The sequence below is a fragment of the Apaloderma vittatum genome, unplaced genomic scaffold, assembly GCF_000703405.1.
Source record: "Apaloderma vittatum isolate BGI_N311 unplaced genomic scaffold, ASM70340v1 scaffold8628, whole genome shotgun sequence".
Taxonomy (NCBI): Eukaryota; Metazoa; Chordata; class Aves; order Trogoniformes; family Trogonidae; genus Apaloderma; species Apaloderma vittatum.
Genome location: NW_009729062.1, coordinates 70,814 through 140,285, shown reverse-complemented (window position 1 = coordinate 140,285; position 69,472 = coordinate 70,814). Strand labels below are relative to the sequence as shown.

Below are 69,472 nucleotides of genomic sequence, written 5' to 3'. Positions count from 1 at the left end.
GGCCGGCCCAGCCCTAACCCACGACACATTGAAAGTAGAAAGTAACAAGTTACAGTCTTTTTTTCTGCTAATTTTTAAATATTAAGCTTGTTCTTCTCTGGTCACCTCGATTTCCTTTATAATATATGGAACATCTTATGAACTTGTTTTTGTGCTAGATAACAAGTTGAGTATTTGGAGTACTAAATATTTCTGTAGCTCATTCAAATCGTGCTGTTTTCCTGGCTGTGAGTTGAGCATGCAAAACCACAGGCTCGTGGTTCTAGCCGTAGACTGCTCAGTGATGCGCTAAAAGTGATTATGTTCAGTTTGCAGGTCCTGCCCGAGGCGGGTGCGAGCCGAGTTAAATATTTGCACCCATACAGAAAATCTCAAGACTGCCTTATGAAATCAGCTTTCTATTGTCTTCCTGATAAGTTAATGACACACCACAGAGGCCGCAGCTTCAGCTTTCGCTGGGCTTGTGCTGCAGCTTGTTCTTCGGTGTCATGCTCATGCAGGGGACCTTGGGGTGCCCGAGCAGTGGAGCTTTCATCAGAGATGTGGAGATGCTGATGAGAAGAGAGAGGTTTTCGAGGCAGTTTGCAATCTCAGAGGTGACAGCAAAACATGATTCAACAGGCATGGCTGAATCTTTGGCCTGATTCCTTGTTTCTGTTTGAAACCTCTTGGAGGTGTGGCTTCTGTCAGCCCCATCTTCATGTAGGTGGACAATTCTGTAGACTACAGAAACAGATTAATCAAACTGGTGTACAGCGTGCAGGCAGAGCTGGGGTGGCACTGTAAGGTTTGGATTGAGATGCTAGGGGTGGCTGAACAAATTTTTGACTCTGGCATTATTTTGAAGAAAAATGTAATGTGAAACTTAGCCAGGTTTTTTGTTTTTAAATTGCATCAGGCTTTGTTTAAATGAGCTTGAAAACCATTCCCAGGTTCTTCGCTCCTCATGGGTTTGATTGGGCTACTGCAGGTGTTTTTCTTAAGTAGGTCAATGGGCTTTTGCTCCATTATTGCTTTATGAACTTGGCTTATTAATATAGTTTATTATGTGGCAATACCTATAGTATTAATATAAAAGCATTGTGTGAAAAGGTAAGTCTTCAGAGGTCATCTGAGTCAGGATGTCCCTGTGAAAAACTGCTACTTGTTTTCATTATAATTTTATCTAGTTGTGTGCTTCTTGGTGATTCAGAAATCTTTTATTTAGCAGCTATATGCACACTTATTTGCCCTCATGAGTGTGCTGGGATTTGTGCATACATGGAAGTATATAATTCTGACAAAGCTGATCTAATCTCAAAGTGCAAGTTGGTGTTTGAACATATTATCTCCTTTTATGACAGCCCTCGCTCTTTGCCTGTCTCTTTTTTTTTTGCAGTAATTTCAAATGGGCCTGCAGGTAGAAAGCCCTTTCAGTTAAGACAAGAGTGTGCTTGTGTTAAGGAGTTTAGAAGAAAAAAAAAAAGGTACATATGACATTACATAATAGAGAGAGTGGGTAGGAGTTACTTGTTACTTGGTTTTAGAATAAATTGAATACTTGCTTTTAGAGCAAAATTATGTAAAATGCATATTCTGGAGCTGGGTATTTCCTTTGATCTCACTGGTCTGCATTTGAGGAATTTCTTCTGTTTGTTTAACGTCTCGTTCAAAGGAACGCTTAAATGATGGGGAAAGGAATTATTCTTTTCAAGGCACTGCTTTGCTAGCAACATGTGTTTGCATCTTTAGTAATGTAGTTTATTTTTTATTGTATTTGCAGAATTCAGTAATGATTTGAAAGATTGCACTTGGCTTTCAACTGCCCTGTTATCAAAATCGGGGTCTTCTGGGTGGTGGTGTGGTGTTGTTTTTTTTTTTGAGTTTGGTGGGTTTTGCTTGTTTCTTTCCTAAGTTTTTAGCATTCTCTACTTGGAATAGTAGATACTTAATTTTTGTCTTAGTCTAAGTAGTCTTGCAATCTTGTCTATGCCTTTAACATAGTGATGTAATATTTAATTGCCAAGCTAAAAGAATTCTATTATTAATCAGGTTTTACTACAACAGATAATCCTTTGTAAAGGATCAGTAAATCAATAGCCCATGTGATCTTGTATGAAACAAGGGATTTTAAAGACTCCAGTCTTTTAAGTCTGTTTATTAAAACTTGGGTTGAAATAATTACCTTTAAAAAAAAACCACACACACAAAGAACAAAGAATCTTTTATACAGAGCAAAGATTAAATTTTGCTGCCAGTAACTTACACTGCCTACTGACTTCTATATTCTCAAAACTTGTTGATTTTGGGGGAAAAAAAATGCCAATGGAACTTCCATTTGTTTACATCAGTAAATTTAATAAACTTAGTGTTTGATACATTGTTTTTTACATGTCAGTTTGCTGCATGAGTCTGATTAAGTGCTGTTACTTAAAAAATGTTAATAGCTTTACTCTGCTTACTAGGTAAGCTGTTTCTGGCAAGTGTAAGAGAAATGGTTGTAGTTAATTGCATTAAAGCCCACCTTTCAATAAATAATGCTCAGATTCAATGTGCAGTTCCATGGAACAGCTGATGTTGTTCAGTAGAGGTTGGAATGAATTCCGTTCTGTTTAAACCCTGAATTTGCTCCAGGGTTTGCACCTTCTGTAAAGGTACTGCCATGAGTAGTTACACACAAAAGAACTCTGAGCTCAGTTTTTTTCCTGTTGAGGTTGGACTTCTTTCAGTTTATGAACTGAACTCTGTTGGAATAGATTTGGGTACTTTTTCAGGGTGTAGGCTGCATCAGTTCTGCAGATCTTAATTTTAAATCAGTTTGTCTGATTTTGCTTGCTACTTTTAATCTATTTCATACACACAATAATTTCTACAGTTTTCCAGTCAAAATGTGGTTAAAGTCTCAGGTTACGCATTATTATTATTTTTAGTGAATATATGGGATTTTTTTTTAAGGTCCTTTTGTTGCACTGCTCTAAATAAATAAAACTGATAGTTTACCATCTTATCTCCTTTTCTACCATTTCCACATCTCCCTTCCCCCTGCTGTTGACTGCAACGTAGCTAACAGCATCTTGAATCTTATTTTTGATCAAGATTGCAGTTATAGTGCAGTAACTTATGTAACACTTTCATAAATTACTTTTTCTGCTGATAAAAACAGGGAAAGGGTTTGGAAACAACTATGTATTGTCTTTTCTTCCCTTCTCCTTCTCATATGAAAATTGTTAGCTCTTCTCAAAATCTTTAGCTTTCAACTTGTGTAAATGTTAATAAAGCCATTACACCTTTTTAAGGTATTTGTCCCTAGGGAGTGTTAAATGTCTCATTATTTATATTGCTGAAAGGAAAAAGGTAAAACTTCTTGCCAAAACAACACTGAATCTTACTGGAACTTTAGAAGACTAACAGAGTCATAAAGTTTCTTTACTTTAGCCATGGCACAAGGGTGTAGACTTTTGCAATAGATACCTCACTTAAGAGTAAAAGTTGCCATTTATTTGGGGCTAGGCATGGCCACATATAGTAGATTTTTAGCTTATTTGCCTTCATAAGCTTGTGCATACAAAATGTCTACTCGTATAAAAAGTATATCTAGTGGAACTACAACATGCAATGTTATACGACATGTAGTGTAGCTTTAAAAAAACCCCAACTCAATCTTGAGTGAACATGCCTGTTCTAGTTGTGATTAATTCTTTTTTCTGAGTGGTTATCGCCCTGTTTTTGAGTTCTGGGCTTCTACAAGTACAGCAATTCTCACACCCTGTTCTCTTTATTGTCTTTCAGAGTGCTTAAGTTCTGCTGAAACTCCTATCTTTTCATTATACACAATGTATTGCTTTGAACTGATAGTATGCTAAAAACATACAGATTTTGCACAGGCATTCCTAAGCAGTTCATTTGTATTCATGAATTCAAACATTGTTTACTATGGACATGAGGAATACATATGCACATCGAAAGGCAGGAAAACCTGTGTCAATGCTGGAATATCCCATTTGGGCTTTGATCTGGATTTTCCAAGGGTTGCTTCAGGCTTGCCTGTTGGGTTTTTTTTTGTTGTTGTTGTTATCACTAGATATTTACTTAATACTTTTGGCTCTAAATGTGATGAGTCCGCAACCTCTTCACAACGGAACATTCTAGGGACGTATGGCAAGCCTATGATTAACATTTCGTAAGTAAGGATGACTGCTGATACTAAATTTTTGTTTGTGAATTGGAGTCCTCAGTTTTGGGAACAATTGTTATTCTGGAATTTGCCTTTTGAACGACGTGGTAGAGATGATGGTTGAAAGGGACCACTGGAGGTCAAACTCTTGCTCTCAGCAAGGATGTCACCATCACAACAGGTCATCTATAGAACAGGTCATTTATACTAGTTTCTGGATAACTTCTGAAAATCCTTAAGAGCAGAGATTCTACAGGCTGGATTGAAATGATCTCTAAAGTCCCTTCCATCTTAGGCCATTCTATGATCCTCTGAGTAGCTTGCCATAGTGGTGCAGTGTCCTCCTAGCAAAAGAGTTACCTGCTGTCTTACCTGACCCTCCCAGTGCAAAATTTGACTGTTGCCGCTTGTTATATGGCCTGCCCCTACTTGGGAGGATTTGCCATCTGCCGTCAGGTAGTTGCAGGCTGCTCTTCCAAAGAGTAAACAAACCCAGCTTTCTGAAAATGAGTGATCTCCTTGAAATTACATGAGATTGAAACTTTGTTTTCTTTTAATCCTAATAAAATCGGAAGAAGTTCATTGAGCACAAGAATTGCAAGGCAAAAGTCCTAAGAACATGTAGTATCAATGAGTATCAAATGAGTATCAACATGTAGTATCAAAATGAGCCTTCAAAACAAACAAAAAATATTGCATGCAGCAAGTATATGTGTGTTCATGTGTGTAGGTATGGTCAAACAATGCAACATTTTGCTTAAAAAAATTACTTTAATATTGTAGATTGTCGGTTTGTTGCAAAATGATAAACTGTTTCTGTATAGAAGATATTTAATGTTACTCTTCATTCTAAGTACTTAAGATGTGTGGTTTTGAAAGCCTTTTTTTTTTTTCCCCCCTGCCTGGAGATTATTTGTGTGAATAATAACCAGTAGATTTTTACAAGAAGTCAGGTGAAATCATGTAGAAAGGTTCTTTCATCCAACTGAGACATTTAAGCAGAAAATAGCATTTCTTATTACCCCAGTCAGAAAAAGTTCTATATGTAACACATTTCTGTGGGAAATAGAAAGTCACGTGTGAAATTAACTTGCTGGGGTTTTTGAAAAGGATCTAACTGAATGTATCGAAGTAGAATTAATCTTTCGTGGTTCTGGTTTACTTGTGATTATGCTTAATGATGAGCAGATGGCTTTTTTAACTTTTGGAAGTTAATTTTTTATATTGAAAATGAGGGACTGCCTGTATATGTTGATATTTGATATATTAAAAAAAGGTAATGTAGAGGAAACACTTAATGCCAGTTGGAATTTGGCTCTATGCCTGTTTTCCTACTTCTGTCTGTGGCAGGGAGCAAATAGCAGTAGAAGCATTGGTAATTCTGTCTGTGAGACACCCAGTTCCGTTTGCAGTAAGTAGCCAACGGAGTTAAAAAAAAAATCTAGGTTATTTTTTGTCATGCTTTAGCCTTTTTAAATCTGATGGACACAAATCAGTATTTAGTGTTTAAAGTTTTATATGACTCTAAAATACACACTGATATTTTATGTTTAAATAAACTGTATGTATATATGTCATAAAGTACCTGTAGTGATTCTCCTAAGTAAAAGTACTCATAGTTTGGAAAAAGCTTACTGCCTTCATTTCATCTTGATTTTTCCCTGTGTATGTCAGGAACATATATTGTGAATTAGGCAAGGACTTAAGAGTAAATTATATATCTCTTAATGTCATCGGTTACCTTTAAAGATATCTTATACCAGTATTCCTTTGCAGATGGTTGCAATCTCAATTGCTACAGTGCTTCATTTAAAAAAAACTTTAGCTTTCCTTTGAGCTTTCCATAAGTATCTTCCTGGCTGTTTCTTCTCTTCAGAAAAGTGTCTTGTGCTGCCAAAAATAAAACATAGCCCCTAAACAGAGCAAAAAACTCCCCTGAAACACAAAATCACTTGGCTTTGTGTGTCCAAGTGTCGTATTTTGTCAGCTTGGAGACAGATCCTATTATGTTTTATTTATTTATTTATTTATTTATTGTCCTGTATATTGAATTCTTAATGCATGTTCTGGTTAGTAGGTTTTGAAAAACCGTCAAAAAAATGGAGCTTGAACGAAGGGACTGCATGAATGATGCCAATATTTGGGACAGATGTGCACTTAGCAGGCACCTTGAGCTTGCTGGTGTAAATCTGTGGAGATGAGGTGTCCCTGAAGACGTGACTGCAGCCACAGTGGGCTTGTCTACAGCTTGTGACTTCTCCACGCATGTGGGGAGAGCCTTGGAGAAAGGACAGATTCTAAGCTTGCTGGAAGTGGTGTTAGAAACTGTTTTGTCAAATCTTGCGGAGTGTTTTCTTTTTACATTTGGTATTACTCTTATAAAAGTCTGTTTGTAGGCCACAAAATCTACTTGAAAGAAATGCAGGTGGCCTCAGGTAGAGTTCAATGTTGTATTTAAAGTCCAGCCGTGATGTCAGCTTGTTGAAGGTAAATATGTATGTAATTTTTCCACTTGATAGGTGGTAATTGCAACAAATCATCTAGGACACGGGCTTGCCCTGTGCATCCTAGTAGAGAAGGGCAAGATCTAAAAAACGGAGCTGGAGTTTACCATGCCGGTGGCGTAGATGTTGTTCCACTGCATTAATTCCATTTTTCAGTTTATTGCTCGCCTACGGTGTTGCTGGCTAGATTCGCTTGTAACATAGGGCACGTCAGGACCAGGGTTTAGCAGCAGCACTGGCTGTGAAGTTCCTTCCTCCTTGTCGTCCTCCTCCTGCCCCTGTGGCTTTGCTGTCACAAGTGTTTCTGCAGGCACTTAGAGAACCAATTCAGGCAGAATCAGTTTCCTGATCCTTCCTGCAGCGTGACTGCGCAGATGTGCTTGTGTTGGTTCAAGGAAGGGGAGAGTACGGGACAGGAACAAATGACAGGGGCACGAACAATTAGGAATCCTTTCAGCATTAGTCTTTGGCTTATCCTGCTTTGGAGCATGTGTGAAATCATTGCCTTGGCTCTTCCTTGCATCCTGAATATGCTCGTGCTGTTGGGGAGCAACTGACGGTATTTGAAGCTGTACAAGCAGTATGAGGCAATGTTTGTTGTTCTGGCAAAGGCAGAATATTCGGGAACTGTACTGTTTTCTTTTGTATGTGACTTCTCAAGATTTGTATAGAGGTGGAGTCCTACTACTTTAAACTTGTGTGCAAACAGTATCTTAACCATTTTTGATGGGAAGCACCATGTGTTTTTAGTACGATTCAGTTAAATACAATAAAATCAGATCAGAACTAATTCTCCCTAGCATTATATAACTTAGAGTTCTTGGAGTTCTAACTGCGTTTCTTCTCTAATCTGCACGATTCCAGTGCATGACTTTATGTGCAGAGTGTGAGCGTTCAATATGTACTCATTGTGTAACAACTGACTTCTCTTTTATTGACCACTTTAACAGCTAAGGAATACATATTGGTAAAATATACCAGCTGCTACTATTTTTATAGGCCCAGAAATACGTTTATCAAAATGGCTTCAGCCAATACATATCCAAGAGATGTGAAACTATGGTTTATTTTAACTTCCTGATAATTGTAAATATCACTGTGTTAAATTTGAGGAATAGCATAATGATTATATATTATTTCCAAAGATGTATGACTGTATTTTTTTTTTTTTTTTTACATTCTGAAAACTTTTTTTTCTTTTTTGATAGGTCTCTTTAGCTCTTATTTCCATCGAATAAGCCAAGGTGAACTGAGACACTGTCAGTAGATTTGTCAGCCTGGTTTATCACTTGGTGAAACTCATCATGAGAAAAATATTTAGCAGCGTATTAGTAGGAGCGAAACTGCCACTTGTGCAATCTGGAGTTGGTTGTGAGTGAGAACTACAGGGCAGTTGATGTAAGCTTCTGGAAGTAGGATAGTCCTTAAGTAGCCAGCAGTCTGCACTACTAAGTCTTCGCATACATAAGCTAATAGGACCATCTAAAGGAACTGATATTCATACATCTTTAAAATTACTGATATGTTGTTAAGCATTTAATTATGGTGGTTTTGATTAAATAAGATGAATCTATGCACGTAGTGCCTTTATATTTCTGAAAGTAGAAACATTACATCGGCTGACAAATTTAATGCTCAAATGCCAGAATCTTAACATCGTGTATTTAAAAAAACCCCATGTCCAGATGCTAAGCTTCCTTAAGTACAATGTTACGTCGTTTTAATTGGGATTTCAGTTGTATAGTTCTGATATGCTCTCTTAAATTATAAATACACCCTGACAACATGTTGTTACAGGAACTCTTGAGAGAACTGACGATGCTACAGATGGTGCTCACAGAGGATTAAATTTGATTCCTTGGTTAGAACAGTTAATAATATACGTACTAGATCAGAAGGTGTAAAACACTGGAGTAATTCAGTAATGCCAGCAATGTCATGCTTACATGCCTGATTCATGGATATAGGATATGATTGTGAATCACATGTGAAAATAAAAATATCAGAGGAAAAACTGATGTGATTAAAAGTATAAATTTAAAGTTATGTATTTTTATATGAAAATAATTACTGTGGCCTTAATGCATTCCTCTAATTTATAATTTTAGCATACTTCACTTTTCTGAAAGTGTAAAGATTTAGGTCTTAAAAGATACTTTTTAAATCTTAAAGTCAGATCTGTAAAACTTTATGCCTTTTACTAAACTTTTAAAAAATTATGTAAGGTGCTAAAATTCTTTACAAGTGCTCCCTCCCACCTGCCCTTTTTCATGCTAAGGAGTTACAAACAACCTTTTCAGCATGAAAAAAATTTTAAACTTTACTCTGTGGTTGTATGTTGCAGGTCATTCTCTTCTAGAAAGGAATTTAGCAGCTCATGCTCTGCTTAGCCCTTGAGCTATAGCTGCATAGAAATCGGTGCCCTGAATATTGATGATACACTTCGACGACCAGAAGGCTAAAGATCCGGCTTTCAGATTAATGCACAGCAGAGGTGTCAACAAGGATGAGGTTTTATTTAGAAAACAGTTACTAGGAAGTTTGCTCCAGAAATCATGTGGACTTATTGTCAGACTTTTGAAGGTCAACTGTAAATTTCTTTTCTAATTTCCTGACCAAAATAAGAAAATGGCGTAAATGCTCTGCTGCTGTTCTTCCTTAAGAGCTGACAAATTCCTGGGCAGATTGAAGTACTTGATCAGGGATATACTGCATCTTTTCTAGCTTCCCGCAGTTAGAACATGGAGAAAGTTGTTAGAACAGCAGTAAAGAACCTCAGACCTAAAGTATATAAAAAGCTTAGATGTGTGTTATATGTGCTTAGGTGTGTGTCATGCATTGATAGTCACTGAATATATACATATATACATGTGTGTAGAGTGCTTCATCTGCTTAATGTTCTGCTGACAAAGACCTAAAATAGTAAATTCACAGTCCTGTTTCTTAAATAGGTGTAACTTCTAAACACATATGGGATATAACGCAAAATACCAACTCTTGTCTTAGTTTTGCCTGAGTTAACGGTGTGTTTTTATTCCAGGTGAAGTTATACGTTTAGGTTATCTATGAATCTATGTAAATTTGTTTTTTTCTTGGAGCTATTCTAATTTTAGATGTTAATAATTACTATAATGTGCAAAGAGTATATAATAAATTTTTAAAGGCACATTAGGTACTCTTTACTACCAAATCAAGATATGTGGGTGAAAACTTGGATTTAAACTACATAATATATTTTCCTTCGGTCTTTTGGGAATAAACTTAAATAAAGTGAGATTGACTTTTCTGTTGCTGAGAGTAGATATCAGAAATCCAGCATTTTTTTTTTAACTGAACATTCCTACGTGTTGGTATAGTAAGTATTGTTAAAGTACAAAAAAAGATTGGAATGAGGAAAAAAATCAGAGAATTTTGATGGCATCTTCCAGTTTCCTCTCATCCTGCTTTGTTTTTGTTAGGGTTAGCAGGAGTTCCTCTTCTAAATTAGTCCACTTTGACCATTGTATACAATAATTGGCCAACTTCCTCTTCGCTTCAAACTGTGTCATTGCTCAGGGAGGGTGTGGGAAGGAGATGGAAAAGCCATGAATCCATCTTGTTGATTTTTTTTAAGTCAGACAGAGCAGTGTTGTAATTTAATTAATTTGCTATCAGTCTAAATGAAGTGTTTATACTGATATTTTGTCTTGTCAGAATAATCCTTGACATGATTAATCTATTCAGGCCCCATTTTCCAACTTCCTTCTTAAACAAGCATTGCTGATTTGGGATAGTTGCCTTTAATGTCATTAAATTAAGCAAAATTAGATTTGACATCAGACCTAATTCTCCAGAGAATTCCTTTCATATGGTTTCCCTTGAGTAAACATTTTTTTATTGCTACAAAGTTCTTAAATAGTTTTCTGAGACAGTGTGTGATGTTTTGAATGCCTTAACAGGTGATCAGGAAGTTAAGTGTCTGCTGTTCTGCAGTTTGTTTTGAAGATTTTTATCTGGGAAGGATTAGGAGAACTTTAATTGAAACCTGTAAGACTTGATCTTGTTAATGGCATTGTTTGACTGAATTTCTTCTTTAAATAATGAACTGTTATTTCACTGTGGTTTTTTTTTTCTCGTTTGTTTTTTTTCCTCTGTGTGTAAAAAATGAAATTTAAGTTCAGAATTAGACAGCTTTTTTGTGGGTGTGGAGAAAGCAGAGATGAGCTAATGGTAATTTAAAGAAAAATCAAGCCTTGCTTGCCTCATCAAGTTTCAAGTTGCTGTGCAGGAGATAAAAAATACGATTGATTTGCGTATATTAAAAGATACTGAAACAGCAGAATAAATGGATACTTCTCAGTAGTGACAAAAACCAGATTCGCCTCTCTCCTGCAAAGATCACTTGTATGCGTAGTGAAGTGGTAATGAGTTATTTTAAGGTTGTTTAAAAGGTCATCTTTTTTTTACAAAAGGATGTTTATCAGATTTTAATAGAATTATGGCAGGTTTCACGGAGCTGAACTGCAAGTAGTTGCTCGTGGTTTTGATGGTTTTTTGGTTGTTTTATTTGTTTGTTTGTTTTAAGGGAACTGTTACCAGTCACTAAGCATTATGCATGTAAATCAGAAACAAGTGCTTTGGACACAACGAGTTTCATCTATGAGTGTCATATGTTATTGCGTAAGTTTATAAACACAATTTCAGAGACTACCTGAATTTCTAATAAGGAGTAGTGGAAAGGCTTAATGTGAAACCTTACATTTTAAAATTTTTTGGAGACAACAATGTCCTGAATCTCCTTTCCTGTTGCACCCCTTCCCTGCTGTCATTAGTGTTAATGCATTTTCCTCTTAGGAAGCTCATTTAAGTAACATCAGTGTTGTGATTAGAAGATAAATGTATTCTGCCCTTTTTGTCAAAATTTTGTCTGTTTTTTAAAATGTTTTTAGTGGAAAGATTTACTGCAATGATGGACTTTATTTTTCTCTCTAATCATTTAAATAAATGTCACAAATGACATTGTCAAGTTAACTGTTACATCCTGCTCAGCCTACTTGCCATATGGAGGAGTTTAATTATTAAGAGTAGGAGTGATTTGCTTTGGGAGCTTTTAATTGAAAGATTAAATGAAGCTCACTCTGAGGCTGTCTCTTCAAGCATTTGAAGATTTTGACGACATCTTATATAAGGATTTAAGACAAAAGCAACATATTTGTTGACTTCACTGTGAATAGCTGTTTTGAACATCTGGTGAAATTATTGAAAACACTTGCTTTTCAGTAATTTTAATAATTTGCACTGTCTCTACTGTACCTGACACTCAGATTTTTACTAACGTCTTTAAAAATAATTGTTCTCTTGCAGCTTTTTTTTTTTCTTCCTTCCTTGAAAGGAATTATACTGAATTGATGTAATGTATCAAAGGTGCAAAGTAAAACCGAGGCAATGTAAGGAAATAAATGCCCTGGTTTGATGAAGATGCATTTGGCAGGGGATTGGGGTATTGTGGCCACCTGCTTGGGCTCTGGAAAATGCAAAGAAATCCTACTTCTGTCATCATGGCTTGCTGAAACATAGTTATTTTAAGCTGAGATTATGTACTTAAAAGACTGACACTTGCGTATAGTGCTTGCCTTTTCTGTGAGGCTTCCCTGTATCCCAGATGGCTTCTTCGGAACAAGGAATTGCAAAACTAGCAGAACGTGATACGCTCCCGAATTCATCAGAAAAAGACAGTCACAGAAACGCTGTGGGCTTCCATAGGCCTGCCATGTGTTGGGGTGAAAAAATGCTCCTCCTCCTCAGGGAACACTGAACATCCTCGCAGAACAAAAACGATGTGCAGTGGCCAATCTCTCCAGATAACCCTCAACCACTAAGTTGCATGAACTAATGGGGAAAAATAAAGCATTTTAATTTTAAATTTGGAGGGGTGTATCTGATTCCAGGTACCTCTGAAAATCTGTGTCCCTCTATTCTTAAAAAGGCTCTCTGAGGAATGGCGAAGACTTAGGGGCTCAGGAACTTTGGAGGCCGGCTTGGAACTGCAAACACCTGGCTCGGGTCCCTCTGTTATGGCTTTGGCACAGTCATAGCTCTGCAGTACCCACATGCATCGGGGGTGTGTGTGAGGTAACTGCAGCGTTGATAGCTATTTGTTGGTCTGTCGGTCCTTTTCGTTCTGAAGTTTGTTACAACCCTAACAATTTAGGGAAAAAGCAAATGCAGGGTAGATGAAAGACCACAAAGTGCAAATACCCTTTTGTTTTGGAAACATTTCTAATGGTGTATTCCCAAAATAAATTTCAAGGGCTTTGCTGACATGAATGCTTGGAAGATATGGACATAATTAATTTTCCTTTCTGGCTTGTGTTGACAGTGTTACTTCGTAAGTTCAACTCCTGTTGCCTTCAGGAAATGGAGTGAAAAAGACTTGATTCTAAAGTTCAGAATTATTTCAAACTGAAGCTTTTTCTTGTAGTCTCGCCTTATTTTAGCCCTATTGAAAAAGAGAGAAGAAAAAAAGAAAGGAAGAAACGGAAGGGGAGGAAGTGCTAAGTGTTACTTTCCTCTTATCTGTAAATACAAAGTTTCCTGTACACTGAGTTGGATAACTCTCTACTCAGGGTTGTTATCAAGCCGCCTCCTACCCGTTTTGTACCCATGGGTCCACACTGGTAAAGGCTGCTTTCTCCTCTTGCCTCAGAGCTGGGAGGCAGTTACTGAGCTGCTCAAGGCTTTAGTTCAAACACCTCTGACAAGTTTCTTGAGCCATAAATTTGACTTCTGTTTTTTAAGTAACAGTTTGCCTCCTTATAATGACCAAAAGTTCTGAAACTTCTTTACTTCTGGGCATTGAAAACTGGACTGTAAAGTAACTCCTGCCTGGAATGACATATGGTGTTGATGCCATGAAAAGGCTGAAATCAGAACTTAGTAGCCTTGATGTCTATTAAGCAGGTATTCTTCATTGCACTGCTGGGCACGCCGGGGATAGCTCCACCTAGTGTGTGCGCTGTGAAGGGCCAAATGTATATCTTATCTACAGTTTAGATATACATAGTCATTCACATTCCGAGAACTCGTTGACATATGTTGCCGCCCACTCCTGCATGTGCAATAAAGTCTTTCCATGGTTGTCAGGGGTCTCTGGTAGTCCATCGGGTGTCCTTTTGGTGGGCTCCATACAAGTAACTCCTTGTCTTTGTTAAGAGACTCCAAGGCTGGCCTAGGCTAGTTCTGCATATCTTGTTTGGGAGTCCTGGGGCACTCCATCTTTGGAAATAAGAGCATCCTGTCCTTGGGAATAAGCTCCCCTTGGAGAATACCTTTGTCTCACACCTCTGTTCTCCCACTTATTCTGCTTGCTCAAGCATATTGAGTCTCCTGCACACCAGCGAAAACTACAGCTCTGGCTATAACTACGGCTCCAGCTGAAACCACGGCTTCAGTGTGCTTGTATGCCTCTTGTCCACCTCATCTAAACTGTATCTCTTTTGTTTGATTTGATTTACTGATTCATCTGTGATGTTTGTTAAAGGCAGGGTCAAATTCGAAGCTAACAGGTTCAGTCCCTCAGTGAGCTTCTTGGTATCATCTCTGTGTTCTTTCCTGTGATGATGATTTTGATGGATTTATGACAACACACCAGACTAGGACAAAGTAATTGGTCCAGACATGAAATTAGGTTTGTTTCTAAAGTACAGTAGAAGGTCTGGAATCCCAGTACACCTTCAGTAGGGTGGTTTCAAAGTGAAAAATAAATTATCAATTAGTCTTATAATCTGTTGTGTGGCCTCAGGTCTGTATGCTTGCTAGGTGCTTGCTGTATCTTGAGACTTTTCCTCTTGGCTTTTATCTTAATTAACTGGATGTTTGAGAAGTTTCTAACCATACTTCATCTAGTTTTGTTTTGATTTTTTTCTGCAGAGCTGCAAATGATATAATTTTTTTCATTTGACAGGGCTCCATAGGTGTGCTTTTAAAAGCTTTTCACTTATTCTTTAGGTTGTGGCTTTTGTAATTTGTTTTTCTGACATTGTACTCTTCAGAGAGGAAAGGCAAATGTTCTCAGTCTGGGAGTGTTTAATGTTATCATATGAAAAAAATGAAAGTAAATCTGGATTCTGTTTAGAGTGGGTTAATTTTTATTATAGTCGAGATTTGGTTCTACCCCATGTTTCTCAGTCCAAAAAGGAGCAGTTGGAACTCTGTCGTCTCTTAAGAGGGAGATCAAGTGTTCCTGGAGCCAGCGCATGGGACATTGGAAGCACAAGCAGCCTGTTTACTTTTCTCAAGAAGAGTCATAGCTGTTTAAAGTGCCTTCATGCTTAAATCACCAAAAAAAAGGCATACTTAGGATAAATAAGTACACTGATTAAGAAACTGATGAACCTTAGTTTTGAGAAAGTGTACTCTGAGAAAACATTTTTGATTTTAAAAGCTGGGCTTTTAGTTGAACAAAATGGAAAAACATTTGGGTGGGTGCTTTCAAACCGTGAACACCATCTGACGTTTTCTTCTATGTAAGAATAGAACTAAGTACAAATTAAACTAGTTGGATGTGTTTGAGGGACTTACTTATCTGTTCTGACAATTATGGTTATTTTTGACTTAAAACGTGGTATAGATCCAATCTTGTAATATAGAGATGATACTTCTGATATATGATTGTATTTTAGTGTCATTCTTTGTTCATGGATATTGGAATCTCTCTGTTCTGGGACAGCATCAGTGAGGTGTTCAGGTTTTTCTTTGGTGATTTTTCTTTTTCTTTTTTTTTTTAATTGATATGTGGGCACAGATAACGGGTAACTGTTAACTTCTTTATAGTAAAACTGATGCATAAAGTAAGAATGCATTGACACATGTCAGTGCAACACTACAGGCTTGAGGAGGAGTGGCTGGAAAGCTGCTTGGCAAAAAGGGACCTGGGGGTGTTGATGGACAGCCGGCTGAACTGAGCCAGCAGTGTGCCCAGGTGGCCAAGGCAGCCAGCAGCATCCTGGCCTGGATCAGGAATGGTGTTACCAGCAGGAGCTGAACTTGGATTTGGTGAGGCCCCACCTCGAGTACTGTGCCCAGTTTTAGGCACTGCAGTCTAAGACAGACATTGAGGTGCTGGAGTGGGCCCAGAGAAGGGCAACGAAGCTGGTGAGGGGTCCTGAGAACATGAGTAACTTATGAGGAGTGGCTGAAGCAGTTGGGTTTGTTTAGTCTGAAGAAGGGCAAGGGGAGACCTTATTGCTCCCTACAGCTACCTGAAAGGAGGTTGTAGAGACATGAGTGTCAGTCTCTTCTCACTAGTTACAGCTAGTAGGAAAAGAAGAAATGACCTCAAGTTGTGCCAGGGGAGATTTAGGTTGGACATTAGAAAAATCTTGACACTGAAATGGTTACTAAAGACTGAAACAGGCTGCCCAGGGAAGTGATTGAATCACCATGCTTGGATGTGTTTAAAAAAAAGCCATCTAGACATGGTGCTCAGAGACATAGTTTAGAAGTGGGCCTGGTAGGTTAGATAATGGTTGGACTTGATCTTAAAGGTATTTTCAACCAAAATGATTCTATGATTCTATATATGTGTAGGCATCACTCCTATTAGTATACATCTGAGATTCCAGCCATGCTGTGGTTGTTACCTTCATAGTTCTACTTTGTAGACTTAGCAAGCTGAGCCTGGCCAGCATCTACTATTTTTGGTTAATGTAAAATTTGTAATAGAAGAGCAGAATCATGCCAACTCAATTGGGAAGGAAATACTAAGGCAACACACTTATTTTTTTCTGGGCAAACTCTTGTTCCTATTTGTTTCTATAAGTGTTTCCTTTTAATGACTTACATAAATGGGCCTTTAATAAATTCTGTAGTACATAAAAGCTTCATCTTTTGATACACTAGAAGAAACAAAAATTACTCAGCCGTTGTCTCAATTTATATTTGCATTATTGTGATTGGAGTGTACCAGTTTATGAGACTAGTCAGTGCATTTTTTTATAATGGCTATTACAGTGGGAATTCAATATCTTATTAAAGCTAAACTTTCAAAAAAAAGATTTCTGTGTCCTCCTCCACCTTTTGTTCTTTGGTGTTCTGTACATCAAAATTAATGAAATAGCTAGCTATTAGCTAATGCCAAGGTCTGTGAAAGCCTGTTCTTTAGTGGTGGTTGATCATCATGCATTGTAGAATTTTGGAGCATTTGGCACATGGCTTGTGGAAAGGAAAGAACAGAGGTATAACAGTTTGACATGATGGAAGCAGAGCCATCAAATAAGCAGAAATCACGAGTCTTTGGTAATGAATGCAAATGAAAACATACTATTTTTGACCTGCTCTACAGTGACTACTGTTTTTGATTGGAGCGTTATAGGACTGAGATATCAAGTAGTATTATCAGTTGACTTTCCTTTGTGGTGTGCTTCCTTCTACTGCAATCCTCTTAAATATTTTGCATTCAGTAGTGCTGTCTACTTTGAATTTGATGTGCAATGTGGCTGTTATTTTTTTATGAATCTATTATTCTAGGACATGACAATTCTTTTTCTCTTCTCCCACCACTCGCTGTTTAGCCCAGGCTTTCAGAAAGGCCACTGGGAAGCACAGTGACATTATTTGCTATGTGATGATGTACTACTAAGGTCTGATGATAGATGTAAGAAGAGGTAGATAGAGCAGTTACAGGAGTGGGAAAATAGTAATCCAAGAGTCAAACTATTCCAGCTTATTCTTAGGGCTTCCTCCCTGGGTAAAAGAAAGAGTTGATTTCCACTACACCACCCCTCTTTCACTTTTCTTTTTTTTGGGGGGGAGAATAAGCTGTGTTACAGCTAAATTTGACATCTGTGACTTGGTGGCTATGTGCGGTGAATACATGTACACATGCAGAAATTTAAGCCCTTTCTCTTGCTTGGGAGCTTTATATTTAGAGTGGTAGTAGCTAATATTTCTGTTTTGTTTCCCCCCTCCACTTTAGATCCCTGCAGTTCACTCAGCCCACCGTGCTTTACTGAGGAGGACCGATTCAGCCTAGAAGCTCTCCGCATGATCCATAAGCAAATGGATGATGACAAAGATGGTGGTATTGAAGTAGATGAAAGTGATGAGGTAGGAGTAAAAAGCCTTCACTTGTACATACATGAGGTCTGTCCTTTCCACCCCTTTTTATATAGCTGCTCTTTATATTCCAGCACTTGAGCAGTTGTTGTTGTCTTAATTCAGTCCTTCCCGCAGCCAAATGTGGAAGGACTTCCAGAGTTGACTGGAGTATTATTGTCCAGTGTTCTCGCTTAAAGGAAAGTTTTATGTGACTGTAAAGGCTGTTTTTGTTGTTAGTGTGAGAGGTAGACAAATAACTGTTGCTTTAACTTGCAGTGAAGTAACTAAGATTTGATGTGATCTGCCACCTGGTATTTTAATTTCTTTGCTCCAAGGTTTTCATGCTGAAGGCACTGCTGGGCTGTCTTACTTGCCTTAGATCTGTCCCAGACACTTTAGGGTGTGAAACAATACCTGTTAGAGACAGCATTCTAGAAAGTTTTCCTAGGTGTTTTTGCCTACATTTTACAGGCAAGTAGTAAGCACCTCTTGTTGTAGGTTAATGGTAAATTAAGTCCTGTGAACAAAGGAAGGTTATTCCAACCACCTTGAAATTTTTTTTGTGTTTAACTGAGTTTGTTAGGCAGATCCTGGTGGTCCTGGCAAAGAACTTGCCCTTGAACTTACTCACCTTTACCATCGGGATCCTCAAAATTACTGGCTAGGAATGGGAATATCCACGTAGTTTCACTGTTCTTGCTTCTTTTGCTTTCTGGCAGTTGTCAGGTACAGGCTTGAGAAAAGAAGGGGAGTGAAGATGTCCCCTCATCTCCTGTCCCCTATAAAAGAGGTTATTGCCATGTGATTCTGAAGCCCATTCTCCCTAGAGGTGAGTGGGAGAAGAATCTAGTCCTGTATTCTCTTCCCTTTTTTTTTTAACATCTCAGGGACAATTGTCCCTGAATGGGTGAAGTTGTGAATTATCATTGTAAAGTTTAATGTGATGCTACTTACTTTTCTGTGTGATTAAGTACGAGTATCAGCTGTGATTGATGATTGGTTGATAGGAGTTTTCTGAAGGAATACAATACAAAGGAGAGAACGATCCAGAATGAAATAATGTACCTTTAACTTTGTAGGAAAAAATCAGCTCTGTACCTTAGGAAGTGTCATGGTGAGGTAATTCAGGCTGTTGCCATTAATGTTTGGGACAGACACAATCCAGTCTGCAAACTGAAACATTAATGATGCTTTCTAGTGAATGTGAGTTCGCTGAGGAGGTTCTCCATACTAGGTGGGTCTCTTGACTAGTGCTGCATTTGTTGTACATGAAAGTTAAAAAAGTTAGAAGAAAATGCTGAAATGCTTATACACTGGAAACTTCTAATTAGTATTCAAAAATCTGTCCTGTCTTCCGATAGACCATTTTTATATCTGACCTTAAGTTTCTTCGTGTTCTGGGGGAATATTGAGATAAACTCAGGCAATAGAAGCTACTCTTAAAGCCTGCTGAAATAACTGAGATTAGAACAGTTCATGAGGAATGGCGTTAGAGCAAACTACTCGCTGTGCATAAAATGACTGAAATGTTTTTGTTCTGTTGCAGCGGGTAATACTGCTTGTTTTAGTTAAGAATGAGGACGGATATTTAAAAAAAAAAGCCACCACAACTTAATTAGAAGTAAAGCTTGCATGAAATACAGGATTTTACTTAACAGCAGGCTAATGGATTTCCTGGTTTGTGCTGCATAGTTTTTGCTTGCAAGGCTGTGGAAGAGGGTATATTGAGTATGCTGATTAGATATTCATCAGCTTTTTATTTGGCAAGAGAATGTGACAAAGTACAATAAGTTTCTGCTCTTTTACCAGCACTAAAACCATGTTACAAATTACAAGTGTATATTTACACTAAGGAAGGAAGTTCTTGTAAATAAGTTATTTTGAGAGGGGAAGGTTGCAAGGGCTAAAAAAGTTGAACTGTTTAACTATTTTAATTCGCTAATCTAGTTGAGAACTCCCAACAGTGATTTCAGACACTTCATTGGCACACTGTTATGTTTCTTAATGTTGCTTATGCCCATTTCTGTTATCCTCTGTAAAATGAGGTCACACAAAATCATTCAGTGGAGAAAAAGTTTCTCTAGGATCTAAGAAAATTTGGACTATTATCAGAAAGTTTTTGTTTCCTTGTAAATTGTCTGATACTGGAAGCCTTTTGGATCTACCTTGTGCGGACTGGAAAGAAGCTTGTATTTGACCTTGATGAAACTAATGTGGGGAAACTTGATCTAAATTTTTAGCACAGGATTTATTAGTCATTGAAACACATGAAGGATTTGTTTAAGTCTTCTAAGGAAGATAGAGGGGCTCTAGTCTGAGCATGTTTAGATTTCCCCCCCCCCCCCCTTATTCTTTAGTCTGTTACCTAAGTTAGACTAGGTGATAAGAGATTCATGAAGATGAGAAAAATGGAACTTCTAAATTAACTAAAATACACTTTTCTTATTCTGGTTGTTACAAAATATTTGGGAAAAAGAGCTTTTGCTGTAGCTACTCATATTTGATTTTTTATTTATTTTTTTTCCATTCAGGATACACACAATTGTCTAGTACTTCCCTTGAATTTTCAGTGTAGAATTATGTACTTCAAAACAAGAAGCATATCTTTTTTTTTTTAAAAAAGATTTAGATTATAAATTTGCATTGTACTTTAGAGTGCGCTTTATCGTGCAGTTACTAATTTCTGTAAAGTAGGCTATTGCAGTGTGAAAACCAGAGAGCATAGTACAGGAGAGAAGAGGAAAGAGGAAGGATATGAAGAAAGACTATGCTTACCATTGGTGCAGGGTAATAGGAACTTTTCTATCTAATCTGGCTCCTGCTATCATTACTATATTATTAACATACGAAAGACTGCAATTGTTTACACTGGTTTAAAGAGGTAGGCTGTAAAAGGGTAGCTGAAAGGGAGAACGTATTACTAACTGAGGTTTTAGTCATGTGTTGCGGGAGGCTGGCTGCCTCAGGAAGCATCTGTTGCATCACGTGTACCTGATTCATTTAAATGATAAAGAGGCACGGCAGACTTATTTTCACTATTTAGATTTTTCCTGTTTCCAAAGAACCTCTATATGTAGATCATATATCAAGTCGTTTCCTCAAGGAATCTCTCTGTAGAAATAGAGTAAAATCATATTTTTGAAAGATTAGTATCTCACTGTGTGACTTATGTCACACAAAGCTTGGAGTCTTTGGATAGATCACTTAATGTCGTGATGTTTTGTTTGAGGTGGTTTTTTATGAGTACATTTGCATAATTACATAACAAAACAAACCCCCCACACAACAGCAAAAAAAAAAAAGAGACAAAAGCCACTGTGCTGAGGGGGAGAGACTGCAGTATTGAAAGCAAGAAAGGATCAAAGAATGGCTTTTAATGGTATGGTCAAAAAGTTGGAACCTCAGGGGCTGAGATACAGAAGTGTCTGACTTAATGTGTTATCTGGAGGTAAGAATCAGAAACAATCACGTTTTAGTGGACCAAAAAAGGGTGGATGCTTATCTTCAGTGATTAAAGCAGAAGAAAGTAGCTAGTATGATCTGATCAGGAATAGCAATAGCAATATAGCACTACAGCTATAGTAAGTCTGACAGGGGCAGAATATTTGACAGCTCAAGATCTTTCTGTGAAGAGACCACGTCTGCACGGATGGGCTCTGGGAAGCTCATGGTTTGAAGGCATCCAAGGTGCAAATAATCCAAGAGAGGTGGAACAAACATAATGTCTTGAGAGAGTATGCTGTGTTTTGTTGAGAGAAGATGAAGAGGTGAAGTCTAGAAAAGAGAAAATAGTCAAAGGAAGAAATCCAGAAGGAAACAAAAATGGAGAAGATAGAGAGGTCAAATGTAAGCAACTCAGTTAAAAATATATACAGCTGGGGTGAGTTCAGAAACTTATGCTGGGGTGTATACTCTACCTTTAGTGTGAAGTTGTCATTAAATGTTTCATAATAAGAGCATGAACTGACTCTCCTTTATTTATGTATTTTTAATACATAATTAATTTGTTTTTCTTGGTTGTTTATGCTGCCTTTCTTTTAGAAATTAAAACAGTTCATGTATCTGCATCACAATCTGTTTTACAAACCTGCTAAATTAAAGTATTATGCATTAGTACTACTATTTTAAGAGAATAAATACTGTCTAGGAGAAATAAAATTTAATATGTACCTTTTCAGTTTGAAATTATTTTCTGAATTACTGCTGAAATAGAGCTGCCTATCATTTGTGCAGAGATGAGTTGGTGAAAGAAGTCTATAGGTATCTTTGCTCTTTAATTCCTTAAGAGATATAAAAAAAAAAAAAAAGAACGAAACATGATTTACTAGTTTGGACAAGAGACCTATTAATTTCAATAAAATGTTCTGGATAGTAGTGAATACTAAATATTTAGGGCAAAATTGTGAGAAATTCCATTACAGGAAATCCTATCAAGTACTAGATGTAAAGGTAGCTTGGTGCTCCTGTTTTAAGTATTAGGCGCATAATATGTGAGGTAAAAAAACATTTCCAGAGCTTAGCATTAAACTTGGAATGAGTCTTAAGTGAATAGCTCTTCCATGTTCTTGAAGCAAATTTACGCACAATATTTCTCATCCTTTTGATTGTAACATCTTGGAGTACAGATTTAGCAGAAGATTTTGAAGGGGTGTGTGTGAGGGGAACTACAGGTGTGTATGGAACAGATGTTATAAAATAAAGGATGATGTCATTAAAAACCTGGATCTCCCTTTACTTAGTGCATCTTGGGACCTTGTTAAACTTAAAGAGCCTGTCCCAGGTGTTATTATTTCATGTGGGAGAGGTCCTGCTGCAGTCTGAGCTTTTGCTTCATTTTGCTTTCTGCATATATACTCTCAGCAAGCTCTTAAATGTCCTTTAAAGTTCCCTTAGTGTTTTGGTTTTGTCGTTATAATTTATATAATAAAGGCCCTTAAACTGGTGTTTGTGTTGGTGCAAAGTAGTTCATAGTTTGGTGTCAGTGGGTTAGGCAAAATTTGGCATGGCAGAGAATACCTGCTGCAGTGGTTCAGAAACTGAAAACGTTGTAACTGTTTTGCATAATCCTGGGATGGCTTCTGACTGTTTTGCATCTCACTGTGCAAGAACATTTTGTTACGGAGGTTGATCTTTCGAACTAGTACTTTAAGCTTCCTAACCAGCATACCAAACCTTGTCCCTCAAAGCTACTGTGGTACTTGGATTCCCTTAGATTTATTCTAATCTGTTAATAATAAGGTGTTTGGTTTCGTGGTGTGGGGTTGGTTTTCTTTTTTAAATTTTATATTTTTTTTCACTGAATTTAACCATTCAGCTGCTAACGTATTCATCCCCAGGCAGAGTGCCTTATAGCCTCCTGAAGTTTTGTAGGCAACTCTGAACAGTCTGCAACTCTGAACAGTTTTTTCAGAGCGCGATAGGTGAGAGCCAGGTCTTGTCCGAAAACATGAGCACGTTTGTCTGCTGCTGTATCTGTCCAGGAAGCCCTGCAGAGAGAGGCAGCATGTGTTATCGTGGGTACAGTTGCATAGAAACCTGTTCCAACGTGATTTGGATCAGACCTACCTCATGCCTTGCTTCCTTGGAGGTACTTAAGCTAATATGTAGCTGTCTGCACCTGTTCATGTAGTGCTGTAGGCATTTAGTCCTGCTGCAATGAAATGCCTCCTCGGAAGTTCTAAGTTGGATTTGAAGAGATTGCAAAGTATACTTTGCAGTACAATAGTTACAATTGTGCATCGATTTATAATTATTTATAATTTTTCAAGAATACTTTTTCAATGGAATTTGTAGATTGCTTAAGATAACACTTGGCTGTGACCTACATTTTTCTAGTAATGTTTTTATTATGCTAAAATGCGTACTCTTTATTTTACGGTGTAACATCTTTAGAAGCCATTTCTATGGGGAAGGCAGCTGTGAATGCTGTCAGAGGTGAATCATTATGTTGCCTTTTAAAAGCACAATTGCCATCATAAAACTTATTCAATAATTGTGATATTGCAATAGCTGCAGTGTATCTGTTAGCAGTATATGGGAAGGATTTTATCAAAAGGCTGTTCTTATAGACTGTCCATATCTGAAGGTAGGACTGTGGGAGAACTAAAGTTGTAACTTTGCAAGTTTTCTTTTGAAGACATAAATCTGAAGGAAGGAATGGTGTTTGAGGAATAGATGCTTAAGGAAGACAGTAATACTGAGCCAGGAGGTGTTACTAATTGCTCTTAAAGTAAACTTGTCACTTTAGAGGGTCTATTTTAAGTTGGTGAAACTGAAAATCATAAACTTGAGCATTCACCCAGAAAAAATATAAACATAATATATGAGTACTTCCTTCTGCAGTTAGTCAATGTGGTTAACTTTGCTTTTCCGCTACTGTTTGCAGAAGTATGCAATTATTGATTTGCTCTTTAAGGAGCAACCATCTCTTGCAACTTGCATTATTTAACATGTTTTAACTTTTATGTATTGTTTTGTGCGGCTTTAGTTTGTAAGTGTTCTCTCCTTAGCAAATGGAATTGGACTTCGGTGTGCCTTCCCTTTTTGGAAGGGGGTTTGTGTTTGTTTTGTGGTTGTTTTTTTTTCCCTCTTTTTTCCTTTTTTTTTTTTCTTCTTTTTTTTTTCCCCTGTGGTTCTTGCTTCAGGTTAGTTTTTAGGTTTAAGTTGGACTGGATTTTGGTGAATGTTGTGGTCCTAAAGGCTTTCTGAAGAGGAAGGAAGGCTGTGATGTACATGACCTTGTAACTCTTTTTCAGGGCTCTGCAAATCCTGTCCCCTGCGGGGAGGAGAATGTTTCCTCTCCACCTATTACTGCTGACCCGTGGGCTTTGGGGATGTGAGTCTTTACAGAGGCACAGTTATGGTACTTTTGCCATCAAAACTCTGGTTTCAAGTCTAGACTTAGTGTTGGTTTACTCTCTACTTGTTTTTGAAGTAACTATGACATGATTTTTTTTTTTTTTTGTTTCACACAGTTTGTAGGTAACTTATCTACTGCTTTCTTGGTCCTAGCTTTGTAGTCTTAAAAGGCCTTCTCTTTCTGGAGTAATTATGTTGGCTAAAATAATCCTTAGATGTTTTTTTATTAGAGCTTTTTCTTTTAACCTCCCTGTTTAGGGTTATTTTTCTAACCTCTTCTTTGTATATTTAATGACCAGGGCAATCAAAGAGAGGTTAGCTGCCATGACAAGGAGCAGACAAATCCTCTCTTTTTACCAGAATTGTTCTGTTTTTAAGACTTTCTTCAATTTAGGACATGATTCATTTTCTTAAAGGAGAACTTCCATATTAGGCCGGTTTCAAAACAAAGAAAATTTAAACAAAAGAAAGATACTTGATGTAATACGTGTCTTAGTAAATGCATTCACTCTTTGAAACGTGACTGCCTCTGCCTACCTATGGCCACTGTAACTTTACTGTTGTGACCCTCTGGTCTCAGAGAACCTTGTTGAGGAAGTCCTGGTGGTTCTTCTCACAGAATCTGGGAGCGATATGGGTAGGATTGAATGGAAGGGACCCCTTTTCTTGAGAAATTCTTGGAAGTCCATAATCTCGCCCCCTGAGGAGTTAACTACGTGCTGGTTTCTAAATGCAAACCTCTTCGAAGCATTGGCACTTGCTTTTTAAAAAGGGACTTAGTCAAATACTCTAAGCAGTCTCTTGTTTAAACCAGATCTTTTCCACTGTCATCATCCCCTTCTCCCGGGAAATCTTTTGCTTCGAATTGGATTTGTTTTCTGTATTTGTGACGAAATTTGAAATCAGGCTCTCCACTTTTTTCTCCTCAATTTGTTCGCACAGCCAGTGTGTTCCAGCACTGTGCTGAGAATGGGAATTCAGACGTTAACTCTTGCTCCCTCTGCGGGCTCTGCGGCAGAACGACGTCAAATGCTGCAAGTTTTCCATGAGCTGTTCTTTGTGTGGCTTCTCTGGGTGCCAAGGTAACCTGTCTGTCCCACGTTTGACATCAAAATGCTTTCTTATAGTGCCTTACAGTGTTTAGGAGTAAGGTGCAATACCTTGAAGCTTCTCTTCTTTATTCCTAACCCTGTAGGTAGGGTTGTTAACAGTAATTTAGATTTTAATTGACAGCACCTTTAACTGTTAAAATGTTCTCATACTAAAGTGATTTAGAACCTTTGCTGACAACTAGTAGTAAAGATAAAAGCAAATTTATTTCTTGTGAACAAAACTGATCTATGAGTTTTAGTGGAGGAGATGAAAAATGTGCTGAAACCTTTATATACAGCATACATTCTTTTCTGTACAGAAACTTGATTAGCCTACAACGTTTGTTTTTAAAACAAATGTCCATGCCTGACATTTGGAGTCGCCAGTCACTGGAAAGCTGAAGAGTGAGAGTTAACACATGCCTTAACCCCCATATGAAGGGAAATAGTCTTTACAGGGAGGTATCTATCATATATTTTTCACTGTCTTTTTAGTACTTTTGAAAAAGTTCCCAAGAGACCCTGGGGACATTGGTTGATAGCAGATACTTGCAGTCTGAAGGAAACAGGTGAAGTGGGAAAATAAGAAGTTCTTCTGTTGCAGCCATGAGACTGAGCTGTTAATCTGGAAGTGTTTAGATATGTTAATGAATAATAATAAATTTTTTTTGATTTCTTAATTATTTTCTTCATGGTGTGGGAAGGAAAAAGAAATCTGCCTTTGGTTTCACTTCCCATGTTAGCTGTGGAAATTGCCAGCCTCATGGTAGCTGTGCCAATTTGGGAAGTACTCAGAGTTCATGCTTGGACTATGGAATATGCAACAGAGGTTGTGCTATTTGCGTACAGTTTCAGCAATCTGTCCATTTCTGTGCTTATTTTACCTTTTTATAGTTGTGGGTCCCGGGTGCTTCAGAAGTTCTGTAACTGCCTCTTCTGCAAGAGGCTGCTATTTTCAGTTGTTCTCATGTTTCGTAAATTTCTCCTATATTTCTTATGTGTATATGTGTGTTTGCGTATATATATGTAGATATGTCTGTATTTATCCATTTCACATGTACCTAGGGAAAAGGAGTTAAAAATGCTAATGGAACTACCTTGGGAATGAAAAGGCTTTAGAAAGCTGATGTTTGTCAGTCAAAACAGTTTTGAAGTGGTAGTTGAACGAGAGAGTTCCAATCTGTATTTGGAACCAAAAGACAAGGGAGGTTTAGATCAGCATTAGGAAAAATTTCTTCCCAGAAAGGGTTGTCAAGGGTTGGAACAGGCTGCCTGGGAAAGTGATGGAGTCGCCATCCTATGAGGTGTTTAAAGGACATGTAGATGTGGTCCTTGGGGACATGGTATTGGGGTGGATTTGGCAGTGCTACTGTTCGGACTCTGATATAAAGGTCTTTTCCAGCCTAAATGGTTCTCTGATTCTATATAGGACTTTATGGTTGGCTTGGGGAAAGCAAGTAGTATGTTATCCCAAGTCTAGCAGTTATAGGAGGGACTTGCATCCCTTTCCGTATTTTTAAATTCCCTAACTTCTTAGCAAGGACAAAGTATTTAATAAGGAGAAGTTGATAAGTGCTAGCTTTTTCTTGAATATTTCTGCTATCATACACTGTCTCTTTTTATTAAGAGTTAATATTATGGTTTAACACTGACTGCTTCTCCAGTATTTCTTGTAGTTTCCTGACAGACATAATCTCTAAATTTTGCTAGAAATGGGGGTCTATGCAGGAAGCTCTGCAGTTAAATTATTACCAGGGTTTAAGTTTTAAGGAGTGGAATCTTTTACAATGTATTGGCCTTCTTCCTCGCCTCTGCTTGAAGTGATGACGACATATGACCAACCACATAAAATCTGACTAGCTGTTATGACTATGATTTTGTCTGAGCGGTTTTATCTTTCAGGAACAGAAGAAAGCAAGCAATCTGCTGTGGAAGATTACTTATATCTCGTGTTAGTTTTATAGTACTAATACTAAGGTCTCCACCCACAGAGACTGCTCATGCTGTGCTTTTAGGGACTCATCTATGGAAGATTTCTCCTCTTAATGGGAGGTGACTTGCTAGCCTATATTCCAACTTTTCTAGATCTGTGTGAAATAAAAGAAAATGGATTTTACAATTCCATGCTGCTTCCTCCCCCCCCGCTTCTTGTATGTATTTGGAGAACCCTTTTGTAGTAACTTTTGAAATACTGACACAACACTGCAGTATATGACATGACTGCAGGATCTTCCTTTTTATCATGTTTACTAAAAGGCAAGGTGTGGTATTTTGACATAGGCTTCCTATTAACTAAACGAGAATAAAACAGCTTTGTGTCATGCTTCTGTGCTTGGAGTGTAACCACTGAGGAGTGGTTAGCAAGAAAATTGGCCCTAAGATGACTTCTGTTTTTCTAATGGGATGAAATAGAAGTCAGATTTTTGTGGGCTAATCAAAAGACTTTTGTGATTCTTAGGCAACATCTTTCTCTCATCCCTCAGGCAGTTGCATTTAACTGGTACAGCAGGATTCAGGTGTTACTCATCCATAAGGGACTGGCCAGTTTTCAAATCTTATGTGGTCTAATCTTCAAGCAGATGAAGTAGTTAAATGTCTTCAGAGTAGGGGAGTATGCCGTATGCTTTGTGTGGTGCATTCTTGTAATCACTGAAAATCTAAGGCATGCTAATAATGTTGTTTAACCTAGTATACTAGGACCTTCACCTTCAGTTTTTCTAGAACTGTGAAAATCAAATCCTGTAAGAGTATTTAACTTTCTTTCTGAGTTTTCAAGTAGTCAACTTACATGAATTGTGTAAGGTTCTCTGGCTGATTTCCTTGCAGTTTCTGTTTAGAATTTCTTACTTAAGACGCTGTTTTTCCTCTTCTTCAGTTTCTAAGGGAAGATATGCAATACAAGGATGCCTCTAATAAGCATAGTCACCTGCACAGAGAAGACAAACATATCACCATTGAGGATCTGTGGAAACGCTGGAAAACGTCTGAAGGTAGGCAAACAAGAGTAGTTAAAAATGATGGTGGTTATTGAAATAGACACAATTCAACAGTTTGCCATGTAATTTAGAGTAGTAAATGGATAACCTCTTACAGCATTTTCACAAATCTGTTTTGGTACTATTGTTATAGGTGTATGTAAACCTGACTAAAAATTCAGTCAGTCTAGCTAGTGTTAATTTCCTCTTCAGAGATCTAGAATGTTAGACTTGGTGGGAGAAAAATACTTTACTTATTGTTTTTTCCACACATCATTTGAAAGGTGTTGTGCTAATGCTGAGCATATAGAAATCTGAAAGTTTGTATTAGCCAAACAGCTAAAAGTAGTAATAAAAGAGGAAGGAAACTAGGAACATACCGCTGATTTATTCTGCTCATGTAAGAAATCATTTAAGTGCAGCCTCAGGTAATACATTGGCAAGTGTTTGTTGTGTAGTAAAACTGTTATAAAAAGCAATTTTGTAGCCTCATCTCTTCAAATGTTCTGTAAATGCTTACTCATTAAAGATCTTGTTCGATGAAACTATTGCAACTAAATTATCAGAGAAAATTATCTCCCTACAATTGTCTAACTTGGGAGTAACTCTGCAAAAATTTGAGCTATAGTTACAGGAAATGTATCTACTTTGTCTGTGTATGTCCTTGTTCTGTGTTTCTTGAATGTAGTGGGCAGTGTGAGTAAGACTTGAAAGATTTCGAGACGAATGTCTGGTCTTACTGTGTCTGCTTGTAATGGCTCTGTTGTGCATCCTGTTGAGGAAACTGAAGTTGCACCACAGGGAGAGCTCCCTCGAATGAGACTCCCAAACCGTGTTAACAGTGATCTGGTGACTGTTAGAAAGCATGAAGCTCAGAAAATAAATTACTTTTATTCAGTAATAGATAACATGGAAAATAACATATTTCTTTTCTATATGTTTTAGGAATTCTGATTTAGGTGTTTCTCAGATGCTGCTAGTTCATAGTGCTAGTTTAATGCAATTTCGCAGCATTAAATAAGAACATGGAAGGTAGTGTAAATGATGGTATCGGTAATTTGAAACTTCGTTAAGTAGTCTGTTGAGGTATCTGTGTGAGGATTGCAAGCTCTAAATAGTGCCCTTGACAGTGCCCATTAGTGCTTATGCAGAAACATCATCTGGAGCTATTGCTCCTTAGTTTATACTGAGTAGAATTGCCCATTTTTCTTAAGTATTTGTCAAAGAGCCTAAAGTTACTTTCTGTTGAGGATATTAGTGATGTGAGACAAATGAAATTTGAGGGAAGAAAGAGAAAATGCGGCTTATGATATAATAAGTACACTATTGCTCTTTGGAGTCTCCTTTTAGGATTAAGAAAAACAGGTTATTTTAAGTAATTGCTTGAAATGAATCTTATACAGTAAATGGAACCATGAGAATCTGTTCGATTCAAAGCTTTAAAAATTGCCTAATAAAGTAAAAAAGCAGCTTCAGAATATTGCTTTTTAGTATTTCTGGCACTGGGCAGGCTTTCAGTATACCTGCCTGCTCAGAATCCTCAAGACATAAGTCTGTACTGGTGCAAATGAAAAGTGATTTCAAGGCTGCTATAGGTTTTGCCTGCATGGAAGACGTCATATCGTAGTTTAAATCAGCATCTAGCCTATTCTTGCTGTATTGCTACATGCTTTCAGTGAGTCCTTTAGTACAAAACAAGACTGTCAGCTTTATGCTTTTTGTGACTGTTTTACATTTTTCATCTTATAATCTAATTCTACAGAGAGCGCTCCATTTAGAGGAATGCCTAGGAACTAGCATAGCTGTTCAAAGCATAGAGAACAGTGCCTTCTGAAAGCCCTCTGACTTCTGGTATTTTGTATATTCTTTAAAGGCAGATGCCAGTATATGCTTGTTATATGGTATTTACTCTGACTCTCTCCTTTTCTCTCTAACTAAGCAGGATTTATACATATACAGAGTCTTTCAGCTATTCAGCTTAGTATTGCTGGTATTACTGGGTTAAAATCAAGGTGCATCTTCAGTATTTTTTCTGCCAGGCCCCTGAAGAAGTGGTAGTTGTGAGTGCAGCAAAGGGGCCAGATGAACATTTGTATTGATGTCTGAATACCAGTCCTTGTACAATTATATTTGCAAGTTCTGTGTCTTGAGGGTGTTTGCCCTTTTTTTTTTTTTTTCCCCCCTCTAAGGGGCAAAGATCATATGAATTTGCTGTCTGAAGAGAGATGTGTAAGGATTTACTATCAATAGTAAGGGAGCCCGTAAAACCAGCACAGGGTAGTTCTTTGGCCTTTCTTAGTGAATAGATAGGGTGCTGCATTCTTGGTGATGTAGTATTGTCCCTTGGGACTTGATTTTGTAGCAAAGTAAAACTGATGGTCAAAGCTGGAGTTCATGGATGGTTTACTGTTGTCCAACTAATCTGACTCGGACTTAGGTAGGAGTTTTTACGAACTACCTTACAAAAAAGAAGAGTAGTTTCTCTCTACCATTATGTCATATTTTACCCTTAATGTATAGTATATCCTGTAGACTGCCATATAAGCTGTCTAAATATGAGAAGAAACTTCTTTACTGAGAGGGTGACAGAGCCCTGGAACAGGCTGCCCAGGGCGGTCCTGGAGTCTCCTCCTCTGGGGAGTTTCAAAACTTGCCTGGATGCGTTCCTGGGTGATGTGCTCTGGGCAGTTCCGCTTTAGCAGCAGGGTTGAACTAGCTGTTCTCTAGAGGTCACTTCCAGCTCTGACAATTCTGTGGTAGTACAAAAAACTTCTCCCTGCCTTGGGTGTGTGTTTTTTTTTTTTCTTTAACTCTTTTTTCTTTGTGAAAAGTAGAAGGTGACATAAAGCCTGATACCTTGTTTATTAGAGCAAAACAATAAAAAATGGCTTTATGTTTATATGTGCAATCACCTGTTGTATTCTGCAGTAATGTTGCACAAGTGTTCGTGCAGCCGCTGGGACTAAACTGCATACCACAAGGGTGTTATGGTTGCCTTGCGCTTTCTTAATCGTTTGCTGTCTCAGGTTTTAAAAATCAGAGACTGGGAATGCATGCAAGCAAGGCTTGGCTAAGGATGAGTTACATAATGCCGTGTGCTGTTGTTCCAGGCAGGACCGGTACAGTACTGCTGTCTGGTCCTTCTACATGATGGAAAATAAGTTGTAATGTTAAACTTCAAAAGATGATCAGGGTGACTCCTCTTTTTTTTTTGCTTTTTTGTGCTGTTAAAAACCTTCTAGTGGCAGTATATTTCATACTGATGTTGCTGCTGATGGTCCTCCTAAAACAAAACTAACTTTTGAATCCTTGTTTGCGCTTCATACAGAACAATCTTGTGGTTTTCTATATTGCCTGGTCAGCCTGTTCTCCACTTTAAGTCTAATATGTGGCTGTCATTCGCTCCTTGCCATGAAATACTCTTATCGAATGTAATTTGATTTCTGAAAGGAGTAGGAGAACCATAGGAGTACTGGGGCTGACACTGTAATGTTTTATTTCACGCCTCCCTGCCCTGAAGCACTGTGGTACATGATAAATTTAACATGGAAAAGTGATGTATAGCCTGATCTTCTAATCAGCCATTAACGTGGGTCAGCAAGGAGCAACTTTCATACAGGGTCGGTTTGAAGCTACTTTTGCTATCTTCACCTTGAGGCATGTTATTTTAGCAGTAGGGAAAAAAACCCAAACCAACCCAAGACTTGTGATCTGAAATAGAACAGCTGATGCAAGTCTAGAGACCAAGGGCTACACTGGGGTGTAAACACTGTGGCTTCTACACTTGCCTGCCCAAGGCACATTGCTGACACCATCTCTCTCAAGATACACATTTGTGACAATAGGCATAAGAGGGAAGGATGTTATGATTACTCTTCAATCCTATGCACATTTAATTTACAGCAATTATCAGTTGCTACTCCACTGTCTAAAGCACTGGGGTTTTTTTGAGTGATTGAAATAAGGAAAATTAGTAGGAGGTGGCACGTTCTGATTGTGATGCTGGTGGAGATGTATTTCAGCTGAGCTGCTTGCCTTTCAGTAGTACACCCAGTGTGAGTCGCTTGTCTTGTGTCAGATTTCAGTAGCCTGGAACTGCTTCTATTGAAGAAAGGGCAGCTTGCTTCTCAGTCATGTATGCTGTTGTAGAATAAACATACGTGTTAGTCATGAACTCTTATAGGAGACAACTCAAGCAATACCAATACATAGCATATAGAAGATAACGTGGTTTCCAGAGCTGCGTCTTCTGTGCTATCAGTGCTTTAAGTCTGTAGTGTGTAGTATCTACAGCAGATGTTTTTCTCCTGTGTTACATCAAAACATTTTTTTGCTCTGGATCAGTTTATGAACATGGTTCTGGAATGCAGTTAAGGTGATATTTTTCTGGATGATCTTGCCACCCTTTTGAGATGCTTAGAATGACTTGTAAATATGTTCATTTATTATTCACAAAACAGTGAAGAGCCTTTGCAGTGTGAGAATGATCTGTTTACAAACAGAGCACAGACATTTTGCATAAAAGCTTAGAGTAGTACCACAAAACTGAGTCTGTTGCAAGATCAGTACCTGGAAGACAGTTCGTGGCTCAAAAGCAGAGGAATAAATGGGACTGCATGCTGGGAAGGAGGTGTAGCTGTTCGTATGTATAGGGTACAAGTGGTTTGTACTGTGAGTTCTTTTTTTTTTTTTTTTCCCAAAGCTCTAAGTCAGTCTGTGAAATATGTTCTGTCTCCAGTTATCTGGAATGCTGAAAATCTGAAATACTTAAACTTATTTTTCAACTACTCTAAGGTAGACAAGAGACCTAGAAATCTTTACTGTGTGAACAGAAATATGAACTCATAAAAATTTCTGTTGCCTGTGGCTTACCTGTCAAGCTTTCAGCAGTTCTTTCTAAAGGATCATTGACAAAATTCACCACTGAGAATGTGTTCTTGTGATAACGTTTCTAAAGAAATCTCTGCCCAGCATTGTCACATGCAAGTAGTTTTAGATAAATGTTTTTTTTTTAAAAAAAAAACAACTAAAAAAATTGCTCTTACAAAGACACATCTGTCCAGAAGAATGTCGTCATTCTATATCTTTCATGTACAGACAAACTTTTGCAGACTTTGTAAATGGAGAGAACAATTTCCCTTCAACTTTGTCAGTGTAAAGCTGCAGCAGTTGGCCTATAAAAGCCAGAAATGTATTGAGATTTTTTTCTACCTCCCCTCCCGCCCCCAATCTCTGGGTGGTATTTCCTAATTTTCTTGGCCATGAAAGTTTATGTAGACTGCTGCTGTTATACAGGAATATTGTTAATTATTTACATAATTTTTCTTAGTGGGAATATTATTGCATTGAATACAGCCATTTGGGGCACATTTGAAAGAGATTTAATTATTTTCCTGTTAAATTTCTTCTGTCTTTCAGTCTTCTCTCTTTCTCTGTTCTCTGCTCTGATTTTCTGGTTAGTAAGCATGAGTCTCTATGAAGATTCCTGTGAAAACAAATTCTTAAGCCATCACACTGGAAAAGATCTTTTTACGTTGCCTTAAATGGCTACAGCACCTGCTGGTCTGTGTTTAGTTCTGCAAGGGTAGTAAGGACAAAAGGATTGAGATCAATTTAAGTAGATAAGAGTCACAAGATGCTGTCCTGATTTAAACAAAAGCAAAACACTAAATTGTTCTGTGGAATTTTTAATAAAGACATACTTGTTTGTTTATAGTTTGCTTAAGCTTCCTCTGAGAAGCATATAATGAAAAAGGCAAAATGCCAGAAACACCTTGGTTGAATGTTAATGCTAATTTTTCTGCAGTTAATGTGCCTAAACTCTGTTACTCACTGTAACCTGCTTTTCTGCTGCTTGTCTTCTATATCTTTCTGTTGTTTTTTACAAAAAATAAAGGTAATTAAACTGACTTTTTCTTCCAGTTCATAACTGGACTCAAGAGGACACTCTTCAGTGGCTGTCAGAATTTGTTGAACTGCCCCAATATGAAAAGAATTTTAGAGACAGCAATGTCAATGGAACAACACTTCCCAGGTGAATTTCAAATAATTTTCAAATAATTCTCTGTAGGGTGTTGCTTTAGTCTGTATGTGCGAACAACTATGTGAACCTAAAGTCTAGCAAGATATGCTCAAGTGTTAGAAAAGGGAAGCATCCTTGAAGTTATGAAGAGCTGGCTACATTTTTTTTCCTGCCAGAATATTAAAAAATATAAGTACTTTTTACCGATCACTTCATCTTAGTTTTGTTTCTTGCTGTTAAAGCTTTTATCGATAATCATATATTTCTGTATGTTAATGGAATTTTTGAACAACATATGGGTATACCTCAAAACCTGTCTTCAGACCCCCTTTTCTTGACCATAACCACTGAATTTAAGCGTTGCATGTATTTTGAAGAGTTAGTGTCACAAGTCTGCAAATATACCATTACCTTTAACTGTGCCAAATGTATTTATTTTGTGATTATACCAGAAAGAGAAGAATAGAGTGACGATTTGATGTTCTTCTTTAGCCACATGCTGATATGCTTTTTTAATAGGACTACTGTCATTGTATTGTATCTCTCACAGTAACGGCTTAGCTATAATCTGTGTAACTGTGGGAAGTGCTGTTGATGTGTTTCTTTCCACAGGCTGGTTTTGAATATAGGTTGTGGAATACATAACGTTTTGTCTTATCATTAACAGGATAGCAGTAAATGAACATGCTTTCATGATCTCTCACTTGAAAATAATTGACCGGAGCCATAGACAGAAGCTTCAGCTTAAAGCCTTGGATGTTGTTTTGTTTGGACCTCTCACACGTTAGTAACTTTTTGGAGTTTTTTCTTATCTCTTACTTGTAAGAATTCAACAGAGAATATTTTCGGTGACGCTTGATGCTGTAGGTGAGATAACTTATGTACTTTGTGGATGTACTGATGGATTGCGTGGTATGTGTTGTGGAACCGGGCAATAAATAGAATCATAGAATCATAAAGGTTGGAAAGGACCTTTAAGATCATCAAGTCCAACCTACAGCCCTACACCACCCTAACATTAAACCGTCTCTTGAAGTGCCACATCCAACTGTTTTTTAAACACTTCCAGGGATGGTGACTCGACCACCTCCCTCAGCATCCCATTCCAGTGCTTCACCAACCTTTCGGTGAAGAAGTTTTTCCTAATGTCCAATCTAAACTTCCCCTGGTGCAACTAGAACCCGTTCCCTCTTGTCCTGTCGCTATTCACTAGGGAGAAGAGGCCAATACCCATCTCACTACAGCTGCCTTTCAGGTAGTTGTAGAGAGCAATTAGGTCTCCCCTCAGCCTCCTCTTCTCCAGGCTGAAGAGCCCCAGCTCCCTAAGCCCCTCTTCATAAGACTTACCCTCTAGTCCCCTACATGACAAAGGGTTATTAAGATGCTGGGATCAGGACAAAGGTTCACCTCTATGTGTAAGATTACTTAAAAATTTTAATATAACCCCACCTACCTGATGGATGGGTTTTGGCTTTTGTGTCACAAGAAGTGTCCTCTAAATATTTGTAACTGTTTAAATTACACTTACAGCTAGTGTTACATTCACTTCCCAGTTAGCTTGGACAGTGTAAGCTGGGATGCTGAGATGAGAGGAGATGACCTTCCCCAAGGAAGAAAAAAGGAGATGATGGTGCAAATCTAGTACCAGTGTCTTGTGCAGACTCAGGTTTAAGTGCAGTTAAATTTAATATAGCAGTTCCACATCTGACCCATTTTAGCATATACAGACATTTTCATCTCACATCATCGGTCGTCTGCGTGCTTGTACACAATTACAGATCTGTTGTGGTACTGTGCGTGTCAGGCATTCCCGAACTAGAAGACCCTTCTAGAGCTTGGTGGTCAGTTTGAAGAGTAGTGAATGACTCTGCAAATGTCAGGCCAGACCTGAGCTAGCCTGACTGATCTGAGCTGGAGTTTTCTTTATTTTTTGAGGGAAAAAAAGCATTTTTTGTTTGCATTATACCTTTAATGTTACCAAAACCTGTATTTTAAAAGTTTTACAAAGGTGCAAGTGACTATAAAAGTTGTTCTAACAAAGAAGTATATGTGAATCTTGGACACTTTGACAATCCAGGTTTTGCTTTTAAAAAGTGCTTATGAACCGAAGTTCTTACTGGCCTGATAGTGTAATTGGGGAAACTCTCTCAATTAATTTAGATGAAGATACAGACTATGTGCGGTAAATGTTTAGTAAGCTTTCCTCAAAAAATAATGTCTGTATTAGTATAGATTAAATAGATTATGTTAGAGAGAGTTACGTATGTTGCATGGAACATGCTCTGAAATCCATCTGAAAGGTTGATAAGTAGTTGTTGGAAATGGTTCATGACAAATGAGCTTAAATTCTGTTTAGCTTTATGTTCTGTCACAGTTTAGGCTGTGGTGGGGAAAAAAAAGAAGTCAATAGTTTACTGTCTGTATCAATGAACTAGTTAATGATCATGTTACTCTCTACACAGGTCCCCCTCACAACTGGATGAAGGATTTTATATTAACAGTTTCGATAGTTATTGGTTTTGGAGGCTGCTGGTTTGCATATACGCAGAACAGAACCTCAAGAGAACATATCACAAAAATGATGAAGGACTTAGAAAGTCTCCAAACAGCAGAGCAAAGTCTTCTTGACTTGCAGGAAAGGTATAAAATAAGAAAAAGTTAATGTTTAGTTGTCCTTTTGTTTTGAGGCTAAAGACAAATGCAGGTCCTTTACAGTCATAAGTAATTTGCATTGAGCTGCCTTGGGGGTTTTTTTCTCCTGTTTGTAAGTTCTGAAGTTTGAAAGTCTCTGATACACCTGTAACTCTATGAAGACTCATATTTTGAGCTTATTACACGATTATTGAAGGTTCACCTAAAAGTTGGCATGTTTTATCTGATGTGGACGTCGCATTGTATAGTGTGATCGTTGCTGATTCATGAAGCTTGCACAGTCTTTATTATCGCAGAGTGGTTGAGGTTGGAAGGGACTTCTGGAGATCATCTTGTCCAGGCCCACTTGCTCAAGCAGCATCACCTAGTACAGGTTGCCCAGGACCATGTCCAGTCGGCTTCTGAATATGTCCAAGGACGGAGACACTGCTACCTCCCTGGGCAACCTGTGCCAGTGCTCCGTCACCCTTACGGTGAAAACGTGTTTCCTCATGTTCAGATGGAACCTTGTATGCTTTGGTTTGTGCCCACTGCCTCTTGCCCTGGACACATTTTCTTCTCCTGAGGACTGCAACTTTTAACAAATATGCTGTGTATTTTCTAATGTTTTGTTTTGTTTTGTTCAATTGTGAAGGCTTGAGAAGGCACAGGAAGAGAATAGAAATGTTGCTGTGGAAAAGCAAAATCTGGAGCGCAAAATGATGGATGAGATCAATGATGCAAAACGGGAAGCTCATCGCCTAAGGGAGTTGAGGGAGGGAGCTGAATGTGAGCTCAGCAGGCTCAAATATGCAGAGGAAGAGCTAGTACAGGTATCTGCAAAGCTGTTTATATAATCTTAGTGTTGACTTTAAATTGGCCCTGATTTTATTAGATTCTTAGTGGTTAAAGCAGCGTGTCTCTAGATTTGAATGGAAAAGTTCCAAGCGCATAATGATTGCTTGTCAGTCACGCCATTATCTAGGAAAATAATCCTGTAACTATAAAAAGGCGTACACTTTGTGTATTAGCTTATCGTAATGTTGTTGGATTCATGCAACAAAACACATACAAAGCTTTTTTCCCATCTCTTTGTTAGATGAGAGATAGGAGCTTTGTCTCACTCTTGAGTAGCAATAGATTGTATTTATTGTACTAAATACAAATGCTATCTTGCAAAAATATTTGAACTTCAAGTTAAAGACTATATATCATAGAAAAAAAATCTGCATATATATGGAAATTCATAAGGTATATTTCAGAAATTCCAGATCTGCCTTCCTGACAGCAGTTGGCACACAGGAAAGTTCTGTAAAGCTGTAGTATGTTGCTGTGGGGTATAAAGGTGCTTTATATTTCACTTTATTCTGCTGTCATTTCTGATGATACTATCGGTAACACTTTTATTTTTTCTTGATTGCTAGGTTCGCATGGCTTTAAAAAAAGCTGAGAAGGAGTTTGAACTGAGAAGTAATTGGTCTGTTCCTGAAGCTTTGCAGAAGTGGCTTCAGTTAACACATGAAGTTGAAGTACAGTATTACAATATCAAAAGACAGCATGCAGAAATGCAACTAGCAATTGCCAAAGATGAGGTACTAACTCTTACTCTTTGACTACGTAAAGATTTCTCTGATTTGTAGCTAAATATATGAAATAGTAAATGTAAATTATTCAGATAAGCAGTTTGATATTTTTTCTCCTCTGACTTATTCACTGCCTGTCAATATTGCTAATATTTTGTCATCTGTTAAGTATGTATCTCCTAGTTTTATGGGTTTCATCTTATCTTGCTTTTTAGGCAGAAAAGATAAAAAAGAAGAGAAGCACTGTATTTGGAACACTACATGTTGCACACAGCTCCTCCCTGGATGAAGTGGACCATAAAATCCTTGAAGCAAAGTAAGAATAATGACAGGAAGCATGTTCTTTTGTGATTATTCATTCCTGGAATAATGGAATTTTTTGAAAGTTACTGAATTTTGTGTCTTAGTGTTTTTACACTTCTAAATAAGACGGTTTAAAATATCTTAGTGTCTTAGTGACTTTGCACTTTTAAGTAAAACAGTTTAAAGGATACTTATATGTGAATATTTGGACAGTCCTAATGGATCTTCCAGTATGCTAGAATGACTATACTTGTATTGCTTTGCTTTATGGTTAAGAACAGTGTATGTAATTTTAATGTATGCTTTTCTTCAGGAAAGCACTCTCTGAGTTGACGACATGTTTGCGAGAGCGCCTTTATCGATGGCAACAAATTGAGAAGATTTGTGGTTTTCAAATAGCACACAATTCTGGGCTACCAAGCTTGACCTCCTCTCTCTACTCTGATCACAGCTGGGTAGTTATGCCTCGAGTTTCCATTCCTCCTTACCCAATTGCAGGGGGAGTTGATGACTTAGATGAAGACACTCCTCCAATTGTTTCACAGTTTCACGGTAAGTGATGAGCTCAGTAAAAAGAAAGGGGAAAAGTTGTGGAGGCGTGGGATTTTAGTCAGGTGGGAGAAGAGTGCTGAAATCAAATAGAATTGGATCAAAGCCAAAAAGCCCAAAATTCTATCTGACGTTTCAGATGTATCTTCTGGGACTTGCATAAACTGAAAAACCGGGTTTTGCAATAAAGATAAAACAAAGAAAAAGCCTTTACTCTGTTTCACTGGGACAATAAGGGGCAAATCCAGCTAAGGTTTTGAAAGGCTGCTTGTCATGCTTGGATTGTCACTTAGACAAAAATTTGTACTGAGTATTGCTGAATTTCTGTTTGCACATTTATTCTTTCGTGTGGAAGGGATGGAGTTAGTCTAGGCTCCCTTGAGCTACTAGGAAGATCACACCCTCTGAGAGGCCACACACTACATAGCTTTTCAAATATTCTTTAGTGGCTGGAACAAAATCTTGTTGTTGTTCAAGGGAATCTTTCAGGCAGAATGTTTGGGTTTGGATACAGTGGGTGGTTTTGAGTGGGAGGCGGAGAGTCCGAGTGCTGGATGGAGGGGAATCTGGCTTTAGTTAAACTATTATCAAAATACACACACTGGGGATTCAGACCACCCTCGTATCTTGAGTCGTGGAAGTTGTGATTAACTGGACTCTAGAGGCAATTCAAAAAGATGAGCTTCTGTGTAGCTATTCAAACAAGCAGCATCAAGCTGAGCAGGGCAGAAAACTTTGCCTATGTGTTTCTTTCAGGGCTGGGATTCTCATAAGAAATTAGAAGTGTATTTTAAATTAGTATAAGGAGAATGGTTGCCATTTTGATGGCCTCATTTAGTGTACCTTGGGCACGTGCTTTTCTTCTGAATTTATCAACTTTTTCTGGAGGCCACATTGAAAAGTTCGTTCCCTTCACTGTGAGGGCTTTGATTTAAACTTTAGCAATAAATTCCTTGGATAGCCCAGTAAGACAGGTGCCTAGGGTTAAACTTCTGACTCTATATGGAGAAATCTGATAGTCTGATTTCAAAATTAAGATCTCCATTTATTATCGCTACTTTTCAAATGGTCTAAAATGGCAAAAAATTTAGGTATGTATGTAAGACTTTGGACTTGTGATTTCTTTTAGTCACTCTTCTAATCCGGGTCTTGCATAGAAGTGAAGCCACAGAGCAAAATGCCGTTGGTTCAGAGGAACTACAATTAGAGAAGGACTGTATGGCTGGCAAGAGCATACTTGAGTGAAACTTTAGCAGTTATGGTTTAATTTTTTTTTGTTTAAAGTTCAGTTCATTTGGAAATATTTAGCTAGTGGATGCTGTCTCACCCAGTGATGGAAGTTATCTGAATCTTAGTAACACTTAAAAAACTTTAAATGTGTTGTTCTGAATTTTGGTAAGGCATGAGAGCCTGATTTTGTTGAAGTGATGACAAGGGAAGTAGTTTCTCCATAATTTACTAGCTTTTAAACTTTCTACATGTTAAAAAAACCCTAAAAACACTTGGGAGTGGACAAAGAGAGGGAAAATATGCTAAATGATCTGGTTTTGAAACCAATTCAGGAGTCAAATTAGTTTGGTAACTACTAAATTATTCCCATCATTTAGACAAAAACGGCAAATGCACATGAGGAGGGACAGAAGCAAAATGGCTTGTCTCAGGCAAAATAGGCTGTGCAGACAGGTCAGTTCTGAGCAAGACTGTCTCAGTCTCTGCACCTGAAGTACGCTGTCTGGGCTGTTACTTTAGCCCAGCATCCTTTGATCTCTTAAGGCTGACAAAATTCAAAATCTGCCAGACAGACTTCTTTGAGGTGCATCAGTTGGGATGATAGGTTAAAATGACGTGAAGTAATGTATCTGTTTAATTAATCCCGAACTGAAGTACAGAAAGGAATAGAGAAATAGGTGTACAAGCCTGGAGCAAAGGCGTTACGGGAAGGTGATAGTGAAGATTCTACTTTTCTATTCACTGATTAGGGTTGACTTAATTCCTTGATTTAGTGACTTTCATTTGTACTACAAAATTCTAGATGCTAAATTGAATCCTGTGTATATGCACCTACAAGGAGCCTAAATGCTTATAAAACTCTCAAATTACTGATAGTGCAATGTTGTTTTTTTTTTTTCCTTTTTTTTTTTTTTTTAACACCAGGAAGTGAGATGACATTGATTTACCCAGACACATAGTACAAATTTCTTAAAGGGATTCTTATACCATTATCTCAGTTTACATTTGTTTTTTTAGAAATATTTTTATAACAACACAAGCTTATTTTTGAGCTGCCAACACCTGCATTTCAGGTCAGTAGGGAATTCATCAAAAGTAAAATCAAAAGTCAGAGTTACATGACAATTGTCATGCTGGGACTTGTAAACCTTTATTTTCTGCTTAGCCCGGCAGGAAACAAAGTCTTAAGCTTTGGCAAAGGTGCAGCTGCTTGCTGTTTTGTGAAAGCTGTGATTTCCTGTGCTAAAAGCAGAATGACAGCTCAACCTTTTCTGGGATACCAGGAAAGGAAACTGTAATTTACCTGAAGCTAAACTGGCATCCCAAAAAACAAAATGCATTTTGTCACGCTAAGCATCCTTGTCTAAATAATAATGGATTTGTTTTTGTATGTGCGTTGTGTTTGTTAAGCATTTGGAACATAAATAAGTCTGTTTTACCTAAGCAATGATGCATTCTGCCGGACAGTTTGAGGAGGGTTATGAGAAATTCTGAGGCTCATATAATAGGGAGCCTGTGAAAAGGACTGTAAATTTATTTCCATAGAAGTATTGCTTCCTAATCATCTTTTGAAGGAGGAAGGAGTTGTGGTCAATGGCTCAATGTCCACCTGGAGAGCAGTGACAAGTGGAGTTCCTCAGGGGTCTGTTCTGGGTCCAGTGCTGTTCAACATTTTTGTCAGTGACATGGACAGTGACATCGAGTGTACCCTCAGTAAGTTTGCTGATGACACCAAGCTGTGTGGTGCCGTGCACTCCCTTGAGGGAAGAGATGCCATCCAGAGGGACCTTGACAGGTTTGAGAAATGGGCCAGTGCAAACTGCATGAGGTTCAAGTCGAAGGCGACATCCTGCACCTGGGTCAGGCCAATCCCAGGCACAAATACAAACTGGGCACAGAGTGGATTGAGAGTAGCCCTGAAGAGAAGGATTTAGGGGTGTTGATAGACGAGAAGCTTAACATGAGCCGGCAGTGTGCTCAGGCAGCCCAGAAGGCCAACTGCATCCTGGGATGTATCAAGAGGAGCATAGCCAGCAGGTCAAGAGAGGTGATTCTCCCCCTTTACTCGAGACCCCACCTCGAATACTGCGTCCAGTTCTGGTGTCCCCACCATAAGAGGGACGTAGATCTGTTGGAACGAGTTCAGAGGAGGGCCACAAGGATGATCCAGGGGCTGGAGCACCTCTGCTATGAGGACAGGCTGTGGGAGCTGGGATTGTTCAGTCTTGAAAAGAGAAGACTGGGGGGACCTAATAGCTGCCTTCCAATACCTGAAGGGAACCTACAGGACGACTGGGGAGGGACTTTTTACAAGAGTGTCCAGTGATAGGACAAAGGGAAATGGATTTAAATTGAAGGAGAATAGATTTAGATTAGATTATAGGAAGAAATTCTTCAGTCTGAGGGTGGCAAGACTGTGGAACAGGTTGCCCAGAGAAGTTGTGGATGCCTCCTCCCTGCAGGTGTTCAAGGCCAGGTTGGATGAGGCCTTGAGCCAACCTAGTGTAGTTGAGAGGTGTCTCTTCGCATGGCGTGGAGGTTGGATTTAGGTGATCTCTAAGGTCTTTTCCAACCTAAGCCGTTCTGTTATTCTGTGAATTGGATTAGGAACGTTTTAGTTTGTCACTTCCTGTCAGATGCTTTCCTGGTCAAGTCTTGCGTTGCCATCTCCACCCATTCTTAGTATTTTTGTTTCTGGAAATTCATGGTTAGCCTGGCAACAGAAAGTTGCTATCCAACAGGAAATTCATGAGATGAAAATGAGGTTGAATTAGATCTTCTCTATCGTATTCTATAATTGAAATTGGTCTTCCATGTCTAATGTAAGTTTGAACTAATGCAGTGTGTTTCAGTTGTCTGTTCAGTTTGGTTATACCTTCATTGCAAAACTCCTACATATTCTTTCAAGCTCCAAATCGTCACACAAGTAAAACACAGGATATTGTGTAACATACTAATTTCAGCACTACTATTCTTAGTTTATAAAAGGGTTGGGAGTTTCAGCAGAATCTCTCTTTGTTCTCAAGAGAGCATAGTGAGCCATAACTTTGGTGTACGTGGTCGGGACAATATTTGGCAGGCACTAAGCTGCTGCAGTTGCATCTCGTTCAGCTGCTTCATTTAGCTGTAGAGTGTATAAGGTGATGCCAGTCTTTCTTCCCCCCAGACAGTTAAACAATGTCCAAGTTGCTTAAGAATCGCTGTAGCTGAAACAGACACCTGCTAATTTAGTCTGCAGAGGTACATACTGTTAACATCAATGTCACTTGGAGGGTTTTGGTTTGCTTTTTCTTTGCCTCAGGGTCCATTGTAAAACCTCCCAGCACATTGGCAAGAAGCAGTAGCTTGTGTCGATCAAGACGCAATGTTGTGCCATCATCTCCACAGTCTCAGCATGCTTTGCACTCTCCTGACCCTGACATCCTCTCTGTGTCGAGCTGCCCAGCTCTTTATCGAACTGAAGAGGAGGAGGAAGCCATTTACTTCTCTGCTGATAAACAATGGTACGGAGATTAGCAAACAGCACTTGGAACTCTGATAGGATTATTTGAGACTAACAGTTTAGAATTAGGCAATGAGCCAAGCCAAAAGTTAAAGTAATCTGTAGGATAATATAAATTACTGTAGTCCACGTGGATCAGAGAGAATTCTTGTCTGGTATGTGTATGTAAATAGCTAGCATGTCGTATACAGTTAAGTAATGTTACAATCCAGGGTGCACTGAACTAACCCTGATTCTCCATTACAATATGTTACTGGCTTTTACATCTGAAACTAGGATCAAAAGCAATGTCAGCTACTGGGCGAAGAGAAGATGGATGGTAACACAATTCTTACAGCATGTTGAGCGTGTACCTACTCTTGTTACATGGCCTCATAGGAAAAGGTTAAATTCCTTTTGGAAGGAGCAAATGAGCTTGTTGAAAGGTAGGGACAGAAGAAACTTTTTGTATATGATAGGCTTATATCTCCTTCTTTCATTTCATAACTTTTCCGACTTCATGTGCCAGAAAGATAGTTTTTTGTTCTTTGAAGTGAGATACAAATGACTGATTCTGGGCAGATGCTGCTGCCCACAAAAGCAAGATCTCACAAATTAACTATTTTAAGTTTAGATAATAAAATTATGTAGTGCAAATTGTAACTTAAAATGTATAACTTTAATTTTTTTGTTGTTTTTCTTTTGTTAATTGACTACTAAGGGAAAGTGTGGGTGGTGCTTTTAGACTAATGTTATTGATTCAAAATTAATTTCCTTTTCAGCTGCATGAAGGAAATGGTAGTTTCATTATGTTTTCTCCTCTCTTTGCTCTGACTCAGGGAAGTACAGGAAACAGGTTCGGAATGTGACTCCTTAAATTCATCCACTGGAAGGAAGCAGTCTCCTCCAGCAAGTCTTGAGATGTACCAGACACTTTCTCCTCAGAAAGTATCCCCAGAAGAATTCTCAATGGAGGAATCATCTACAGGAGACTCCTCTTCTCTAACTGCAGATGTTTCTAGGGGCTCTCCTGACTGTGTAGGCATGGCAGAAACTAAGAGCATGATCTTTAGTCCTGCAAGCAAAGTTTATAATGGAATCTTGGAAAAGTCCTGCAGCATGAACCAGCTTTCAGCCGGGATCCCAGTCCCAAAGCCTCGGCACACCTCGTGTTCTTCAGCCAACAGTGATAGTAAACCCAGCCATGAAGCTGCTTCTGTCCCTCGGATAAGTAGCATCCCACAGGACCTGTACCAAAACGGCGAAAAAAATAAAAAGCCATCGAAAATAAAAAGCTTCTTTAAGAAGAAGAGTAAGTGAGGTGTGCAGAAGAAACCTATAGTCATGTTATAAGAACTCTTTTTTAAATCTTTAGGAATGTAATTCCATTTGAGCATTCCAGACTGGATGCCCTAATGGAAGGCTCTGTAGGTCAACTATATTTAACTGACTGTACTGTCAAAGGTCGTGCCAGCTGTCAATGAGAAATCATTAAAAAGTTCAGACAGTTTACATTCATTTCTGCCTATTTATTTCTTTTTTTTAGCTTATCTTTTTAGTGTTTTTTTTTTTTCTAATTTTGTTTTGTTGTTTTTGTTTTGGTTTTAGTGTATTCATGAACCATTTTAAGCCACTTTGGACTTCTAAGCTTTAATGGACTAGGAAGCCTTCACAGGCTTGCCAAAGTTTCTTGTTTACTGGAGCATCTTCCTGTCTTTCCATAGAGCTAGGACATTTGTCTACTGGACTTTATAAAAAATAAAAAGTAGAACTAATTGAATTGCACTACTGTTTTACAGACTGGAAAAGTCTCTCTGCAAGTGAAACTGAAAGACTTGTATTTGACTGAGAAGATGAATCTTTTTGGTTTTAGATATTTTGGGGTTTTTAAGTAGAACTTAGGATTTCTAATTGACTTGATTTCTGGAAATGGAAATGACATGCTTTTATTATGGGAAGCTTTGTTAGATGCATTTATTATTAGAATGGTTCAAGTCCTGCTGTAAAGATCATGTTTTTCCCAGGACTTTCACTGTGATTTTACTTCACTGCGGGCTGTATGACAACAAAAAAAAGGAGAAAAAAAAAAAGTAAAAGAGAAGAGGCTCTTAATTCTTTATGCAAGTGATGGATATGAAACTTGACTGATAACTGAAAATATTCACCCTCTTAAAATGAGGAGGGGGAATAGTAGCTTTTGTTTACAGACTGACAGACAGTGGACATTTGGTTTGCGAGTTTGTACTATGGTAAAGATAATAAATTGGAAACATTATTGTGCTTGGGAATGTTCTGATTTTAGCTGATGCTTGTTTTCAGACATGTTTCAGAGGTCCTGTTAACCGAAAGCTGTTGTAGGCTACATTGCTTTTGCTTACTGCTGTGTAGAAGTTGTTATATTTTTTGGATCAGCTATTAATGTCTTAATGTCCTCCTTTTGTAAGAATTCATACACTTTATTTTTGTATAGTTTGAAGATTCGGCTGTTCAGACATGTCTGAAGTAAATGATATAATTTTATAATGCATACTGTTATACTAACGTAATTTTAGATACAAAGATAGACATAAAGGTGAGACTCAACATACTTCAGATAAAAACAGTTTTTATGTTAAGTTTTTATAGAGAGATGAAATTACTGTGAGGAAACAAGGAAGCCTTCTTAGGGCAAGAGTAGCTAGTTGTTCAAAACCATCTTTTAATTTTTTTTAAAAAGTTGGAGACAACAGATGTACTGCTTGAGCAACAGTGCCTTTTATTCAGTTTGTTTGAAAATATTAATGCTGAGCAGTTAATTTCTTTTGAGGTACATTCCGAAGAAATATTTCTTGATCGAGTGAACACAAGTAATTTACCCAGCAATGACTAAATAGCTTCAGCTCTTCCATAGGGGTATTCTAGTTGCCTCAGTAACAGGTACCACTGCCAAGGACCTGTGATTAGGGGCTCACTTCTTGCCAACGTGTACATGCTGTACTGTATGAAAGAATTAATTCACTAACTGCCTAATTTTTTTTCTATCAAGGAGCCTTCAAAACCTGTAGCTCTTTGAGATCAAGTGATACATGTCTTTTCTATTATTTTCTATTTAGGTTTCACTGTACATAACCGATGTGCTAGTTCTGTCCTCGGGAAGCAGTGGTGATGTGAACAGAAGCATTTACTGTGGCTAGTGAAATGGTTAGAGAAGGAGAGTTAGAAAATGAGATGGAGTCCTTACATGTGCAAGTACCTTAAAAGTCCTGGTACACTGATTAATTCTTTAAGAGAACAAAAGGAATCCTGAGTTTTACTGTCTAACCAAGAATGATTGTATGTTACGTATACAGAAAAGCATAGGAGGAATCAACTGGTGAGGTCTAGAGAAGAGAAAAATTGGTAGAATGGGTAATAATGAGATCACTATATTGTTCCATTATCTGAATCATCAGTTTGAACAGCTATAGCTATAAAAAAAAAAGTCATCACAAGGTAACAGTGGTGTCTCTTTGATCAAAGATTGTACACTCTGTATATGGTAGACATAAAAAAAGAGCAGCAATGCAAAAAGACTCGTGTCAGAGAACCACCTCAATGCCGAGCCTTCAAAGTCGTAGTTAAAAGTGTGATGAAGTACTTGAACATGTATAAACGGAAAAAAATTACATAAAAGTATGGAACTTATTTTGCCTCCCAAACAGCATGGAGAAGACTGCTGCCAGAAAAGTGTTCAATTTCAATGCTTGCGCTTAAGAAGGCTATAGGAATAATTGAGTTTAAAGTAACATCTGAGGCTGAATAGTAGATCTTGCAATGTAAGGTTTGAGGAACTCTTGTCATTACCAAAGAAGATGAAGTGGTGTTTTGATACTGGAGATTAAATATTTACACATGGAAAAGAATACCTGATAATGAAGGGGAGAGGACAGTGATTCTTAATCCTGACAAAGTCAGGCAAGCTTAAATACTGAGAAGCAAAAACAGACAACTTCAGTTTTCTCTAGTAAATGTAACTAAAAATTGAAATTCAGAAGGTGTTGGATTCTTCATTGGCTGCAAGTTTTAAGGGTTAAGTATCTTTTTAAAACGCACAATTTAATTGTGTTTTGGAAAAAATTAGAACCAAAACAACAATACGGTGTTACACAAGCAAATCAGATGAGATTATCATAGTGATAGATTTTATTTTCAAAATGGCAAACTTTTGGAGTTCAGACTGCTCAGTTTATCACCAGCTGTCCTGTAACTTTTTAGCTGCTACTTAATAAACCTTGTAGAACTAAAAGCTTAAGGTAATATGATCAGAAATGGTGAGTATTGTATGTTGGAGCACAACCTAATTTTAAGTTCAGAGTTTGTTTTGACATTTTTATATGTGTGGTTTTTGGGTTCCCCCCACCTTATTTTAATAGACTCCTTACTTGTCTTGCCACCTCAATTTGGCCACAATCCAAGTGACTTGCATTGCTCCTACTATGGCTGCTGTAGAAATGCTCATCTTCAAACTGTTAGTATCCTTTTGCTAAGATGTGCTGAGAGCATACACTCTGAGGTAGATCCTCACTGGCAAACATCAGTCTTAATGTTGAAGTAGCTGGACATATGTGAACATCTCAGAAGTGAGATGCTTTAAAAGGTCTTCCATTTTTGCTCTGTCTGCTTAACCAGAATAACTTGAACTGGCTGGGAGTCAGTGTGAGTCCCGCCAGCTTTCCAACCAGTAGGGTTTCTGCAAGATTTGTCAGTCATTCAAGACAGTCATCTAGTATCATCATCCTTAGATGGCTGAGCACTTCCCAAGCTCCAGGCTCAGAATCGTTATGATCAGAGATTTTGGTTTTTGGTTGTTGGTTTTTTTTTTTTTGAGATTTATAGCTGAAGTCCATATTCTATTTTAAATTCTCCGGTATTTTTTGGAAGATGAGGATCTTTGTTTTCTTAAGTATTTTGTTAGAGTCCTTTCTGAGGACAGCAGCTCCTTTGTGGTAACTGCCTAAAAGACTTCTCCCTGGAGAGGTTACCATTTAAATCTTTCACGCGTAGAAGGAGGAAATGTGAAGTGCGTGCTTCTGTGTAAAGAAGGAAAAAGAAAAAAGGCAACTCTTCCAAAACCTAGCAAACCTTTCCACAACTCTTACTAAAGCTATGTGACGCTTCTTTCCTAACAACATAAAATTTTTAGGAAAGGTATTTCTGGTAGCGGTGGAGAATGTTTTCAGCCAGTTTACAGTGGGTTTTGAGATTAAAGCAGTTGGTTCTTTTTACCTGCTCAGTGATGGGATTTAAAATTGCCCATTGACAGTTCCAGGCATATGTCAACTTTTCTTTTTCCACTTCACTGGTACCTAGGTAGTATATTACCCTCCACTTTTTGGTGGACAATTTGCTGAAAGTTGCAAGATTATTTTTTGGTAGTCAAGGTAGTAACATTGTAGTAAGAATACAGTTTCTTGTTTGCAAGTCCTGAGAATAGTGAAGCCAAGGACACTTGACTTCAGTTTGCTTATGATATTAAAAGATACCAGCTTGAGTTAGGCATTAACTTAGGACTGATTGAAAGCCTAAAAAGATAAAATTAATTAGAAATTGAAGCTTTCAAGATTTTGCCCTGTTGCTTCCCAATATATGGGAAAACACCATGCACAGGAGAGAGATGAGCTCTCATTAGCATGTCTCATGGCACCAGCTTTGAGAACTTCAGGTTAATTTCATTCCATTTCCAAGATACATTGCTGTAGAGGGATTACTACCTGAATTTTATAATGTATGCAAAGAAGCATTTACTTTTCATTTACTTACAAGCAGGGGAGAAGAATGTAAATAGACTGAATGTTTAACTTTTTGTTTTTAAAGCCAAATAGAGGAATTACTGGTTCTTGGACCTCTTTACCATTTGTTTATCTCCTTGTACAATATGTTAAGTAGGGTGAAGAGAGTTTTCTCATCTGTTCCAGTTGCACTGACTTAAGTGACGCATTACTATCTCATGTTTGAAACGCTGTTTGCTCTGAATTGCTGCAGGCGTTTTAATCCTGCGTGTTGACTATTGGGTAAGCTTGCTAAGGCTGTTTGATTCTAAATGCTGGTAAACTTTTCTGTTAGTGACTTAAACACAGATGTTGGTATAACCAATAAGCAAAAAAGCAGTAGAGTTTGACTGCCTGACAGTTTAGGTCGCCGTTCTTGAGGCTTCAGGAGCAGTTCAGCAGTGTCATACACACAGATAGCTTTCCCTTCCAGCCCTGGAGACATGGTGCTGATTGGAAACTCCGCTTAGTCCTCTCTTGCATAAACAGAATGCACTGTTTCATATAAATTGTAACAACAGTAACCTTTAAACTGTTATTCCACATTGCTTGTGCATCTGTCATGACTAAAGTAAGACAGCAGTACTTATCAGTCCACTTCAGTCTTTTAGAAATAAAATGGACATTTGGATTACAGCTTTGAATGTCAGTCAGGTTTACTAAACTGTGTGTGTGTTCTCTGTATTTGATGAAATGAAAGTGGTTAGAGGTTAAGGAAAGCACACTTGAGCATGGTAAAAAGAAAAAAGAGTTCAGAGGTATTTAATCTGCTCCTAAGTCAGAAGACTAAGGAATGCTTACAGCTTACATTGTTGGAGATGAGAGGTACATTCAATCTCAAAGCCTTCAGATCAGTGACTCTTTATCCAAGAAAAATCACACCTTCTTCTTTAGAGGTATTCTGCAGGACATTACCTTCATATTTCTGTTCCATTTTTGACCCAGGATTAAATTTGGTAGTTACACCACTAACTTAGATGATTGCCAGACCTCAAAGCAGTTTCAGATAATGATTTCAGTAGTCGATCAATTTTGATTTGATATGTGTTGAAGACATCTGAATCAAGACTTTCTCATTTACATTCCTTTTATTTTAATTCAAGTTGGTTCATTTTGATCCCTCTACTGTTAAAAAAACTGAACAGGTACTGATAGTTGATTTATTTTCATGTTTTGAAGATGTTTTTTTCAGATGAGACTTGCTAATAGATAAGTGGTAGATAGTTGCTTTTTAGATTATGGTTGGATATTGTTGTAAAAACACTGCTGTACCTCAGGTGCACTAGGTACAGCATTCACTGGTGCAATTTGTGTATCAGTGGCAAAGTTACCCTTCTTAAATTCTTTGCTTTTTATTTGTATTTTAACTTGATGCTGCACAATTATTTTCAGACTTGAATCAATTTAATATTAAGGTCAGTATGTCCAGCCTTAGAAAAGTCAGTCTTCTGTTATCAACCGTCAGTCCATTCTTACTGAAAATGAGTTAAAATCTTGAATATATGTATTAACTTACTAGCTTCTTAGATGATAGGATGGGTTCCTGGAAGTCTCCAGGTGAAACGTAGAGAACTTCTGAAGTGAACCGGGTAACTTGTGTTCTTTTATCAGCTTTCAAATCCATCTCCCAGTAAGACCGAGTCTCCCCAGGGGAATGTAGATGTACTTATTGCTTGGAACTTTGTAGTTAATTATATTTGGCTCTCTAATTCTAATAACTTGCATGTGCGCTATGCTTGCTTGCTTTTCAATAACTGACAAAAGCTATAGGAGATCTGGGGTTTTGTTTTAAAAAAAAATCACTGTTAAAAAAAAAAAAGACTGGCAAGAAATGTCAAGCTGTGAACTGACTAGAACCAACACAGATCCCAGCTTTTTGTCTGAAAGAATTGTTTAAATTGTTTTTAATGAAATGAATTGAGTAGCACGTGTATTTTTCACTTGCTCTCATCTAAGCAACAAAAATAATTAAAATATTTCAGCAAGGCTATTTGGTAGCTGTCTTGCCCTGTTTTTATTTTTAATTGAATAATACTGAGTTGTAGTAAATGTTCAGCGTATTAATGCTTGACCTAAAAGACCAGCAGAATTTGAATTACTTTCTTTAATTACAATTTTATAAAAATGTAGGTATTTGCGTAAAGTCCGTCATTGGATCCAGATGTGTTTCAATGACATAACAAGAGGACCAAGGCGAGCCAGTATGTGCACAATTTAAACTGTAAGATGCTTTACTGTTCTGGGAAGAGATGTTCTCCATGCAGATTCTGCTCTTCCTCTGTTTGCTCTTAGCTTCTGTTTGTTTTGATTATTTGAACTAAAATAAGAAACAAAGCCCTCAGACTGACTAGTTTCTGTCTCTCTAATATATACACACTGTACTTGCTTTTAACCTCATCTACTGCATGTTGTTAATGCTGTACACAAATGCAGTTGGAGTATTTCTTTGATGTTGTACAGCATGATGCATTTCATTCTCCTTTCTAGTTTACCACCCATTAGCTATATATTGCTTTACAACTGGAAAAAAGAAAACACAACTGAGTTTTTGGGAATTGAGTCTGTTTGCATATAAAAATCATTTTTTTTTTCTGTGAGTCTTATGAGAAATGTCCTGCTTGGAGAGTCTCAGACGGTATTTTCCTGTGTTTATTCATGTTACTTTGCTTTATTTTATAAGTGGATATTGATTTCTGATGTGTTGTTACACTTAATGTTGAATAAATCTGACTTTCATTTTGAAAAGTGAAACTGTGTTAGTGAAAATGTTATGTAATGTTAATTCATCTTAGATTGTTCCCAGAGTATATAAACTTTGATATTTTTTTAATTTTGTTTTTTAATCTTGAGAGAATTTTCTTTGTTCTACTTAGGATTCTGGCCAATATTTCTTTGTTTTGTGCTATTATTGAAGCTTGAACGCAATGTTACTGGGAAGGGAAAGGTGGAGACAGTTTTCTTTGGCAGCTAGGTTGCTACAGTTAGGTTTGGAAATCTCAAGTCTTACAGCTTTTGCTTGGAACAACCTTTCTGAGTTTAAGTTGTTTCATATTTTGGAGATCTGGGATTTTGTCTTATTTCTTCCAAACAAGACGAAAAGCCTTTCCAAATGCCTATTGGATTAATGCATAGTCATGTGATTTTGACCATGAGGATTAATTTGAGAACCTGTGGCTCTCTACCAAAGAAAAAAAACTCAGGCAAAACCAAAAAATAACCAAGTCCTTGCTGTTGTTTAATATTAATATTCCTTTTAACTTGTAGCAGCTCTCTGAGAAGTGCTAACTGTACTTCAAAAAGAGCTTTTTAAAAGTGGCTTCTCTTGTAAACAAAAGTCCCACCTATGTGGAGGTGACAGGATTACAGTGAAATAAATAAGTGACAATACAGTCTGTAACACTGGATCACTGTGAGTCGTGTTTAGAAGTTTATAGTGCAAAATAAAATATTTTTATTTGTGGACAAAACCAGGATATTGGTAACTGAATCTGCATATAAATTATTTTCCATTGTAGTTTTCTCATACAGCCCTCTTGAGAAGCAGTAACTTGGTGTGAGTTGGTCACTGGTTTCTCTTCAGTTAGTGTTGATTCACTTCAATTAATGTTCTTGATTCAGCAGTGTTAAGTGTTTAGCAGTGGGAAAAGCATATCGGCTGGCAAAACCTAAATCAACTCTGCATCTTCAAAGAGGACCCTTCTGTTTGGGACCTACTACTAATTTCTGTAAATTTTGATTGAGCTACTATAACTTGGCTTATAAGAAGTGTCTCATTTTACTGCAAGACTTGACACCGAAGCAAGTGGAACACAGAGCATTCTGATCCCATGGGATATTACTGAGTTTTGGGTAATGAACAATTTAAGTGAGCTTGTATTCAGACTCTGAAGTCAGGGTAGGGTTTGGGTTTTTTTTTTTTAATTTTATTTTGTTTTTTATTTCCTGGATCAACTGTGTTTGTTTCCTATTGAATCACAGTCCATTTTCTTACCTTGTCAAATTTAGACGTTTAAACTGACGGTTTAACCCTCAATACAGTTTTACCACTTCCACTGGGTGATGGCAATGCTTGCGAATTTCTGTAGCATCCTGCTTGCCCTCAGTGAGATGAGGAACGTGGAATGGGACTGAAATGGGGCAGGTAATCTTTTGTTAGGTCATTTTGGGCATTGAACTCTCCCTGGGGATAGAGTGCTCCTGGTTATGCTGGTTCTAGGTTTCATAAAGGTCTTCCATACTCTGTGTTCTTTTTGAGTGCCTTGTAAGGAAGTATGTGCTAAATATCTGCTAACAGAGCTATACAGCAGTAAATACTTCTTTATTCAAGGAATTTATCTGTATTTGAAGTATAGTTTAGCTGTGTTCTCTACTGACTTAATGCTTCTGTATTTTTCTGCTTCAGTCCTGTTTCTCTCCTACTTCTGTACTTAAAATAAGCACTTTTCCCCCAATATTTCCAAGAGGAAATGAAATGGCAAACTCCTGAATCTACCAAAGGCCAGGGTTTGTGTTCTGAGAGTTCTTATCTTTCAGGTAATGGCTGATAATATTCTGGAAGTAATTCTTGAACCTCATGCTGGATTTCCATTTGTTCTCTATTTGTTCTTGCATCTTATAAAGCTACTCATTCTCCGGTTACTCTCATTGTTTTTATACAGAGGAGGCTTATCTAAATATTCTTGAAATTGTAAGTCACAATTACAGCATATGTGTTGCCTGATCTAGTTGAGAGGTGGTGTCCCTGGCGGCGGGGAGGCTCGTTTAAAATGATCTCTGAGGTCCCTTCCAGCTTAGGCCATTCTATGAAAGCATGTGAATGCACTTGTGGGTGAAGAAAGAGCCTAGGGATAGGGGCACAGAAGAGAGCATAGCATTTTTTGTTTCTACTGATATGTTGGAATTTGGAAGAATGGTTGGAAACACAAGGTACATATGAGGGAAGTTTGAACACACTAATAGCTAAAGCACTCTCTTATTCCTGCTTTCTTGAAATCTACCTTGTTTTTAAGGTGTAGAAATAAAATCATAAAGAGTATGAGTGAAGGTACTGCTTTGTGGAGGAAAAAAAAAAGAATGCTTTCTGCTCAACCTATAGAATGTGTTAATCTTTTTGTAGGAAATTTAGATTTAGTTTGAGAAAGATGAATACAACATCAGAAATAACATTCTATTTCCAATTGTATGTCTGATGTTACTTGCCCGGAATGCTCCAAGATAGATGACTACGTTAAATCTCTACAAGAAAAAAACAAATACCTGACCACCAAAACCTGTAGTGGTTAAAGTGGTTAAAGTGTTTGTACTATGCTGTTGCCTAGTTAGAGCATGTAACAGCCTGGATAACTGTAGTTTGCCTTGCCAGAGATTTTGATTAATTTCGGTCTGGGGAATGAAGCAGCAGCAGAGATGTAAGAAAGAATCACTGAGTCCTGATGGAAGTTGATAAAGTTAATGTATTGCCAGTACCTAACAAGCATAGGGCTTCGCATTGGGGACTTTTTCTCATGAGGTTCATAACACTTTAAAAAGTCCTTGCATTCATACATCTAGGCCTTAACTGTGTGCCTTAACTGTGTAGTTTCTGCTTTGATGTAGGTCTTCAGATTTATAAGCAGCAAAGCCTCCTGATTTAATATGCAAAAGTCAAAAAATAAGCCCAAAGGATCTTTGAATAGGAAAGAAAACACTGTTAAGACCAATTTTCTGGTGTAAAATAGCTATATATATCAATTGGTTGTGTTTCAGTGAAGTTGATTTCTAGTTATTGCAGAATTGAGTCAGGTTATTTCATTGAAAAGAAAAAACAACTATTACTTTGTCCTCCAACATCCCAAAGCAGTGTGAGTAAAGGAAAACATAGTAGTTCCTTTTGTAAAATGCTAAAAAAGGAAGTGCTCATGACACAGAAGCCAGGAATTAATAACTTAAAAGGAGTAATGTAGCTGATGGGAATAGCAAAGGCAATTCAAGACCCCACATTAAAGTAATATTCAGCTTTAATAAAAGATGGGAAAGATGGAATTTTTGTAACCAAGTGTAGAAGAGTGATTAGATAATCAGTTTTGGTAAGTCTGTGTTAGAAGTGTCAACTGCTTCATCCCTAGAATGCTCTAGATGTAATTTAGAACTTGGAAGAAAAGCTTGGAAGCCCAGTGTAAAACTTGGTGTTGAGATGCTAATCAGCTTGAACATGCACAGTGTTAGGGTTGGAACTGGATGTGTGGAAAATGCAGCAAGAAAGATACTCACAGTATGGCTAGTTGTGCAAGGTAATCATTAGCTGCTGAGATGCTAATTTCTCTTATAAAAGCTAACTTTGCTCTTCATGAATTCGTTATACTGAGAGATGTAGTGTTCTCTTCAGCATTAGAGCAAGCTAAAGAGAAAACTAAAGGCTCCTCCACATGTCTGAAGAAACTCCTGCTGTTCAGAGCCCTCATTAATAACACTGAATGGTAATAGTTTGAAGATTATCTGGAGATCTTGTAATTTAAAAATAAAAGTTCTGCAGGAGTCCTGTGAAGGGGAGCTGCACAAACGCAGAGACTCCTGCTGGCAATTTGTCTAAGCATAGCTAAAGAACCGTATACTTCCCTATGCCTTGCTCCTGAGCATATAGCAGAGAGTACAGTTCTGCTTCTTGTGCTCCCCCTGTTTTATCTAGAACTATTGAAATTGTGTAAGATCTCAAGTAACATGTGCTCATTCATTCCTTTCTCCAGATTCTCATAGATATACCCTTTGCCAAACATGGGAAGGGTGTTTGCCACATGCTGCTTACCTGCCATATACATCTCTAGGTAAAAAGTGATGTATTTGGTTCAGATGATCATGTCTTTTTGGCATCTGCTAGACCTTTCAGTGTCCCAGTGGAAACAAACTGCTCTGAGATCTGCATGGAAGTAATTCACTCTTCCTTGGTCCTAATGCACTGCAACTGCAAAGGCTATTTTGGATATGTGTCTACTGTAGTTAAGAATTCTCAAGTGTCCTATTTTGCAGGGGAGCTCAGACAAACCTATTATCAAAGAGCTGAGATTGACTTTGTTGCATTACAACCAAACATTAATTTTATTCTTTTGTTCCGGAGGGAGAAGGGGGCGTATGTTTCCCATCCTTTTAAAGATGCTCTTCATCTCCAAGCGCTGTGTAAGCTGGCATATGTTAAATTCTGAACATCAGTGGAGAAAGCAGCACTGTAATTCACACATTTTGATTTGACAGCTAGGTCGCAAATATGCTAACGTTCAACTTGTTGGTTATTATTGCTGCTCCTTTTCACAAGAGAAAATTAGTATGCACATTAGAGGAGGACTTCTCTACAAAGAATTATATAAACTAGGCAGGCGGTTCAATTTCTTAGCTGTTTGTGAAAAAGCCTTTTATTTCTTACTATATTCCCGGTTTGGGGGAAGTCAAACATTCATTTGAACAGAAAGACTTGGAAATTAAACAAATAGTTCCCTCACTTTAAATGCAGCCTGAATGCTGATGAAACACTAGCTTTTTTTGTCTTTTCTTGAGGGTCTTGCGTTGGTGAAGTGCTGTTTTAGTGCTGTGTTCATGACACGTCGCATTTATATTTGCCTGCTGAAGACTTTAGGGAAATTTTTGTGTCCTTCCAGTGGACGCTTTTCCACGAGGAGGGGATTGTAGCAGGAAAGGACACCTACTTTGATCAATACTGTAGGGTGTAGTTGAAGCAATGAATAATTTGTGTGAGAAAGAATAGTAGAAAAGGCAAAAATTCAAAGATCCCATCAGTGTTGCTTTTCAGGAAGATACTGTGGGACTGTGAATTTATAATTGGAAGCCTTCTTGAATTTTTATAGCCAACTGGTATGGACACCAGAAAAATTTAGCAACACCTGTGGTTTTTAAGTTGGTTTAAAGCTGTGTTGTATAAATTTGAAACACACAAATAGTGCTCCATCAATTTGCCAACCTGAAATTATAGTTTATGCAGATTACCTTGGGCATTTCTTTCAAACTGAGTGTCTTTCAATAAGGTTGTTACTAATGTTTCTATTACACTTGTGCCTCCATCTCTGATAGTATGATACGATCAGCTGGAACTAGCAGATTCTTGCTAAGTCATTCTGGAAGTGCAACCAAAACCTGCATTACTGAATTTTTATTTACCCTTTCCCTCCACAGCACTGTAGAATTGCATTGTAGAAATACATAGAAAATGTCTTGAGACTGCATTTTGAGCCTTTATATAACTTACTATTACATATATTCTTCACTATTGCAAATCATTTCCCCATCCTTAGTGAAAATGAGGTAACATGGTGTTCTTAATTTCTGGTTTTTAGTGATAAAACATACTAGTAATGTCTCGCTTACAACCATGAAGAAGTTTGCTCCATGAACCTTTTTTATACACAGCCTACTTCATTTTATGTGGGGATAGCTGCCACGAAACTACAGGTCTTTCAAAGCTCCTTTTAATGAACCAGTAGGACTTTGTTCTTTTGTGTTTCAGCAGCCAGATAAAGCAGCGCCAGCTGAGCTTTCCCAGTGTGCTCCAAGTTAGTATTTGATCGCTCTGCCTAGACTGATCCCAACCCAGAGCAGCTCAGCCGGGTTCAGTCTAAATTAAATAGCTACTACCTAGCATGGCAATCTTCACAGTAATAAGACAAGGGAAAAAAATCCTGAAAATAGTATTGTCATTGCCTGCTTCAAATTCAACTTCAGCCATGTGGATGTGTTTTTATATATGCATACGTGTATATATATATAAAAAAATAAATACATGGCTAAGGGTCCATATACATTCCCATTAACACCTTAGAGCAATGAATCTTTCAGGTAAAAAATTATGTTGATTTGTCTATTGTCACTTCGAAGTGAAAGATTTGTTGTTTTCTGGCCCTTCAAAGGTGATTATTGACAAAGGTAGTACCTTTGGATCTTTGCTTTAATGAGTGTAAATATACATAATGCATTTAGTTAAGCTTCAGACAGGTAGTTGAAAGTTTGTATTGTCACTTGTTTGCTTTATGACTTTTGGTTATACAGTTCAATTATTCCGTAAAATAAAGGCAGTGGTGTCTGGCTTCTTGCAAGGGGCTGAATGGATGTTAAGCTTCTGTTAATTAAAAGTACTATTCTGAATTCTAGATATTATTAGTAATTCACTGGTTCAAGGGATAAACCTTTTCTAAGAGTTAAGCATTTTGTATTGCAAAGAGAAGTCTTCTTTTTAAAAGCTACATTAAACTCTGCTCAGTCTTTCAGAATACTCTTACTTGTTTTCAGGGAGGAAAATAAACAATGAAAAGCCAGGAAAGAGCATGATATAAAAAGCAAGTCTGACCTTCCTTCATCTTAAACAGAGAGTTTCATAAAGTGACATGATGGGGGGAAGGAAAAGACACAAATATACTGAGAATGTAAAGCTTAAGTGGCATGGAACCCCCTCACAAAGATTTTCAGCCGTACTCTATATGTATTTCACATTTGGGTTGCTAGTTAATCTAAAAACCTCTGTAAATCAATGGTCTACACACAAGCAGGAGAGAGGAATGCTCAGGCTTGTGCTGTCTTTGCTGCTCATTAGCTGAAGACATTAACATTTGTACATTGCTAAAGCATAGTTGCTGTTTCTGTAATTTGTGTTTCCTTTTCTGAAAAAGTCATGCAGCTTGACTTTGTTGAAACTCGACATGCTCAGTAAGCTCACCTGGTGTTTCAAAAGTATTCTGAGATCTTATTCTGGGTGAGATGACTGATGATTTAACCTGCTGGTGGATTGCAGTTAGTGTATATTTTCTGAGAATGTCTAACAATATCTGATCTCTATCCATATGTTATTTTTAAACATTGGGGAACAGTTTGTTTTGATTTTTTTAAAATTTTCTTTTAGAAATTTAAAAATTTTTTTAAAAGGTGTGTTTTTTAAATTTTTAAAAATTATTTTCACCTTATTCATTCATCAGAATATCCATCACAGAATCAAGGAACTTTTAGGATCAGAAGGAACCAGTGGAGATTGTCTAATCTAACACCCCTACTGAAGGCAAGGTCACCTGCAGCAAGTTGCTCAGGACTGCGTTCAGTTTGGTTTTGAAAATCTCCACAGGTGGACACTCCACAGTGTCTCTCCGAGGAACTTGTACTTGTGTGAGATTGGCCTTAGTGTAAAAACAGTGTCTTCTTTGAATAGGAATTCCTATTTGAATTTGAGGCTATTACTTTGTGTCCTACCACTGTGAAGAGTTTGGCTTAGTCTCAATCTCATCAAATACTGATATACATGTTGATAATATTCTCCATAGCTAGATATCAGGCAGTGTTTCCACATGGAGAGGGTGCTCAGGCACTGGGATGCACTGTCCAGGGCAGTGGTGGAGTCACTGTCCCCGGAGGTGTTTAAGGAAAGGCTGGATGTGGCACTTAGTGCCATGGTCTAGCCGATCTGAGTCCAAGGCTGGACTTGATGATCTCAGAGGCCTTTTGCAGCCTTAATAATTCTGTGTGATTCTCTGTGATAGCCTTCTCATCTGCAGCCTAAACAATCTCGGCTCTCTCTGAGCCACTCTTCAGATGTACCTGTCCTGCAGTCATCTTCATGGCCCTGTGCTGGAACAGCTCCAGTTTGTCCATCTTTCTCTAGTACTGAGAAGTGCGAGACTGGTCACAGCACAGTGGAAGTATCTCCCATTACCTGCTGGTAAAGCTCTTCCTGGTGCATCCTGGAAGACTGTTGGTCTTTGTTTCAAGGGTACAGTGCTGACTCATGTTCAGTTTCTGATCCACTAGGATCCCCTGGCTCTTCTCTGCAGAGCTGCTTTCCTTCCAGTTGTCCCCCAGCCTGTGCTGGTGCATGGGGTTATTTCTCCCCAGGTGCAGGACCTGAAATTTCCCTTTGCTGAACTTCATGATCTTACTGTTAGCTCATTTATCCAGGCTGTTGAGGTCCCTTGGAATGGCAGCACACCCATTCTGGTGGGTCAGCCACTCTCTACCATTTATTTGCAAACTTTCTGTTAGTGTGCTGTCCCATCTTCCAGTTCGTTAATGAAGAGGTTAACCAGTATTGGCCCCAGTATCAACCTCAGAGATACATCATTAGTGATTGGCCTCCAGCTAGGCTTTGTGCTGCTGATCACAGCAACAAGTTTGACCTTGACGATTCAGTTTTCACTCCACTTTATTGTCTGCTTGTCTACTCTATTTTGTTTGCGTGCCTGTATGAAAATTATGGGAGACTGTCAAAAGTCTTTCTACAGTTAAGATAAACCACAGCACTTTCCTCACCCTCCGAGTTCATCACTTTATTGTGGAAGGCTATTTGACTGTTCAGGCATGATTCCTGCTTGGTCATCACCTCCATGACCTTCACGTGCTTGGAAATGGCTTCCAGGATTATGTGTTTTCTATCATGGGGCTGGAGCACTTTTGCTATGAGGACAGGCTGTGGGAGCTGGGATTGTTAGCCTGGAAAAGAGAAGACTCTGGGGGGACCTTATAACTGCCTTCCAATAACTGAAGGGAACCTACAGGAAGGCTGGAGAGGGGCTTTTTGGAAGAGTGTCCAGCAACAGGACAAGGGGAAATGGGTTTAAGTTAAAGGAGAATAGATTTAGACTGGATCTTTGGAAGAAATTCTTCAATATGAGGGTGGCAAGACTCTGGAATATATTGCGCAGAGAGATTGTGGCTGCCCCCTCCCTGGAGGTGTTCTAGGCCAGGCTGGATAAGGCCTTGAGCAACCTGGTCTAGTTGAGAGGTGTCTCTGCACAGGACAGGGAGATTGGATTAGATGATCTCTAAGGTCCCTTCCAACCAAGGCCATTCTGTGATACTATGATTCTATATTACCAGGTTTCTGGAAGATGTGACACACTATCTTCCTGTCTTCAGGAACCTTTCTCAATCACCACAACCTTTCAAAGATAGCTGATAGAGGTCTCACAATAACACTGGACTGCTCCCTCAGCACTTGTGAGTGCACTCCTTCTCTACTGACGGCAAGTTTTCTTTGCTTGGGACTTTTCCATTAATTTCAGGGACCTCAGATTCCTGAAAGGCAGATCTTGCCAGCAAGGACTCGAGCATTGAAGTTAATTGAGCATCTTGGCCTTATGCATGCTGCTATCACCATATGCCATGCATCCTATTCAGCAGTCCCACACGGCCCTTAATCTTCCTTAAGTTGCTGATATGCCTGTAGAAGCCTTTCACTGGATTCAGCTTCTGATGAGCTTTGGCATACCTAACCTACACTTGGACAGTGTTTTCATAGTCCTCCTGCCCCTGCTACCATCTTTTGTTATATTTCCTTTTGACAGATGAGTTTTGTCAGGGGCTCCCTCTTCATCTGTTCATTCTTGAACTTGGAGGAGGTGATCCTTGCAAGAAAAAAAAAAAAAACAACATAAAAACTCAAACTGCTGTCCTGAATCCCTCTTTTTTCCATGACCGTGCTCCATGTGATGACTCTAAGGTGAGAGATTGCTTTTGCATATTTTTTGTTGGTTCCCCCACTCCCTTGTTAAGCTGTCTTTATCTCAACCTACAAGTTTTCTCACTTTTGCTATTCTCGTTCTCTCTCTCTGAGACTATTCTATGAAGTGACTGTATGGGGCTGATCTGCCTATGGGGGTTAAATCAACACTCCTGACTAATTCTTCTTCTTTGCAAGTATAAAGTCCAGCATCATCTCCCCCTGTTGCCTACTTGATCACTGGTATTAGAAAGTCATCATTACTGTACTCCTTAAACACTGCTGTGTTGTACCTCCTCCAGATATTTAGGTGGTCAAAGCCTGCATGAGGACCAGGACCTGTGCATGTGAGGCTTCCTTAGTTGTCTGAAGAAGGCCACAGAATTCCATACTTCCTCCTGATCAGGTGGTTGGTAGTAGACACTCACTGCGGTCTTACCAGTTGTGATCTGCCCAGTGATTCTGGCCCACAAGCTGTCAGCTGGCTTGTCATCCCTCCCCAGGAAGAGCTCCACGTATCCCTGCAGTACTTGAGCTATCCCACCATGTTTCCATGGTCCCAATGAGGTTGTAGCCCTGTAACCACATGCAGACCTCTAAGTCTTAATGTCTGTTCTGTGTGCTGTGTTAGTGTACAGGCACTGTGGAGAGGTGCGCTCAGTCGTCGTCACAGTTATCATGACAGTTCATACACATTCCCAAAATGTTGCTCCTGTTGGTACCATGACTGATACTACAAAAATCTATCGCAACCCAAAATGCACCAGTTATTGAAACTCTGAGGACGCGTTGTTCAGTGTGTTTGATGGAGATGAGAAGAAAGGAAGTAGTGGAGGACAATGAATGCTGCTCTCTGCACTGGACATCCACTCTGCCTATTTACTCCCTGTTCCTAGCAATAGAAAACTATTTGCTCCCCAAGGAGTTATAAATGATTAGTGCAGTATTGAGAAATGTGGTAAAGGTTGTGAGAGGAAAATGTTCTCTGACTTCTGGGGTGGAATGTCAAGCGAAAGAACATGAGGGATAGGGTGTTTGGAGGAAATGTAATACTTGGAGGAAAAATGATTGGAAGCGGGTCAAGACTAGCACATTAGAAAAGAAAGGTGAATGTACTCAGGGTTACTAAGAGATCAGAATAAATAGAAATAAAAATAGGACTTGGAAATATTAGTAGTACGTGATCTCACAAGTGACAAGGAAAGAAAGAATGGTCAGAAGAAACCAGGACTTTTTACAAGTATCTATGCTTTCATATATAATGTAAAAATGAAATGCTCTGTTCTGATTAATCCTTAGCCTTACTTTCTTTATCCTGGGATATATGTAGGTTGGTGTGATCTGAAATGGAACCAGAGTCATTGTGCTTTCAAGAGCTTGCTTCACTACACTTTGCTTCAATGGCTTTCCTTCCTGCATCCCTTGGGTGTGATAATGGCATTCTGTGAATCATAACAGCAGTGCAGAGCTTAATTAATGTTTCCAAAACACTTAGATCCTCGGATGAAGTGAGCTGTGTGCATTCAGGGCAACATATTATTGCCAGAGAGCACAGGCTATTTTTAATTCTAGCAACAACTCATTCTTGATGCTTTTCCTATCACAAAAACAACCACATGAGGATGGCTGTAATGGGTCGTGCCAAGGTCCAGCTATCTCACTATCTAGTCTCCAGGAATAGCAGGTGTGTAAGGAAGAGAACTACAGAATAGACAGATGCTTTATCTGGCAAACCCTCCTGGCTTCTAGTAACAAATATTTTAAAGACTTTGTAATTTGGAGGTTACATCCAGAACCTGCCTCTGATGGGAATTGTCTGTGCCTTTCCAACCTGCAATTAGTGAGCTGGGGGATTAACCTTGCATGCTCTCCATAGGGTCATCTTCTCTGTCTGAGAGAGAGAGCCTAGAGGAAAAAAAAATAAATCATAGTTTTAGTCTATTTAGTTCAAAGTAAATCTCCATCTACCACAATGACAAATGTATTTCAGTTGGTAGAGGAAAAATTATGTGCTGTTTGGTACTTTGACATAACTGCTCATGGAAGAGCTCAGCATATGTCCTTTCAGCTCTCAGAATAGGATGATTTATTGCTTTAGATTTATCTGATTCTTTAAAGCCATGTGTTCATATCCAAGGAGATAGCAGTTTCTTCACCCTTGTGAGCTGCTGAACTTGAGGGAGCTGCATGAGTTCATACTAATAAGATGCTAAAATCCTATTGTTTATATAAATTAAACAAAACATCATCAATTCTTTGTAAAGAGTTGCTCTGCCTTACTATTATGTCACTTTTCACCTCCTAGCTAATGGACACTGTTTCTACATATCAACTGGCAGCATTTTTTGGCCTCATAAATAGAAATATTTGAAAACGTGATATATACATATATGTGTGTGTATATATATATATATATGCATGCATATGTGAGCTGGAACTATTTTTCTGTTAAATTGGGTTGTGATTTCCTGGTTTGCCCAAATAGACCAATTCCTAATTTAAAACCTTGTTAAGGGAATTCTGTCCCATTTATGTGGGGAAATGGATAACTACTTTGCAAAGGTTTGGAAATATTTGGAGATGTGTGTAATGAAAGGGCCAATAAAAATGTAAATTATCTCAACTGTATTTATATATTTCACCTAGTTCTTTGGCAATACTGCTGATTTTGATAGCAAGCAGCCTACTAAATATTTTGTAGCACAATTAAAAACACCACATAAACCCGTAATATTTGCATTTAATTATCTGCCACGGAAGATATCTTTTCCATTTCGAATTAGTCAAGCAGACAGTGCGTGTTCACAAAAATCTTTTTATCTTGGTCCTGGGTTTTACTGTAGGTGGCAGAATTGTTCTATCTACAGCACACGAAGAACAGAATAAGAAACAAAAAATAGTTAATGATGTATACCTCCCCAGTGTGAATAATTTTTGTTTCCTAAATCAGCTGCCTTATTTTTTCAATAGTGTCAAATTTATCAGTAAGCAGGTAGGCTTCATAAGCTGTGTTTTTTAAGAAGGGGGAAAAAAGAGAGCACCTTTCTTTGTAAAAACTTCCTGACTCACTTAGAAGCTGCAGACTATTTTGTAAAGTATAATTGCTATGAAATGCTGATACTTGGAGCAAACTTTTGGGGATGTGCATGAACTGCCATGTATCTATAGTTTTCTAGGAGGTTAGGGGAAGAATTAGTCTTTCCAACAGTTATGTGAAATTCTTTGCATATAGAGGAATTAAATTCTGCCACAAAATGCTGGGGCACTTTAGACACGATTTTTTAGGTTAAAATATATATGCTTATGTATGTAAGCAAGCGTGTGTTCGAACTGTCAGGTGCACTGTAAAGAGCCTAGAAAGATTAAGCTGGTCTAATGGTTGCCTAGATTAACACTTTGACAAAAACTCTACTCTAATTCAAATAATTTTGGTTTGGACCATTAATTTTTTTTTTGTCACCTGGTGTAACAAATCTTAAGCATAATCTCTTATGTCTTCCTGACAGTGTTTCTGAACTTTAGATTACAGGTTAAAAAAAAAAAGCAATCAATACTTTCAGAAAGAAGGAGAATTAAATTAGACTCTTTAGGAGATCAGACATTTGAAGCCTAGAAACTCTCTCTGGACTTCTGGAGGGGAGTAGAGGATTTCAAAGATATTGTGCTTTTTCTCTTCCTCCAGCTTTAACAATGCCAGTTTTTCATTTCAGTATGTGTTTTCATTGCCCACATTGTTACACTCCCTGGCGTCCTTGGCCAGTATGTTATTGCCACTCCTAAAAACTCTTGCTGTGTTTACCATTTGTTCTAATCTTGTAGCAGGGTTGCTGTTGTGGAAGTTTTAAGCACTATGCAATAGCTCTTCTCCAGAGACTCATGTTGCCCTTCTTTTCAAGGTGTGGAGAGTTAGCTAGGCACTATTGGAACACGAGGAAAAGAAACAGTAAGCTTTCTTTCAAAATTAAGCTACGTTTAACCAAATGGAAGAAAAGAAAGTTATCAGGAGTAGCCAATGTGAATTTACCAAGGGGAAATCTTGCTTGGCTAATCTGATGTCCTTCTACAAAGGCATGACCAAATGGGTAGATGAAAAGGGAGAGCAGTGGATGTCATATACCTTGACTTCAGGAAGACTTTTGATACTGTCCCCCATAACATCCTCGTAGGAAAATTCAAGAAAAGTGGGATAGATGATTGGACTGTGAGGTGGATTGTTAACTGGCTCAACAGGGTTGTGATGAGTGGCACAGAGTCAATCTGGAGGCCTGTGGCCAGTGGTGTTCCCAAGCGATCAGTACCGGGTCCAGTTTTGTTCAATATCTTCATCAATGACCTGGATGAGGGGACAGAGTTACCCTTCAGCAAGTTCGCTGATGATTGAAACTGGGGGGAGGAGGTGACACACAGGAAGGCTGTGCTGCTATCCAACGGGATTTGGACAGGCTGGAGAGCTGGGCAAAGGGGAACCTCATGAAGTTCAATAAGGACAAGTGTAGAGTCCTGCATCTGGGGAGGAATAACATCAGGCACCAGTACAGATTAGGGGTCGTCCTGCTGGAAAGCAGCCCTGTGGAGAAAGACCCTGGAGTCCTAGTGGACAGTAAGTTCTCCATGGGACAGCAATGTGCCCTTGTGGCCAAGAGGGCCAATGGGATCCTGGGGCTACGTTAAGAAAAATGTGTCCAGCAGGGCTAGGGAGGTTCTCCTCCCAGTCTGCTGTGCCCTGGTGAGACCACACCTGGAATACTGTGTCCAGTGTGGGGCTCCCCACTTCAAGAGAGACAGGGACCTACTGGAGAGAGTCAAACGGAGAGCTACAAGGCTGATTAAGGGACTTGAAATCTCTCCTTTGAAGATAGATTGTGAGAACTGGGGCTGTTTAATCTTGAGAAGAGATCTTGTTAATGTGTGTAAACATCTGCGGGGCAGGTGTCAAGAGGAAGAGGGCAGTCTCTTTTCAGTGGTGCCCAGTGATAAGACAAGGAATAACGTTTGTAAGCTAGAACACAGGAAGTTCCACCTCAACATGAGGAGAAATTTCTTTTCTGTGAGGGTGACAGAGCCCTGGCACAGGCTGCCCAGAGAGGGTGTGGAGTCTCCTTCTCTGGAGACTTTCAAAACCCACCTGGACGCGTTCCTGTGTGGCTGCCCTTGGGGATCCTGCTCTGGCAGGGGGATTGGACTAGATGATCTCTAGAGGTGTCTTCCAACTCCTAACATTCTATGATTGTATGGTTTAAAAACACAGTAAAACAGTTATAGCATTGGCTTGCAAAGCTCTCCTCGAAGTTGGAAAAAGTGTATTTTAATTTTTTTGTCTCCTCACAGGAAGTAGAATTGTTGGCTTAAAGCTAGCCTTTAGTTTCTAGCTAGCTTTTTTTTTCTTTAACATTGACTTATTGTAGTATAATCTGCCCTGTTTTTTGACGTGAAAGCACCCTTTACTGACACTGAATATAATTTACTGCCCTGATGGATTCTTTGAAATGAAATGGAGCCACTTTGTAAAGGCAGGGAGCACAAAATCTCTCCACAAGTATGAACACAGTCCTTGCCTGAGCACGTCAGAAGCAAGAAGAGAGGGTGGAAAACTCCCATGGCAATTTATCCATGGATACTTTTTGAAGTGCTTGTTTTACTTGATTTCACTTGACTTCAATCATAAGTTTGTAAAGGTATGTGGGAGTACTTAGCGGGGTGTCACACTAACTAACAAAGGTTGTGGGGAACATGGGAAGGTTGATTTCTGTAAGATTGTCTGGGCAAGGACCTTTGTCAGTTGTGATGAAGGGGGAAGAGATGAGACAAAAATTAATGGACTATCAGGAAACTGCAGAGGAACTGGGACTTTGCAGTGATAAGGTTGCAACCCTGAGGGTCTGGGATGTTGCAGGGAGTCAGTGCTACTGGCCAGACTGATGGGCAAATGTGCTGGGGATCAGGGGGGAACTGGCAGAAAGGGGTGCAGAAGGGGTCTGTCGCCTGTCAAACAGAGCTGGCCGGTACAGTTGTCTGACTGCGCCCTGTGCCTGATCACCCCAGTGTGTTCAGTGTCCTGATGAAACCCTTTCTGAACGATCGCCCTGTGTGCTCTCACTCTCTGTGACTACACGAGTGCTGCAAGGATTAGGTGGCGGCTGCTGGCTGGGACCAGAGCGAGCAGGTTTGGGGCCAGCAGCTGGAGCCAGGCTGGGGCTGTGGGCACCCCTGGCCTGTGGTGTCAGACCCCGCAGGGTCTTTATACCACCCGCTGCAGTGAGAGGGGTCTTGGCCCCAGCCCCTGGGGTGGGAATGCTGCATGTGAGAGGAGCGAGGGGCTGGAGCCAGGCCCGGTGGCAGCTGCTGTGGAGGCGAGTGTGTCTCCCCTGGATTGGCTGTGGATGTGTGTTCACTGGCAAACCTCCTGCAGGACCAGTGGTGAGTAGGAGACATATGGGGCGGGTAAGAGGACCTGGGATCTGGGCACGGATGCTGGAGGGTCAGAGGAGGACAGGACTTGCCTGCCCGTGCTTGTGTTTTACATGAGTCCTGTGTGTCGGTGATGTTGAAGGCAGCGCCTGTGTGACCGGCCGTGTTGGTGTCCTCCGTGTGCGTGCGTCCCTGGGACACGTGTGCTGCTCGGTTACCGGTTGAATGTGCAAACAGGAAAGCCTCAGCCATGTCTCTCGGGCACGGAGCTGGGCAGGAGGGTCCCAGGCGGGAGCTGCTGGGGGTGGCTGCTGCTCCCAACATCTCTTAACAAAGCTCTTTTGTTGTAGAAAGAAATTAAATGA

The 69,472-nt window shown here is 38.6% G+C and overlaps 1 protein-coding gene across 1 annotated transcript; it reads left to right on the top strand.

Annotated features, from left to right (window-relative positions):
- The first annotated feature begins 15,931 nt into the window (after window positions 1-15,931).
- STIM2 (stromal interaction molecule 2) lies at window positions 15,932-46,016 on the top strand. The gene is made up of 12 exons (XM_009874313.1): window positions 15,932-15,941; window positions 17,612-17,742; window positions 28,558-28,672; window positions 34,580-34,691; window positions 35,347-35,462; window positions 37,142-37,319; window positions 37,966-38,143; window positions 38,735-38,902; window positions 39,109-39,209; window positions 39,510-39,748; window positions 44,277-44,478; window positions 45,296-46,016. Exons 2-12 carry the CDS (start codon window positions 17,680-17,682, stop codon window positions 45,774-45,776), a joined length of 1,953 nt encoding a protein of 650 aa, XP_009872615.1. The 5' UTR covers window positions 15,932-15,941; window positions 17,612-17,679; the 3' UTR covers window positions 45,777-46,016.
- The last annotated feature ends 23,456 nt before the right edge of the window (window positions 46,017-69,472 follow it).

Bases quoted from the DNA above. Each gene is read 5' to 3' on its own strand.
- STIM2 (XM_009874313.1), top strand. From the start codon at position 17,680: ATGATCCATAAGCAAATGGATGATGACAAAGATGGTGGTATTGAAGTA. The intron at 37,320-37,965 runs GTATAAAATAAG...TCAATTGTGAAG, and splicing joins CTTCTTGACTTGCAGGAAAG to GCTTGAGAAGGCACAGGAAG. The intron at 44,479-45,295 runs GTACGGAGATTA...GCTCTGACTCAG, and splicing joins TTCTCTGCTGATAAACAATG to GGAAGTACAGGAAACAGGTT.